A 72,089-nucleotide genomic window follows, 5' to 3' on the forward strand; every position below is an offset into this window, starting at 1 on the left:
AATTTGGGTATATAAGCAGAATTGAAATTAAATTTAGTATCAATTCACTCAAGTTGAATTACTTGGAGAGATGAAATTCTTTACAGCACTATTTGTTATTGCTTTGGTAGTCGGTTTCGCTGAAGGTGAGTATCTCAGCAACTTATCCAATTCGCAAAAACCATTTACAAATACAATCCCAAATATTTACAGGCCAACTAAACGGTCTAGGTAGACTAGGAAGACTACAGGGACTAGGATCACATGGAGGATCAGGGTTGGTTGGCAAACTAGGAGGTCCAGGTGGTCCACGTGGTCCTCATCATGGTGGGCCCCATGGTGGTCCAGGTGGTCATCATCATGGTGGTCCTCATGGTGGTCATGGCGGTCCTCCACCTCCACCCTCCAACTCATCTGCTTCACCACCAGGATCAAGCTCACCCCCACCAGAGTCATCCCCGGCTGCCGAATCCTCTTCATTGGCACCCTCTTCACCAGCGGACGAATAAAGTGTGGCTTATGACGGTTTAAAGTGGTATCTGTAGGTATCTGTTCTCAGAATCCTATGGATATATAATTCTAAAAAGTACATTGCATTGCCTGTGTGCTAAGTCAAATGTTTCTTTTAATAAAAAAACCTTATTAAAAACGTTATTGTTGTATTTCAAATGAGTTCCTTTATTTTATATTATTTCAGCTAAAGAAGTTACAATAAAGAAGTCAGAAAAGCGTCTAAAATTTTTCTTCCATCGGATAGTAGCTCCCTTTGCATGACTTCCTTCGAAATTTTACCAATTTCTGTAGCGTTAAAAATTTTCGATTACAATTCTCAACAGCGCTTTACAGATTGACTCAGCATCTCACTACCGGGGGATATACTTCAATGGAATTCGCAAATTCTGTAGGGAAGAAGATAAAACTGCCAAATATGTGCTGGCATTGTGCCTGGTGTATGCATAAGCGTAGTGGGACAAACACCTGAGTAAACATATTTTACTATGTAGAGGAAAAATTCAACTCAATAAAATAGGGAAGACGCATTCCCATGAGATGAAAGCAGATTACATCGACCTAAGCGCTTCAGACATCGGGCTTAGAAAAGGAAAACTGTTTAGAGAAAGAGGGGGTTTTGCAGTAGCGTTACAAGATAAAGTAATACCTACAAAAGGTTTTCGCAAGGTCAAAAGGTTTCTGTAAAGCAATATATAGAGGACGAGTTGTGGAAAAGTGGGGAAGTGCGGAGGATATGGATTAAGGGAAGAAACGATCAGGAATACAAATCTCGTCACAACAATTTGGCCAAAATTATGCATTTGAAACTCGCAAAGCGATATGATTTTATACATAAAAATCAACTTTATTTTAAGTATCAGCCAGATAATGCTGATCGAGGATTGGAAAAAACGCTGTCACAGGTGTATTATATCTGAAAGAGACTACTTTGAAAGAGATAAAATAGAAATGAAAATTCAACTTTTGTGAACACACGTCGTATATGTAGCCATGCTACTTAATCGAAATATGTAGTCGACCTGTTCTACCAAATCTACTAAATATTCCGTTCGTTCAATGGAGATGCAACAGATGTACAGAGCCGAACGCATCAGCATAACTATTTTCATAACCATAAGCAACCAGGCTGATACCAAAATCACTTATTAAAAACTCAAAATTTTTAATTTTTCGCATAAATTGGAATTAATATAGAGATCTGTTTTAATAGATACCTGCTCAGTTATGATGGTGGAAGAGCAAACGTAATAGCCCAATAGGATAATGATTACACTCCTCTAACTTTAAAACAGCAACACATCACTAGACAAATATAATAATAAGAACTGAAACAAAGAAAAAATCACGGAAACATGGAAACATAAACCAATACAAGAATACACACAGAACTTTCCTACAGAAATGGTTAACACAAGACCGACTGCTTCCGGAAACTGAAGGGTTTCTGTTAGGAATGCTAGACAGAATAATAGCAACAAATAAGTACAGAAAATACATAGAGATCTTAAACCAGAGGACGACAAAGCTTACTCGTGCTAGCAGTACGCTCAACACACAACTCAACAAACGTATTCTTATGCCAGAGGAGGTATTGTACCGACTCAATTTCTTCTTCATCTCCACAGCTCCTGCAGAAGTCAATGATGAGGTACACGCAGTTTACTGCCTAGGTTGCCAATAGTGCATTGACCCGTTATAATACCTGTAAGGACGCTGGTGGTTGATATGTTGAAACCAAGCAGACATTTTGCCCTTTAAAAATTCAGTTTTGGCTAGAGCGTTTTGGAGACCCTACAGTTAGTAGTCAGAGACCACCTTCTATTGGTTTCCGCGATTAAGCTCTGGTCACTCCCAGTGTATAACTCGAGGAATGCTTATGTCCTTAAGTCCTTTGGGTAGTTGACTGGCTATATACAGTGACCTACGGAGTTCTGGTCTGGTGGCCAATCCTTGATAAGAAAACGTCAATCAAGATGCTTGATAGCATTCAAAGGGTGGCTAGTCTTAGAAAAATAACAAACAAATTTAGTTTAGTAGACCTGTGTAATGAGTTGCTGTATGCGCTTGTCAATTTGTGGTAAACTGTGGCGTTTCTTTGCTTTCCCCTTACACACAGAAACAATCTATATATGTATACTAATTTCAAAAGAATACTCGCATGTGCCAATATGAGCCCAACATTTTTATTTCGTCTAACCAAATTTCCTATCAATAGATCTATTTGCCTAAAATGTATGATTTGTAATTCAGGTGTGAAATAAACGAATCTTGCAACAAAGCCAAAGTTGTTTTGCACATTTATGACGTTGGTGCTAATATTTCGAACCACCTGTGTCAACTGGTGAAAAGAGAAAACAAATTTCAGTACTATTCTTTGATTGAAATAATAAAAAAAAAATTAAAAGTAGTCTTGCGATAGATCCGTAAATTTACTTGGTTGTGACAAATTTTCCTTAAAAATGTGAATTGAATTACCGAGGTACCAATATTTCATGGTGAACAAATTTTAAAAGATGTGGCCAATATCAGACCGTTAACCGACTCTCAGCGAACTTGAAAGAATCAGCTGATTGATAAACGTCACCGGCGTAATGACAGCCGTTTGTTTACGAAAAAACTGGGATTGTGTTGGGGATAAGCGAAAAAAATCAACGCAGTTTTCGTTCATCTTCCTTCGTTGCTATCTGAACAACGACTGATAGGACGAGTGTGTGAGTACGTGTGAAATAACGGGCAGAATTCCGCCGAGTCCCTCATATGACGTGTCAGCCTGAGGTCCCCTCACAATTTTCCTTTTCACCACAGCTAAAGAGCAAACCTTGTCAATGTATTATCCGAGTCGTCTTCGCTGAAGGTGAGTATCCCAGCAACTTATTCAATTCGTAAATGCAATTTAAATATACAAACTCAAATAATTACAGGACAACTAAGCGGTCTAGGTTTTAGGATTAGCAGGATACGAACACTAGGACGACAAGGAGGACCAAGGGTGGTTGGTAGGCCAGGAGGTGCTCCTGGTTGTGGTCCAAGTGGCGTTCCTGGTGAGATCCTGGCGGTCTTCCACCTCCACCTTCATGCCCACCCTCCAACTCAACTGCCTTACCCTCGACTGACAAATCCTCTTCTTTGACATCCTCTGATAATTCATCTTCAACAACGACCTTATATAATTCTAACAATTACATTATTTTGCCTGTTTGTTAAATCAAATGTTGCCTTAATAAAAAACAATTATTATTTTATTACAAAGGAATTGTTCTTATATCTAATATTAATATTACTAGAGAATTTACAGTTACCGGAAACGAGCTGAGCTCTTTTCTTCTTTTATGTTTCAGAAGATCTTTTGAAATTTCTGATCACTCGGATAGTGGCGCCTATTCCATAATTTCCTTCGAAACATTACCAATTTGTAGAGCCTGAATAACTGTTCGATTACACTTATCATTTATTAGCTGTAGCAAGATCCAAGACCATCACTGTTCAGTTCCGATGTAAGATTCACACCTATTTTTTGTTGCCTTCTTCCTATCATAGAAAATTTTAAAACTTTACTTAATCAAGAGCGGTGGTCTTAGACAAGTGAGTTCAAATGTAACTATGAACATGACGAATCAATAAAAAGGAACATTTCTTTCTAATAGCACCCGACTTTCGGCAATCTGCGCTAACTATCACGGAATTAGCATTCTAAATATCGCATATAAGGTCCTACAAGGCTTAACGAGCGGAAAACTGAAAACCACCATCCGCTAACTGATTGAACCTTTTTATTGAGACTTCAGATCTAAAAATCAACTATCGAAATAAGAATAATTTCAGAATCATCAAAGGTATTTTATCAGGCCATTGTGGATTGAATCGAAAGAGATCAAACTGCCAAACATGTGCTGCCATCGCGTCCAGCACTGATTTATAAGCGGAACAAATACCCGAGTAAACATATCTTCCCAGAGGAGGAAATAAAACTCATTAAAATAGGGTAGACACTAAAATTTATTGGGTAAGTTGGGCTCATATAAATACTCTGAATCTATGAAAAGGGTAAAATAGATCTTTCAGGTCTCAATGCCAAATCGTGTCATAATATAATAATAAAGTAATCAGAGACTTTGCGTTGGAAAAATCAGACGAAGAATGACTTACTTTCACTTGGTGTGCCCTACTGGAGCCGGTTAACGTAAGAAAGAAAATAGTTGCACGCTTTGTTAATCGCGATCAAAATGGCTTTAACAGTTATCGCGCCATTCAAGCGGAAGAGGGTGCCAATGACCAACTCCAAGTACATTTCCGCCATGACAAAAACTTCTCATAAAAAACTATAGTATTTGGCTTTCAGAGACGACGTAAATTTGTATGTCCCTCCTTCTGTAGAATAAGACCAAGATGCTCACAACAAATTGGAGGAGGAGGTGGAGAAAAATATAACATTTTGGTCTTCTGTTTCTTTCTTGAACGCTTATTATTTTTGTAAAAAAGTGTAACTCATTGTCTAACATCAACCATATACGTACATATATGTGTGTGCATGTAAATCCAATATTCCAATTTTATTATTCTCTATAAAAAATAGCCCGAAAGTTTTTTGGTACGCAGTTTTACAGCTTATTAAATTCTGGTAGAATATAGTGCAAAATTAAAGTTGATTAATTAAGTTCCGTTGATTTTCTATAAATTTCTTCCTTGACGGCTTTTGCGCATTTTGCGCTATGTAACGAATGTAATTTTTTTATACGAAAAAATTGGGCAAAATGTTGATGTACTACCATTTGTCGCGAGCTATGTGCGAATACTTCAAATAATGTTCCGACATGTTCTCTGGCATGTTTGACCACACCGAAGCTCTAAGATCAATCTGCACTTTCTTCTCTTGATATCCTCTTGAATAAGAGTTCTTGTTCGAATAGAGGTAGGACTAAATTTAGGTTAAGGATATCTTCTCACATTTTTTTTCGCTTTATTTCGAAGATAAATTATCATTTGCAAATGGTTCCAATTCGTTTTCGTTCTAAATCCTGGCAATGGAATAAGAGCTCACATTTCGGTCCGACTCGATGATTTCCATGAATTCATCAACATTCCAGAACATTCCTCATCTGCGATATCATTTCATATCGTCATAACGAGAAGGCCTTCGTTGAAATCGTTGCTTTGGTGTTGCATTCGGCACTGTTTTGGACGCATAAGTAGGAAACAGTTTTTGGGCACCATCTCCGAGTTTCACATTGGTGGTGTGGATTTTTTATTATTTTACCTCAATTCTGGTAAAATATTGTAATAAAAATGTCGGAAATCAATGTTTACTTACCTAATATTTCACGTCAAACGGGAATGAGAATGAAGTGTGAGTTAACCCTTTGGGGACGCGTGTCGGCATATAGCCGCCGAAGCCGATTTAACGTTTCGAACGCTTGTCGGCATATAGCCGCCCAAATTAGTTCGTAGCTGCAAGGCTCGCGACGTCTGTCGTTCTGAGCGATAGGATACGCAGTCACGTTTCCATTCAAAGACATTAGGGGCCATTAGCGATGAAGTCTTATCTTCCTTATAATGTAAACTTACGACGTGAGACGACGGTAGTCAGAATGAATTTAAGTTATTCAATTCAGTCTCTCAGTGTCACTGCCAGAAGAACCAGCAAACTTTTTACATATTTTGTCCCACGCACGATGGCTAAGCGATCTAGAGATGATACGCTAGATAGTGACAGATCTAAGGAGTATTACTTTGAATCTGATAAAATGGAAGATGACGGTATTACTTCGTCAAGTGTAAGTGAAATTCGTGCAATAAGGAATCCACTCAGGCATTTCAACATGAGCAGTGATAGCAGTTTGTTTACAATTATTTTTTGATTTTATGAACATTTTTTGTTGTTTTAAGCCTTAGTTTTTATAATGTTCAACCTATTTATTTTCTTTACTGCGCACTCCAATACCTCTCGTCCTCATCGACGCTCGCCCCTCAAGCGGCTCCGTCCCCAAAGGGTTAAAGCACATTCACCACAAAAGACAAAGCTTATTTGAACACTTCTCACGTCGTTGCTTAGTAGCTAAATTCCGAACCGCGCGTGTCTGCTATTGAACAGGAAAAATGTGTTCAAAGCTGTGTTTGTCTGCAGTTTATTTGCATTGCAGAATTTAAGTTTGTTTTAAGAATTTGCCAAAATAAAGTTAAAAAAATTTTGAGGTGTTTGTTTACTCTTTCCCTAAGTAAAATTATAGTACAATATATAAGGCTTCCCAAAATAAAAGTGAGTATCAATTAGGAAAAGTTGAAATTCTTGGAAAGATGAAATTATTTGCGGGACTATTTGTTATTGCTTTAGTAGTCGTCCTCGATGAAGGTGAGTTTCCCACCAACTTCTTCTTTTCGTGAAAGTAATTTAAGTTTACAATCTCAAATATTTTCAGGACAACGAGGAGGTCCAGGTGGACCAGGAGGCCTAGGTGGACCAAGAGGACCAAGAGGATAAAGGAGACAAGGTGGCCCAGGAGGTCCAAGTGCGCCTGCTGGTCCAGGAGTTGCTCCTGGTGGTGGCCCAGCTCCTCCTCCACCTCCACCCCCACCATCAAACTCAACAGCTGCACCCTCAAACTCAACCACTGTGGCGTCTTCCAGTAATTCAACAACTGTGGCGCCTTCCACTAACTCAACAACAGTTGCATGAATGGTGGCTTTAATGCTTTTGATGGATATATGGAATGTTTATGGGAATCTGAAGATTATGTAAATCTAAATTTCGAAGAAGCACTTTAAATAAAAGAAATATCTAGCTAACTTAAATAACGAGCAATTAATTAAAACGTCCACACTTTCCCCTCAACCCTTACCAGCTCTTTCGTAGTCTTCCAGAATGGAGGAAAGTAGCGTCCGACGTATCTTTAGTTGTTATGAAGGCGGTAAGCGAAAATCCTAAACTTTCACCTTTCTGTGAGGGTGGCGGCTGTTACTGTGGTATTTACAAGCAATCTTAAAAGTTGACCAAGCCAATGCAAAGGGGAATATCCCTGCAGTTCTGGAGAGGCAGGGGGGTATAGGCTTATGGTAGAGGAGGCTTATACAGGGATCTTACATTACAGATTCAATGTGCTTAGTAACTGAATCTGTAATTTAGGATGGTACCAGTTTTTGTGAAATCCCTCGTTTAACGGGGTCCATCTTCAGAGGTCGGAGAGGGTCGAGGTCTCGCAGAGTAAGGATTAGCGTTCGTAAATTTTCTACTCAACCTTGAGCAAAGTGAAGCCTATGTTGCTCAGTTCCATGAGCTGTGGCTGAGTAGTAGCGGTATTTATGGATTTAGGACAAAAAACTATTTATTATTGGTGCTTTGTGGTAAAGGTAAACATAGATCCTGCATAAAAAATGAATAAAATAAATAGTTGACGCGGACACTTCTGTTATTTGTGACATGTTATTCCAAAAATGGAGGACTCTACAGTTTTAAGCCGACTCCGAACGGCAAATGGTTTTTTATGAGGAACTTTTTCATGATAGAAAAATACTCGGAGGTTTGCCTACCGAGAGGTGACTGCTTTTCGAAAAAAAATTTTCCATTATTTTGCTGTTTCATGCACTTCCGAATGTATTCATGCACCAACCCATTCGACTTTGGCGGCCAACAGATCCTGCATACTTATCAGAAAAGAACGAAAACCATTTAATAGACCAAATTTCAGCATCAATAACATAATTACTTTCAGTTTGGAGCCTTGGAAGGAAAACCAAAATCGTCATTAGTCCCACGCGATTTTCTACCGCATTACATTAATGCAAGAAATGAGTGCCTTTGTGAATTTATTCTAAGTGATGACTTGAGCATATGTAATAGGGATAAGTACCCCACTTTCATTTCAGGTGAAAGTACCGAACGTATCGAGGCTCATGTACCGAATAGCTGATTAGAGGAATCCTGTCGCTTATTATTTTTCGGGCCACAGGAGTATTCAGTTCGCTTTCAATGAAAATAGAACGATAGATCCTCCTACAGGAACCTTAGTAGTACGGACTGGGATTTATACTGCACAAATCAGCAAAAGAATTGCGCCAGATTGTAGAAACTGAGTAAGGTCGGATGCCCTTTGGCAAACACAAGACTTCGTGCTGCTACGTGATTTTTCTTTAAGAGAGCAACCTTACGAGGACTGCGAGCATATAATATATGTAATTTTGTTTTCGTAGCCTTCTTTTTACGACATGAACACCGTAGGGCAAATTTAGTTCAGCTCGCGTCGCCACTACCGACATACTGTGAGCATCAAAATAAAGTGTACAGCGTACATCAGTAGCATTGTATTTTAATTGGTTGCGATCGGCAGAGAGAAAAGTTTTTGTTTACAGTAAATTAAAATGTATTGTTTATTTTTTCAATAATGGGTAAACAAACTTCGACTGATGTTAGAGAACTGGTACTAAAGCTTCGCAATGAAGGTAAAACCTTTCGTGAAATTGGCTCTATTGCCAACAAAAGCCATAATACTGTGAAAAAAATTGTTGACAAATACAAAAAGCTCGGCAAAGTAGAAAATCGCCCAGGTACAGGCCATCCAAAAGTTTAAGACTGAAGTAAGGTCCATAGTGCGTGATGTGAAGAAAAATCCCTTTAAAAGTGCGGTCAAAATATCACAAGAAGTTTCAACTGCATCAGATACTAGTGTAAGTGCCACCACAATACGACGAGCGTTGTACACAAATGGGTTGCATGGTCATCTCCCACGAAAAAAACTGATAGTATCGACAGTAAATAAAAAAAACGTCTTGATTTTGAAAAAAAATACGAAAATTGGGATGTTTCTTTCTGAAATAATGTCCTGTTTAGCGATAAAAGTAAATTCGAGGTATTTGGGCAAAAAAAACCGGTTAAAGTCTGGAGAACCAAAAATAGTGAGTATGCTGACCAAAATTTGATAATCACAGTTAAACACGGTGGGTGTTTGGTGATGGTGTGGGGGTGTATGGCGGCAAACGGAGTTCGCAATTTGGTTTTTATTGAATGTACCATGAACAAAACAGATTATCTGAATATTTTACAAAATAATTTGCTAACCAGTATGCAGAAATTATACTTGCAGGGATCTTGGATCTTTCAACAAGATAATGATCCCAAGCCCACAGCAAAACTAGTAAAAGAATGGCTGCTTTGTCGTGCTCCTAAGGCATTGGATCATCCTCCACAGTCGCCGGACTTAAACCCTATTTAACATTTGTGGGAGCATTTAGACCGCCAAGTCCGTAAAAGGATAATCACCAATATGGATATGCTGGAACTCGTTATAAAGGAAGGGTGGGATAAAATTTCATCGGACGTGAAAAAAAACCTATTTGAGTCGATGCCCCGAAGACTGTCTTCCGTTATCAAAGCAAACGGGAAATCAACAAAATACTAAATCGATATCATTTTTGTAAAATATATCTCTGTACACTTTATTTTCACGCGTAAAATATGCACTAACTTTTGTTTTTGCTTTAAAACTTTTGTTGTTGTAATTAATAATTTTTTGTTGTTTTCTAGTATTAAGTAGAGAATCAAATGCTAATTTAAAAAACATGAATTTAAAATATATTGTTTTGTTATAAAAGACTGAAATAAAATCCATATTAGTAAACAAAAAGGTTTGTACACTTTATTTTGACGCTCACAGTACATAGTTGATCGATTTTTAACGAACTTAATTATTTTCCGTTCGTAACTTCGGATAGTTTTTGTTTTCCTCTCCTTTTCGCATACTTTGCTTTTGTACAAAATTACATTACGGATCATGGCGGAAGAACAGCCGACGTGCTTTTCAATTTTCTTGTAGGTTTTATCACTTTGATAAAACTTTTCTGCACATAAATGTTGTCCGTGGCCGCCGTAGTTGAATGCGTTTGTGCATGAGGGTTAAAGGAACTCATTTATGGGTTTTCACTTAAAATTTTCAAAAAACATATGATAGGCATACATTAGAAACCAGACCCGTATAAAAAAATCTGTATAATGAATTGTTACATGCATTTGTAAACTGTGGTTATTTGGAGGTACCTACAGTTTCAAGCCGACTCTGAGCGGCAAAAAATACACTCGGCGGTTTGCCATAGCCTGCCGAAGGGCGATTGCTGTTAAAAAAAAGTTTTCTATCATTTTTGCTGTTTCATGCACTCCCGAATGGTAGTCACGCGCCAACCCATTCGGTTACGACGGCTGCCGTATAAAAAGAATACTCGTATGAGCAAATACCTATAAGACTTAAATGTTTATTTCGTCTAACCAAATTCCTTATAAACAGATCTATTTGCCTTAGTGCCTAAGTGCTTTTGCATATTTATTTATGATGCAGACGCTAGTATTGCGAACCACCTGTGTCAGCTGGTGAAAAGAAAAAACAATTTCAGTACTTTTCTTGTCTGTTATTTATTTCTGCTGTCGTCTGCAAATTTGTACAAGGATTTCTTAGAAAAATAAATATTATGCTGTGAATTTTATACTTGGCTAAGTAAAATTATAGTCAGAGGTTTACCCAAGTGGAGTTATGTATCAATTAACGGAAGTGGAACTACTTGAAAAGATTAAATTATTTACAGCATTAATTGGTATTGGCGACAGTCGTAGCCGAATGTGTTAGTGTGTGACTACTATTCGGGAGTGCGTAGTTTCGAGTCTACGTGCATGAAATAGCAAAATGATAGAAAAAGTTTTTCTAATAGCGGTCGCGCCTCGGCAGGCAATGACAAACCTCTGAGAGTACCTATTTTTGCCAGGAAAAGCTCCTCATAAAAAATATCTTACGTTCGGAGTCGGCTTAAAACGGTAGGTCCCTCCATTTGTGGAATAACATTAAGATGCACACCACAAATAGGAGGAGATGCTCGGCCAAACACCTGCCAGAAGTGTACGCGCCAAATATTTATTTTTTATTTAATTGGTATTATTTTAGCAGTAGCCCTCACAGAAGGTGGCTTTCCTAGCAACTTTTCTAGTTCATTAGATATAAAATTTCTATTATTATGAATGCTTGACCTTGAATGCGTGTGCAAGGTGTGGTGTTGCTGGTGATCTTTCTGTGGTTGCCAATTCCTACCTTCATGTCCACTTCCGTCAAACACTCGGACTTTCCCAAACGCAACCATTTTTCCATCAGAATTAACTTTCTCACCCTCAAACCCAACTGCCTTCTCTAAAAGTCAACTGTTGGATTCGTAGCGAGATTTTGCTGGAAGAAGATACCCACGCTAAACTGAGCCTAAGCTTTGAACAAAAAAAAAATGTAAGTAATTATCAGTCTGACGATTGTAGTGAATTTACGGTAGTTTGTGTATGATAATAGACCCAAGCTATTCGTAGAAGATATTTTACCGCTGTAGAATTTTCCACGCTTTAGCTCCACGTGCACACAACACATTTCTAATAAATACAAAGTTGTTTTGAATATTTATTACACATTGGTGTTTATGTTATTGTTTGTGCTTAAATTTCAAACCATCAGTGAAAGGCGTTGTCGTCTTAAGTTTTGCTTTTTAAATAAAGTCTTAAACAAGTATTATGTTCCTTCCATAATATTAGTTTGGGGAAAAATAAATCTACTATTTGCGTTAAAATTTTGAAGAAATGGAAGTACTGCGACATAGTTTCGGTGAGCAATTTATTTCTCGTCTCGGAATAATGGATTGGCCACCAAGGTCGTGAGATATCACATCTTTGGCCTTTTATTTGTAGTGGTATATAAAGTCTAAATGCTTTGTGGATAAACCAGCTTCGATTGAGGCATTGGAATCCAACAATACTAAAGTTATTCACGAAATACCGACCGAAGTCCTCCAACGAGTCATTAAAAGTTCGTGTTTAGCTGAGTTTTTCAGCAACTTGTTCAATTCCAACGCGGCCGCCGTAGTCGAATGAGTAGGTGCGTGACTGCCATTTGGAATTCAGAGAGAACGTAGGTTCGAATCTCGGTGACACACCAGAATTAAGAAAAAGTTTTTCCTAATAACGGTCGCCCCTCGGTAGGCAATGGCAAACCTCCGAGTGTATTTCTGCCATGAAAAAGCTCCTCATAAAAAATATCTGCCTTTCGGAGTCGGCTTAAAACTGTAGGTCCCTCCATTTGTGGTACAACATCAAGACGCCCGCCACAAATAATAGGAGGAGCTCGGCCAAACATCCAGAAAGGGTGTACACGCCAATTATGTAATATATATACAGGGTTGGCCATATTTTTATTTATTTATTTATTTATTGTCTTTGAATGGATACATTCTTACAGACTATATTAAGCTAATGTACAATAGTTTATTAGTTACTAAGAAAAGAACGATTTAAGATGATTGACTAAGATGCCATACGGCCATGTAAAATCAGCATCAGAAGAATTGAAAAACATATTTAAATCTGAACATGCCCTAGGAATCGGAGCATTCATCCCATAGTTGGTTCTCGAGAAGCCAATTTTAAAGGTTTCGTACTGTCGGAGCCTCATATTGGGTATATTAAATTGAATTTTACTTAAGAGGGAAGGACAATCAATAGATCCAGAAATAATACGAATAATAAATGAGCACGATAGAATAGACCGTCTGCTATCAAGTGGTTTTAAGTCAATTAGTAAACATCGAGAGCGGTACGATGGTACAGGTTCAGAAAAGTTTAAAGATCGGAGCGCAAAACGAAGAAAGACTTTCTGCACTCTCTCAATCCGATTAGACAGACCTATTTGGTACGGTCTCCAAATAATAGCGGCATACTCTAATCTTGATCTAACAAAAGCACAATACAATGTTTTGAGAGTGTGTGGGTTGGTAAATGCAGAACAATTTCGGCGAACGAATGCTAGCATCGCATATGATCGTCTTATGACGTGGTTAACATGGCTGGTGAAATTCAGCTTAGAGTCGAAAATAACGCCTAAGTCTTTAATTTCCTCAACGGATTGCAAAGGTAAGCCAGCAATATTATACGAAGTATGCAAAGTGTTGTTTGATTTAGCATATTTTACGTGAAAGCATTTGCTAATATTTAGTGACAGATGGTTTAAATAGCACCAGTTCCGGACATTGTGCGAGTCGGTTTGCAACTTTTCAGAGTCCCTAACACTGTTAATCACCGCAAATATTTTAAGATCATCAGCATACAACAAGTGTTCTGCAAATGAAAAGCAAGAACCAATATCGTTAATAAAGAGTATAAAGAGGAGGGGTCCTAGAATACTTCCCTGTGGGACACCGGAGGATGCAATAAATGCACGGGATGTCGTATTATCGACGGCTACAACGCAGTGTCTGTTGGACAAATATGATTTGATCCAAGACAAAAAAGTGGAGTGTATACCCAATGATGCAAGCTTCGACAAGAGTATTCGGTGCGATACTTTGTCAAACGCTTTAGAGAAGTCTGTATAAATTGCATCAACTTGAGATCTGTTCTGGAAGGCTGAAATGCAGTAATCATTGAAAATAGACAAGTTAGTGACAGTGGAGCGACTTGCAACGAAACCATGTTGGTTGGTAGATATTAGGCCTTTGACAGCAAAATATAACTTATCATTTACTGTTATCTCAAAAAGTTTTGAGACAGACGAAAGCTTCGAAATCGGTCTGTAATTGCTAACATCGTTTTTATTTCCACTCTTAAATATAGGCGTAATGGAAGTAAATTTCCAGTCGTCAACAAAGATACCAGTGGACAACGATTTATTGAATATAATTGTAAGAGGCTCAGCGAGACACAAGCAATTCTTCAGCAAAATGCCCGAAAGGCCATCCGAGTCAGTTTTCGTTGTAGACTTAAGCTTCGTAATACCCTTGACGACATCAGTAACAGATAGGTACAAAGTCCCAAAATTTAGAGGTGAAAAACTATTAGAGGGCAAACTAGAATCGGAGTCTAGGTCGGGTTCAAAATTAGAGCAAAAAAAGTCAGCAAATAAATTGGCAGATTCAATGGCAGAATTTGCATAATTTGCATATTAAACTGACCCATGTGATTATTAAAAAAATATGGAAAAAGAAACATTTTTTTGTGTTTCATTGTGAAAAACATTAAATTTAGTTCAAGGAGATTCGTTTACATCACTTTTTGAATATGATATCGCGCAAGTGGTCGCCCTTAGCTCGTATAGCGTAATGTGCCCGTTTTTCGGCGTTTTCCATAGTTTTGGCCAGCGTCTCGGCCGATATGGCGGCTATTTCCCGTCGGATATTGGCCTTAAGTGCGCCTAGTGTCTTTGGCTTGTTGACGTAAACCTTAGATTTCAAATAGCCCCAAAGAAAAAAGTCCGGTGGCGTCAAATCCGGTGATCGTGGCGGCCAGTCAAAATCGCCGCTTTTTGATATCAAACGGCCAGGGAACAAAGTCTTCAATAAGTTGACGGTGGCTCGTGCTGTGTGTGGTGGTGCGCCATCTTGCTGAAACCAGAAGTGCTCCATACCATTTTCACGAACAATCGGCATCACAAAATCGGTTATCATGGCCCGATAACGCTCTTGATTGACGGTCAATGGTTGGTGTTGACCATTTTCAAAGAAGAACGGCCCAATGACCATATCAGCGCAAATGCCACACCAGACTGTAACTTTTTGGTCGTGGAGAGGTACCTCTTCAATAATTTGAGGGTTTTCAGTGGCGTAGAAACGGCAATTTTGCTTATTTACGGTTCCGTTCAAGGAGAAATGGGCCTCATCACTCATAATGATTTGATGCCAAAAATCCTCATCAGTTTGGGCCATTCGGACGACAAAATTGGCATATTCCAAGCGACGAGGCTTATCGGCCGGCAACAGTTGTTGATTTAGTTGTATTTTGTACGGGAATATCCCCAAATCCAAACGAATGATACGTCGTAGAGTGGTCCGAGGGATGTCCAACTGAGCAGAACGACGATTACCTGACGTTCGCGGCGATGACTCGATACTGGCTCGTACGGCCGCGATATTTTCGTTAGATCGTCTTGGCCGCTTTTTATTTGGACGTCGGGTATTAGCCACAGTGCCGGAAGACAAAAATCTTTTGTGCATTTGCTTGATTGCGTTCTTTGACGGCGCACTTTTCACTTTATTTTTTTTTCTCCACGCACGTTGCGCTTTTACAATCGAGAAGGAATTTTGAATGTACAGCTGAACAATTTCAGCGCGTTCTATTGGGGTGTACTGTTTCATGGTATAAATCTCCTTCGACTGACGCTTCCAACGCGGTATGTCATTAGCTGATCTGAAATTACAGTAAAAAGTTATAGGGTTACTCAATGGGTCAGTTTAATATGGCCAACCCTGTATATAATACAAATAAGCTTAGCCCTGCCATAAGTTCTATTACAAGTTAAGTTCGTTATAGGTATGAAGTTATAATACTTTTTTAATGATTTTAGTTTTATTTAATCATTTAAGGGGGTCCTCTAGTTTCTTGGGTCGAAAATATCGAATTTTTTTTTTTTTTCATAAATCACATTTACAACATGTGTTAAAAGTATGTGCTGAAGGATTTTTCGATATTCGAAGTGGCTCACAAGTTACGGCCTTGAACGGAGCAGGTATACTTAGCGCGCTCAACGCTGCTCCGCACATGCGCGAACTTTGAAACGCGTTTTTCTCGAAACACTATTTTTCAAAATAGTGACCACGATATTTCAAAAACTACTGAACCGATCTTGTTCAAATATATACCTCATCTTTAATATATTATAAGCCAGCGATTGAACTAGGATTATCATGATTGCTTCGATAGTTTTTTTCCTATGAGCGAAAAAATTAAGAAAAAATAAGTAAAAAATAGAATTTAATTTTCAAAAGTGTATACAAAAATTAATTTTTGTAATTAAGAATTCATTCTAGTTCAATCGCTAGTCTTAAATATGAAGATTAAAATGTCGTTTGGTTTTTCGATTTCAGATAAGCCAAACAGCCGCAATCTTGGTCACCGTCAAGCACCTCTTTTACTTTATGTCTTCTTGTCGGCCACTATAACTTTTATTCTATTATATATTTTGTCTTCAAAAAATTTGTAAAGCTCATTTAAATGTTACTAAAGATTATGTGAACACAATGAGATTTATTATTTTGATCGTTTGCCCGTTAAAAATTATTGAAAAACCCGAAAAAAAACAGACGAGAAACTAGAGGACCCCCTTAAATATTAAGAAAATAAATTTAAATTATCATTCCAAATGGACACCAATTGCTTTAACACAAACCTTCAAACGCTTAGGCTATTCAGCTATTGCAGCACGCACAGTTGCCATGGATATTGACGTCGCTGGTCGAACCAAAGATTTCTTGAGAATCTCCAAATTTCTGTGAGGTCTTCGACAGGCGATGTTCTCCAATTCTGGCCACAAACTGTAATTCAATGGATTCAGAACTGCACTTCCAGACAGCCAATCTTCTGCAGCTATACACCCAGGCATATTGTTTTTTAGCCACCGCTGGGTGGTTTTTGCCGTATGGGCTGGAGCGGAATCTTGCTGGGAGATCCAACGCTCTCCATTGAGGAGAGTACTGCTCAAATGCTTCACCACGTCTTCTAAGACATCCTCCTGGTACACATTTTCCTCGGTATTAACCGAGAATCGAAGAGATGTAATGTCTTTACCAGACATTCCCCACATTACGGAGGCTGGATGGTAGCTACGCTGAACACTTGGTACATAGATTTTGTCGTTTTGCTAATTAAAAACTTTTTCAACTGTGAAAATTTTCTCATCCCTGAGAATTTCCTCATCTGTGAAAATAATATTTTCATGGCCGTTAACCGCGAGCCACCGAAGAAGCTGCTTGCAATTGCCGAGTCTAATTTTCTTCAAGCGGGTTGTCAAAAAATGACCAGTTGAGCAACGGAAGGCTTTCGTGTGGATCATCTCTAATTAGTCTTGAGATGGATCTGGTCGATACATTCATTTCCCTAGATATGGTTTTCTGGTTTCTAAGAGGATTTCTGCGAATTAATTGTCGCACGGCTTTTATGGCTGCACTGGTTCGAACCACGCGAGAACGACCACTTCTGTTTTTGTCTGTCACTTCAGACGTTTGATCGTGCGGTAAACGAACATTCTCGAAATATAATATTAAGTTTTTTAAGCAATTCGTAAATCTCACTTGGGCCGTTACCACACTTTTGTAATGCAATCAGTGCAATGCGATTTTCCTTAGCTCTCCACTCCATTTTTAACAAAATTGAATATAATTTATGAATAGGCAATGCATACAAACGAAATCAAAAATAACGGAACTTTTTTCTGTGAAGTTGTTCTCGCCGCATGCATTGTAAAATTTGTCACAGAATTTATGGCAAAACAGTACAATCTCAAATATTTACAAGAGGAATATGCGGACCAGGAGGACCTGCAAGACGGTTAAATCTACGATGAAAAGGAGGGCCAGGAGTAGTTCGTGAACCAGTAGCGGCTTCTGGTGGTACTCTTAGTAGTTGTCGTGGAGGTCTTTCGCTCCTATTGGCCTTCAGCCTCCAACCCTATATCCATCTCAATCATCTAGTACTGTACCTGCAAACGCAAAGAAATCTCCATCGAAATGAACTGTTTAGTCCTCAGACTCAGTAGAATCAACCTCCGCTGACGAATCCTCATCTTCAACAGAGGCGTAATAAACGATGGCTAAAATAGTTTAGAAGGATATTTTTACTATATATGCCTGCTCTCAATATCGTATGATTACATAACTCTAAAAATCAAATGTTTCCTTAAATAAAAACCCGTTATTATTGTGAATATTTCTAATTAGTTCTTATATTTACAGTTACAGTTACCTGACACGAGCTGAGCTCTTCTCGTTTTCTAAGTTTCACAAGCTCTTCTGAAATTTCTCATCACTCCGAGTGGCGCCTACTCCATCATTTCTTTGGAAATATTGCCAATTTGTATAGCCCTAAAAAACTGTTCGATTACACTTATCACTTATTACCGGCAAAAAAGTCCGCCAGAAAGAGCTTCACTAGTCAATTCCCATGTAAGATTCACGCCTTTTTTGGTACATGAAATTTAGCGATGGCCTTAGCTGAGCTGATGTGAATACCATTCAGTGGCTCTCTTTGAGTTCGGATTCGAAGCATGACAAATCAATAAGTAAAAACATATAGTCCTATCACCATCACCAAACCACAGCAGTCAACTGATTGGACCTTATTGGTGTGCTTTCAGACGTGAAAACCAACTATCGACCATAGAACATGCGCTAAGTCTTAGAAAATATCCATGAAGAGATAATCAGCACGCGCCACCTATTTGACGATTTAAAACCAAGGAAAAGGAGATAGCCTGAATTAGGTATATCCGCAAGACTAATTTAGTTGTATACAATAACATTGTGCAATCGGTCAGAATTGTGAATGACCTCTCCCAGCCAAACGAGGAGAAAAGATTGCTCAAGCTGTCCAGAGCAATCGATTAGGGGTTTGTTCTGCTGCTTTAAGCTTACGCAGTAGACCGGGTGAGTTTGGTGGTAAACGAGGGCATGATGAATTGCCTTCTGGACACCAACGTCACTAAGGAATACCTTCATAGGTTCGAAAAATCAGGCGGAGACGAACTTGGTTTCACTGAGTGTGTTAACTAGAGGAAGAAACAACTGTCGCGTTTTGTTAAACTCCATCCAAAAGCATTAAAATCGTTTCAGCGGTGGTCGCCTTAATCAAGAAGAAAAGGAAGCCTCTGAGCAGGAAATGACCAACTCCGAGCATGTTTCTGTCATGACAAAAGCTTGTCGTTCGGAAGTGATATAAAACTATGAGCCCTTCCAGGACCACGTAGGTCCACGGCAAGACGCATACCAACAATTGCAGGAGTGGCTCGGTTAAGAGAGCTAAGGAGCGAATATATAAAAGTATAAGTAAATTCACATTCTAAACAGGATTTAATAATTTCAGTAAATCTCTGGTTGTCCTAAATTTTCGAACCTCGCATCGATGCAAGTAATATAATTTGTGTTAAGTTCCATCAGCTTTGGACCCATAAAGCCATACTTTATAATGGCTTCCAAAATATTTTTGAAGTGAAACTTCTTTAGGCGCGTCGGGGGCCCCAAGGCAGATTGAAAATAGGCGAGTGAAACGGTAAGTTCGGAGCGTTACCGAAATCCGTCAAATGGGCGGGGCCAAGGAGCAGCTGCTCCTTCCCACTCTCGCCTATTCGCTCTCTCTGTCGCTCTCTCGCATCGCAAGCGCTGAACGATGTGAGGGAGCCACCGAGACACGCCGTCTCTCCCCTTCTCTCTCGAATGCCTTTCTTTCTCTCCCGTTTGCTCTATAGCAAACTACCCACGCCGTGCATCAGCCGTTCAGTAAGTGTGAAGCGAGGTTAGGATATTGCGTTGACCTGTGATTCGCACTGAACGAAGCGATATTCTTAAATTCAGTGTGTGTTGGTGAACAATTAAGTTACGGGCAAAATGAGTCAGAGTGAGACCGATGTGACGCAAACTTGCGCATCAGATGCGACTCATCAACAGATAGTTGTCTCCAATATGCCTGATGAAATACATGGCAATCCAAGGTAAATATTTATTAAGTAAATATATCAAATAAATATATCAAAAAATATATCACATAAATGTACGATGAAATACATCACGAATGAGGGATTTTGAATACATAACCTCGTTAACGTGTGGGTTTGAATAGAAAATTCACTAAACTCGTAATTAATACACAGCCCCGGTAAATTGGTTTATCGCGTTCTTTCTGTTGGGCTCCCATGCATGGAACAACCAACTTAGAAGTTTCACTTCTACCGTGCGTGAGTCTGACAGACCCTAGATTTTTTTACCTATATCTATGTGGCTGCCTCCACATGCTGGATTCCTTTAGCCTAAGTGTCTTCGTCAAAACTATAAGTGGATTGAGGGGACAGATCATACACATCTGACATATCGAGGAAGCTCTTCTTATACCCACTCATAATTGGACCAAATCGGTGCACGTATTGTTCCCCATCTATTTTGTATCCGTAAACAATACTATTGAGAGCGGATAAAAACCACACCCACTTTTTATATATTAGAACGTCCGTCTGGCTGATGCTACAAGCTAAACTTCTCATGGTCTATGAGTTTGTTTGGTTAAAAGAATTAACAGTCAGCCCAAATTAAATTTTACTAAAATGTGAGATGGGACCGGACCGAATTTAGTACTTTCTCATTTTTGTAGTTGATTTTAGTTGAATATTACGATTTCAACTAACTAAGGAAATAAGAAAAGCGTGGCAGGAGCTCATCCATGAGCTCCATATGTAGGACTCCACGCAAGTTGGGAAATCACTGATTGTCATTCACTTGGGAGAGGCCAGGACGATTCTTCTGCATTCTTCTTCTTAGTCCAAGTATCCATTGGGTAGCTTCTGAACGCCACGTAAAAATCCCGCCCAATGAAAACGAAGCCTCGGATGAGAACTACCTATACTGATGAAGACCACTGCGAATGAACTCCATGTCACTGCTGACAGTTACGATTTCGAGGTTGTAGACGACTTGGATTATCTAGGAGCCAGCATTAACACCGATAACAATGTCAGCATTTATAATCCAACGGGGAATCTCTCTTGCCAACAAGTGCTACTATGGACTAAGTAGGCAATTGAGTAGTAAAGTCCTCTCTCGACGAGCAAAACTAGCACTCTACAAGACTCTCATCATGCCCGTGCTAACGTATGACGCAGAAGCGTGGACGATGGCAACATCCGATGAAGCGAAGCTTGAAGTGTTTGAGAAAAAGATTCTGCGCAAGATTTCTGGATCTTTGCACGTTGGCTGTATGAGCTCGATTCGGTACCAGCTGGTGGTTGCAGAAGAAGAGGAAGGTCTCTTGGTGTATCCAACTAGCGCCGGTTAGCACGAGAAAGAACCGACTGGCGCGCTTTGTGAAAATCCGCAAAAATCGCGTAATCGTCTATCGTGCCAATCAAGGAGAAAAAGCCACTTCCTCTAAACATCTCCAAGTTATCAATGAAAAATTTTTATAAAGACCATAAATTTTCAATAGGAATATTTGAAATGAAAGGCCCGAAAAGGGGTTCAACATCGCGATTTTATTCTTTTGCAGTATAACTAAAAAATTGATGCAGCGTTTTTCTCTCTCTATTTCCTTTCTGTTCTTCAGAAACTTCGCCGGATTAACGTATTGTGAGGCCTTTGAACTCCAAAAAATATCAATATTTGTCATTTCTGTCGGAGCCAAAAATACTACATAAATACTTCTCTCTATTCTTCATCAAATTTGTGTTTTACCAATAGAAAAGATTGGGCAAAGCTTAGAGTCTTGACTATTTGTTCTCCTATTTTTCTTAATGCTCATTCATCTTTTTAAAAAAGTAAAGATTAGTGCCTAAGAAAGACCATATAAATTCACATTTCAAACTTTATATAAAAGTAGAAAAAAGCGGCCAGATTTTCACTACAGTCTCTCGGTTTGTAACTACAATTTCTAGAATTGTATATATGTATATAATTATAATTTTTTAGCCTGTGCTGTTATGTACTTTCTTCCATACAAAAAAGTAGGCAACGCACTTAAAAGCCAAGCGATCGACGTGATAATCTTATAAATGCTTCCAAAAATAAACACAGCTTTTATAATATTTAATGAACGTGCTATTAGTTGATCTAACTTCGTTTTATAATTTCATCCAATTATTGCCGAATTTGGCATTAAGCCCACCAAAGACGTCAGCACGAAATAATATTTTCTGCTAATAGCGCGAAATCGCGTCAAGGCGCCACGTTTTTTTTAAGTTCAAAAAGCAAAGAAAAACAAACCAAGACGGGAACTCATTGCACAACCAGGTTGAAAATAAGTTTTAGGATAAATATACCCAAGTGTTTTGCGAACGAAATTTTTTGCAAATAAATAACTTATATAAACAAACACGATCCAAATCATTCGCATATAAATTAGCTAGAATCCATCTAAAGCTCAAGTAGCTTCCGTAACTACTACTTCCAACGCAATGAAATATTTAGTTGCCGTTTTATTTTTGGCCTGCATGGTAGCTGCCAGCAACGGTAAGTTGAATAAAATAGTAAAAATATTTATGCTAATACATGTACTTTTATGTTTTAAGGCCATCCTTCAATACAGTCCAGACAACTTAGTGAATATCAATGGAATGGAGAGCCCAATCAAGATAGAGATTCTTCTGCTGCTTCAAATGTAGACGAACAACAGAGTTCATTACTATCTAATCCGCCAGTAAAAGTAGAATTACTACCTCCCCAACAACAGGGTCCATTGGTTCCTAATTCGGGAGCAAAAGAAGAATTACTTCCCCCCCAACAACAGGGTCCACTGGTTCCTAATTTGGGACCAAAAGTTCCCCCCAAACATAAAGGTATTATTCCTGAGATCATTGACTCATGGAAAAGATGGTTCGATAGGCATAGACATCATAGCCGGAGGCCTGATAAGCCACCATGCGACCGCAACCATCGCCGTTGTCCTAATTGGCGCCATGAAACAACTACACCTGGACCTGCGATAAATACCACTGTTGTTATTCCAGCAACAAGCCCATCAACGGAAGTTCAACCATCAACCAAACAATCCGCAGAAACCACAGCTCCACCTAAGGTGGAAACTACCGCTCCCGATGTAAGCTCGACAGTAGTTCCATCAACAACTAGCAAATCCAACGAAACTTCGGCTGCACCTGGGCTAAAAAGTACTACACCTGATGTAAGCTCGACAGCAGTTTCATCAACAACTAGCAAATCCAACGAAACTTCAGCTGCACCTGAGCTAGAAAGTACTACACTTGTTGTCAGTTCGACAGCAGTTCCATCAACAACTAGCAAATCCAACGAAACTTCGGCTGCACCTGAGCTAGAAAGTACCATGTCTGATGTAAGCTCGACGGAGGCTCAATCAACAACTAGCAAATCCGACGAAGCTTCGACTGCACCTGAGCTAGAAAGTACTACAGCTGATGTAAGCTCGACGGAGGCTCAATCAACAACTAGCAAATCCGACGAAGCTTCGACTGCACCTGAGCTAGAAAGTACTACAGCTGATGTAAGCTCGACGGAGGCTCAATCAACAACTAGCAAATCCAACGAAACTTCGGCTGCACCTGAGCTAGAAAGTACTACAGCTGATGTAAGTTCGACGGAGGCTCAATCAACAACTAGCAAATCTAACGAAACTTCGGCTGCACCTGAGCTAGAAAGTACCACACCTGATGTAAGTTCGACGGAAGTTCCATCAACAACTAGCAAATCCAACGAAACTTCGGCCGCACCTGAGCTAGAAAGTACTACACCTGATGTAAGTTCGACGGAGGCTCAATCAACAACTAGCAAATCCGACGAAACTTCGGCTGCACCTGAGCTAGAAAGTACTACACCTGATGTGAGCTCGACGGAAGTTCCATCAACAACTAGCAAATCAAACGAAACTTCGGCTGCACCTGAGTTGGAAAGTACTACACCTGATGTAAGCTCGACGGAGGCTCAATCAACAACTAGCAAATCCAACGAAACTTCGGCTGCACCTGAGCTAGAAAGTACTGCAGCTGATGTAAGTTCGACGGAGGCTCAATCAACAACTAGCAAATCTAACGAAACTTCGACTGCACCTGAGCTAGAAAGTACCACACCTGATGTAAGTTCGACGGAAGTTCCATCAACAACTAGCAAATCCAACGAAACTTCGACTGCACCTGAGCTAGAAAGTACTACAGCTGATGTAAGCTCGACGGAGGCTCAATCAACAACTAGCAAATCCGACGAAGCTTCGACTGCACCTGAGCTAGAAAGTACTACACCTGATGTAAGCTCGACGGAGGCTCAATCAACAACTAGCAAATCCGACGAAACTTCGGCTGCACCTGAGCTAGAAAGTACCATATCTGATGTAAGCTCTACGGAGGCTCAATCAACAACTAGCAAATCTAACGAAACTTCGACTGCACCTGAGCTAGAAAGTACCACACCTGATGTAAGTTCGACGGAAGTTCCATCAACAACTAGCAAATTCAACGAAACTTCGGCTGCACCTGAGTTGGAAAGTACTACACCTGATGTAAGCTCGACGGAGGCTCAATCAACAACTAGCAAATCCAACGAAACTTCGGCTGCACCTGAGCTAGAAAGTACTACAGCTGATGTAAGTTCGACGGAGGCTCAATCAACAACTAGCAAATCCGACGAAGCTTCGACTGCACCTGAGCTAGAAAGTACTACAGCTGATGTAAGCTCGACGGAGGCTCAATCAACAACTAGCAAATCTAACGAAACTTCGGCTCCACCTGAGCTAGAAAGTACTACAGCTGATGTAAGTTCGACGGAGGCTCAATCAACAACTAGCAAATCCGACGAAACTTCGGCTGCACCAGAGCTAGAAAGTACTACACCTGATGTAAGCTCGACGGAGGCTCAATCAACAACTAGCAAATCCGACGAAACTTCGGCTGCACCTGAGCTAGAAAGTACTACACCTGATGTGAGCCCGACGGAGGCTCAATCAACAACTAGCAAATCCGACGAAGCTTCGGCTGCACCTGAGCTAGAAAGTACTACAGCTGATGTAAGCTCGACGGAGGCTCAATCAACAACTAGCAAATCTAACGAAACTTCGGCTCCACCTGAGCTAGAAAGTACTACAGCTGATGTAAGTTCGACGGAGGCTCAATCAACAACTAGCAAATCCGACGAAGCTTCGACTGCACCTGAGCTAGAAAGTACTACCCCTGATGTAAGCTCGACGGAGGCTCAATCAACAACTAGCAAATCCGACGAAACTTCGGCTGCACCTGAGCTAGAAAGTACTACACCTGATGTGAGCCCGACGGAGACTCAATCAACAACTAGCAAATCCAACGAAACTTCAGCTGCACCTGAGCTAGAAAGTACTACACCTGATGTGAGCTCGACGGAAGTTCCATCAACAACTAGCAAATCAAACGAAACTTCGGCTGCACCTGAGTTGGAAAGTACTACACCTGATGTAAGCTCGACGGAGGCTCAATCAACAACTAGCAAATCCAACGAAACTTCGGCTGCACCTGAGCTAGAAAGTACTACAGCTGATGTAAGTTCGACGGAGGCTCAATCAACAACTAGCAAATCCGACGAAGCTTCGACTGCACCTGAGCTAGAAAGTACTACAGCTGATGTAAGCTCGACGGAGGCTCAATCAACAACTAGCAAATCTAACGAAACTTCGGCTCCACCTGAGCTAGAAAGTACTACAGCTGATGTAAGTTCGACGGAGGCTCAATCAACAACTAGCAAATCCGACGAAACTTCGGCTGCACCAGAGCTAGAAAGTACTACACCTGATGTAAGTTCGACGGAGGCTCAATCAACAACTAGCAAATCCGACGAAGCTTCGACTGCACCTGAGCTAGAAAGTACTACAGCTGATGTAAGCTCGACGGAGGCTCAATCAACAACTAGCAAATCCAACGAAACTTCGGCTGCACCTGAGCTAGAAAGTACTACAGCTGATGTAAGTTCGACGGAGGCTCAATCAACAACTAGCAAATCCGACGAAACTTCGGCTGCACCTGAGCTAGAAAGTACCATATCTGATGTAAGCTCTACGGAGGCTCAATCAACAACTAGCAAATCTAACGAAACTTCGACTGCACCTGAGCTAGAAAGTACTACACCTGATGCAAGTTCGACGGAAGTTCCATCAACAACTAGCAAATCGAACGAAACTTCGGCTGCACCTGAGTTGGAAAGTACTACACCTGATGTAAGCCCGACGGAGGCTCAATCAACAACTAGCAAATCCAACGAAACTTCGGCTGCACCTGAGCTAGAAAGTACTACAGCTGATGTAAGTTCGACGGAGGCTCAATCAACAACTAGCAAATCCGACGAAACTTCGGCTGCACCTGAGCTAGAAAGTACTACACCTGATGTAAGTTCGACAGAGGCTCAATCAACAACTAGCAAATCCGACGAAGCTTCGGCTGCACCTGAGCTAGAAAGTACTACAGCTGATGTAAGCTCGACGGAGGCTCAATCAACAACTAGCAAATCCAACGAAACTTCGGCTGCACCTGAGCTAGAAAGTACTACAGCTGATGTAAGTTCGACGGAGGCTCAATCAACAACTAGCAAATCCAACGAAACTTCGGCTGCACCTGAGCTAGAAAGTACTACACCTGATGTCAGTTCGACGGAGGCTCAATCAACAACTAGCAAATCCGACGAAGCTTCGGCTGCACCTGAGCTAGAAAGTACCACACCTGATGAAAGTTCGACGGAAGTTCCATCAACAACTAGCAAATCCAACGAAACTTCGGCCGCACCTGAGCTAGAAAATACCACACCTGATGTAAGCTCGACGGAAGCTCCATCAACAACTAGCAAATCCAACGAAACTTCGGCTGCACCTGAGCTAGAAAGTACTACACCTGATGTAAGTTCGACGGAGGCTCAATCAACAACTAGCAGATCCAACGAAACTTCAGCTGCACCTGAGCTAGAAAGTACTACAGCTGATGTAAGTTCGACGGAGGCTCAATCAACAACTAGCAAATCCGACGAAACTTCGGCTGCACCTGAGCTAGAAAGTACCATATCTGATGTAAGCTCTACGGAGGCTCAATCAACAACTAGCAAATCTAACGAAACTTCGACTGCACCTGAGCTAGAAAGTACTACACCTGATGCAAGTTCGACGGAAGTTCCATCAACAACTAGCAAATCGAACGAAACTTCGGCTGCACCTGAGTTGGAAAGTACTACACCTGATGTAAGCCCGACGGATGCTCAATCAACAACTAGCAAATCCGACGAAGCTTCGGCTGCACCTGAGCTAGAAAGTACTACAGCTGATGTAAGCTCGACGGAGGCTCAATCAACAACTAGCAAATCCAACGAAACTTCGGCTGCACCTGAGCTAGAAAGTACCATATCTGATGTAAGCTCGACGGAGGCTCAATCAACAACTAGCAAATCTAACGAAACTTCGACTGCACCTGAGCTAGAAAGTACTACACCTGATGCAAGTTCGACGGAAGTTCCATCAACAACTAGCAAATCGAACGAAACTTCGGCTGCACCTGAGTTGGAAAGTACTACACCTGATGTAAGTTCGACACAGGCTCAATCAACAACTAGCAAATCCGACGAAGCTTCGGCTGCACCTGAGCTAGAAAGTACTACAGCTGATGTAAGCTCGACGGAGGCTCAATCAACAACTAGCAAATCCAACGAAACTTCGGCTGCACCTGAGCTAGAAAGTACTACAGCTGATGTAAGTTCGACGAAGGCTCAATCAACAACTAGCAAATCCAACGAAACTTCGGCTGCACCTGAGCTAGAAAGTACTACACCTGATGTAAGTTCGATGGAGGCTCAATCAACAACTAGCAAATCCGACGAAACTTCGGCTGCACCTGAGCTAGAAAGTACCACACCTGATGAAAGTTCGACGGAAGTTCCATCAACAACTAGCAAATCCAACGAAACTTCGGCCGCACCTGAGCTAGAAAATACCACACCTGATGTAAGCTCGACGGAAGCTCCATCAACAACTAGCAAATCCAACGAAACTTCGGCTGCACCTGAGCTAGAAAGTACTACACCTGATGTAAGTTCGACGGAGGCTCAATCAACAACTAGCAGATCCAACGAAACTTCAGCTGCACCTGAGCTAGAAAGCACTACACCTGATGTAAGTTCAACGGAGGCTCAATCAACAACTAGCAAATCCAACGAAACTTCGGCTGCACCTGAGCTAGAAAGTACTACACCTGATGTAAGTTCGACGGAGGCTCAATCAACAACTAGCAAATCCAACGAAACTTCAGCTGCACCTGAGCTAGAAAGTACCATATCTGATGTAAGCTCTACGGAGGCTCAATCAACAACTAGCAAATCCAACGAAACTTCGGCTGCACCTGAGCTAGAAAGTACTACAGCTGATGTAAGTTCGACGGAGGCTCAATCAACAACTAGCAAATCCAACGAAACTTCAGCTGCACCTGAGCTAGAAAGTACTACACCTGATGTGAGCTCGACGGAAGTTCCATCAACAACTAGCAAATCCAACGAAACTTCGACTGCACCTGAGTTGGAAAGTACCTCACCTGATGTAAGTTCGACGGAGGCTCAATCAACAACTAGCAAATCCAACGAAACTTCAGCTGCACCTGAGCTAGAAAGTAGTACAACTAGCAAATCCAACGAAACTTCGGCTGCACCTGAGCTAGAAAGTACTACACCTGATGTAAGTTCGACGGAGGCTCAATCAACAACTAGCAAATCCAACGAAACTTCAGCTGCACCTGAGCTAGAAAGTACTACACCTGATGTAAGCTCGACAGCTGTCCCATCAACAACTAGCAAATCCAACGAAACTTCGGTTGCATCTGAGCTAGAAAGTACTACACCTGTTGTAAGTTCGACGGAAGTTCCATCAACAACTAGCAAATCCAACGAAACTACCGTTGCACCAGCAAAATGTACCACTCCTAGGCCTCACCACGGCCCGCACGGCCCGCCAAGGAACACCTTGGCATTGCTGATATATTCATTCACTGGTGGTAGTAAAGGTGGATTTATGGGCAAAGATCCGTATAATTTATTTTTAAAACTTATATCTAAGCTCAAATTGAACTAAATTGGTCGTTGGCAAATTCAACTTATCCTAATTTTGTTTTTTAATAATACCCATCAGTGAACAGAAATTTAGTTTTTTATTTATATTTTTGTGCCTACGTATTGGTAATTGAACTTCGGATATTTACAAAGAGTTTTGTTGGCTGATTTCTGGCAGAGGGGAAGGCGTTTAAGCAACCCATAAAATCCATAAAGGTGGATATTATTTTAAAGATCTCTATTTAAAATAAGCTCTGAGACAAACACAAACATACTTAGCAAGATGTAAACATAAAATTGAAAAAATGCAATAGCCTACTAATAGCTGGTTCCTCGCGTCACCATCAGGCGTTTAGGTATTGCCCGATATAACAACAGTTTATAGACTTCTAATTTCACCGCGATAAAATTTCAGTGGTTTGCTGGAAAGATTTACGAATTCATGAACTCCCATTAGTGACGCTGCGGTCAAGATATTAAGAGAAATTCTATTTATGACAGCAATTTGTTCATACTCCAATGTGTCTAAACACTCTCCAGGAATCTGAGGAGACAGAGGATAAGCTTGTTGCCCTAAAATGTTTTGAATTCACATGCGAGGGCCTGTCTAGCCTGTAGCTTTGTGAAGGGTGATCAATTCCGAGGTATCGGATTTCAAATTGAAATATAACAATGAAAACTCTAATTGATTGGGCAATCTTCATTACTTTTGTGTAGAACCATTAATCACATTTATTTTTTAAAGATACTCCCTTTGAAATGTTGGCTGCAACTGCCCCATAATTCGGCCATTCGTAAATATCAATTTTGAATGACTAGCTGGAGCACTTCATCCGGTATCTCGGGAATAACTTTAGTATTATTGTCTTCCAATGCCCCAATCGAAGCTGGATTATCCACAAAGCATTTAAACTTTACATACCTCCACAACTAAAAGTCTAAAGGTGTGATATCATACGATGTTGATGGTCAATCCACAAATCCCATGATGAGAGATAAATTGCTCACCAAAACGACGGCTCAGTAAATCCATTGTCTGGCTGTATGGCAAGTTTCGCCGGCTTGTAGGAAGCAAGTTCATGTGTTGCTCAATTCAGACTTGAATTTCCGGCATCAAATAGTCGTTTATCATAGCGCGATAGCGTTGGCCATTCACTGTTACATTGGCGCCAGCTTCGACCTTGAAAAAATGTGGAATGATGACCGCGCCAAACGATTGTTTTAATGGATGTAATGGAGGATGGTTCCATGTGTAGAAGTCCACGCAAGTGGGGAAAGTTACTGATCGCCATTCACTTGGGAGTGGCCAGGACGATTCTTCTACATATGGTCCAAGCAGCTCACAACGTCCGGGATTAGCCCACGTATCCTCTGGTTAGCTTCCGAACACCCGTCCGGGAGTGAGCTAAAGTGAGAAGGCGAAGCATCCCAGCATAGCTGGTTGTGCGCTGGGTTTGGGACCCGCCACTTAAAAAGCCCCCCCAATGAAAACAGCAACAAAGCCTCGGATGAGAACTTCCAACACTGATGACGACCCCTGCAAACGAAATAAGGAATACGATTTGAGGGCATGCACCTGGAATGTCCGGCCCCTTAATGGGGAAGGTGCCTCTGCCCGGCTGGTTGATGTCCTCGTGAGAGTAAAGGCTGACATCACTGCCATCCAAGAGATGCGATGGACGGGGCAAGGTAAGAAAAACATAGGACCTTGCGACGTCTACTACAGCTGCCATGTAAAGGAGCGCAAATTCGGTGTCGGATTTGTTGTGGGAGAGAGACTTCGTCGCCAAGTACTGTCGTTCACTCCGGTGGACGAGCGTCTCGCAATAATCCGCATCAAAGCGCGATTTTTTAACATCTCGCTAATTTGCGCCCACGCCCCGACGGAAGAGAAGTACGATGCGACCAAGGATTCTTTCTATGAGCGCTTGGAACGTTCCTATGAGCGCTGCCCCCGCCACGACATTAAAATCGTGCTTGGCGACTTCAACGCCAGGGTGGGCAAGGAGGGAATTTTTGGTCCCACAGTCGGAAAATTCAGCCTGCACAACGAAACATCCGGTAACGGACAGAGGCTGATCGACTTCGCCGGGGCCCGAAACATGGTAGTCTGCAGCACCAGATTCCAGCATAAAAAGATACACCAAGCTACCTGGCTGTCTCCTGATCGAAAAACGCGAAACCAGATCGATCATGTTGTGATAGATGGAAGACACGCTTCTAGTGTATTAGATGTACGTACGATCCGAGGAGCCAAAATCGACTCGGATCATTACCTTGTTGCAGCCAAACTGCGCACACGCCTCTGTGCAGCAAAAAACGTACATCTACCTACGCAAAGAATGTTCGACATCGAAAAGCTGCAATCACAACAGACAGCCAGAAGATTCGCCACTCGACTCTCACTCCTGCTCTCGGAGAGCACTGCCCAACACACCGGAATGCGCGAACAATGGAGCAACATTTCTCGTTCCCTACGTACCGCCGCCGAAGAAGAAATCGGATTCCGGCGAGCCCGAAAAAACAATTGGTACGACGAGGAATGTCATGCTGCCGCCGAAAGAAAAGATGTCGCCTATAGAGCCACGCTGCGATCGGGCGCAACGCGAGCCATGTGGGATCGCTACAGAGAGCTGAAAAAGGAAGAGAGACGTATTATCCGACAGAAGAAACGAGAGGCCGAAATACGTGAGTGTGAGGAGCTTGAGATGCTGGCCAATAGGACCAACGCCCGAAAATTCTACCAGAAAGTTCGGCGGCTTACAGAAGGTTTTAAGACCGGGGCGTTGTCCTGTAAGAACAAAGACGGCGATCTGGTGACTGACGTACAGAGCAATCTTAAATTATGGAGGGAACACTTCTCGAACCTGTTAAACGGTGACAGCTGCGCATGTCATAGAGAATGTGAAGATCCCGATACCCCAATCGTTGACGACGGAATTGTCGTTCCGTTACCCGACCATGACGAGGTGAGAATAGCGATAACGCGGCTAAAGAACAACAAAGCCGCGGGCGCCGACGGACTGCTGAGCTATTCAAACATGGCGGCGAGGAGCTGGTAAGGTGCATGCATCAGCTCCTATGCAAAATATGGTCGGATGAAAGCATGCCTGCCGATTGGAATTTAAGTATGCTCTGCCCAATCCATAAGAAGGGCGCTCCTGCAATTTGTGCCAATTACCGCGGGATTAGTCTTCTAAATATCGCCTATAAGGTTCTAGCGAGCGTATTGTGTGAAAGGCTGAAGCCCACCGTAAACCAACTGATTGGACCTTATCAGTGTGGCTTCAGACCTGGAAAGTCTAATATACCATCGACCAAATATTCACAATACGCCAAATCTTGGAAAAGACCCATGAAAGGAGAATCGACACACACCATCTTTTCGTCGACTTCAAAGCTGCATTCGACAGTACGGAAAGGAGTTACCTGTATGCCGCTATGTCTGAATTTGGTATCCCCGCAAAACTAATACGGCTATGTAAGATGACGTTGCTCAACACCAGCAGCGCCGTCAGAATTGGGAAGGACCTCTCCGAGCCGTTTGATACCAAACGAGGTTTCAGACAGGGTGACTCGCTGTCGTGTGACTTCTTTAACCTGATGTTGGAGAGCATCGTACGAGCCGCAGAACTTAATCGCTCAGGCACAATATTTTATAAGAGCGTACAATTGTTGGCGTATGCCGATGATATTGATATCATCGGCCTTAACAACCGCGCTGTTAGTTCTGCCTTCTCCAAACTGGATAAAGAGGCAAAGCGAATGGGTTTGGTGGTGAACGAGGACAAAACGAAGTACCTCCTGTCTTCAAACAAACAGTCGGCGCACTCGCGTATCGGCACCCACGTCACTGTTGACAGTTATAATTTCGAGGTTGTAAAAGACTTCGTTTATTTAGGAACCAGCATTAACACCGATAACAATGTCAGCCTTGAAATCCAACATAGAATCTCTCTTGCCAACAAGTGCTACTTTGGACTAAGTAGGCAACTGAGCAGTAAAGTCCTCTCTCGACGAACAAAACTAACACTCTACAAGACTCTCATCATGCCCGTCCTAACTTATGGCGCAGAAGCTTGGACGATGACAACATCCGATGAAGCGACGCTTGGAGTGTTCGAGAGAAAGATTCTGCGTAAGGTTTTTGGACCTTTGCACGTTGGCAACGGCGAATATCGCAGGCGATGGAACGATGAGCTGTATGAGCTTTACGACGACATAGACATAGTGCAGCGAATAAAGATCCAGCGGCTACGTTGGCTGGGTCATGTCGTCCGAACGGATACAAACGCTCCGGCTTTGAAAGTATTCGATGCGGTACCAGCTGGTGGTAGCAGAGGAAGAGGGCGGCCTCCTCTGCGTTGGAAAGATCAGGTGGAGAAGGACTTGGCTTCACTTGGTGTGTCCAATTGGCGCCGGTTAGCACGAGAAAGAAACGACTGGCGCGCTTTGTTAAGCTCGGCCAAAATCGCGTAAGCGGTTATCGCGCCAATTAAGAAGAAGAAGAATGGCTGTTCTTGAAAGGATTCGGGTTACTCATCAGCCCAAATATGGCAATTTTGCTTATTGACGCAGCCATTAGCAAAAAATGTGCCTCATCGCTGAACGCCATAACTTGGTCTGATCGCGCAATGAATACTTTTCAGAGAGCATCGATTTTCATAATACAATTGTACGATTTGTAATCGTTGTTGAGGTGTCAATCAACGTTGTTGAAATGTCAATGATATCTCAAAAAAATTATGTATTTAATTTAACAGTAGTCATGCGTAATCTGTCAAAAGACCCTGTCGTAAAAAGTACCTCCAATCTGATTACCCTTTGCTTCAAAACGTAGTTTAGTTAATATTAATATTTATACTTTTTGGACAGTTTCTGATTAGAAACTTTGTGTTTAATTTGGAAGAAAAAATGTGTTTACAAAAGTACGTGCAAGGAAAAAGTGATAATATCTTAAAAGAAAATTTTTTGAGTTGAGGATGCAAACTGTTAACTAAATTTCTCCAGAACTCACTTATATTGCTTCCATTATAAAAATGTATCTCGCTTCGTAGGATTATTATTTATATTTGAATTTCAAAATCATGCAAAAGGCATTGCATATCACCAAACGCATTTGAAATCATAAAAAATATATTTTTCAATAATTTTATTCATACATCCAAGTATGTCTACTGTATCATAAGAAACTTACCAGCATATCCGCTACTTATGCTGCTTTGGGCCTCTTTTCTCGCCAAAACTTAGTGAGTGGCGAATAGATGAAGCAAACGCGGTAAGAGAGCTGCCTTAAATTACATGAGCTGGTAAGGCAGTGCGGCCTAATGAGCTGTAGTCATAGCTATTGTTGTCGCTATCGCATGCAAATTTTTCGTTACGTTGATCAAGCATAGAAATAGCGAGTGAGGAAATGACGAATAGAAGAGGCCTTTTGCTGGTGTCAGATTGATTTTAAGAGCATAAGAATACGTGTGTAGAGTGTACTGCTAGCACGAGTAAGCTTTGTCGTCCTCTGGTTTAAGCTCTCTTTGTATTTTCTGTAGTTATTTGTTGCTATTATTCTGTCTAGTATTGATAACAGAAACCCTTCAGTTTCCGGAAACAGTCGGTCTTGTGTTAACCATTTCTGTAGGAAAGTTCTGTGTGTATTCTTGTATTGGTTTATGTTTCCATGTTTCCATGATTTTTTCTTTGTTTCAGTTCTTATTATTATATTTGTCTAGTGATGTGTTGCTGTTTTAAAGTTAGTGGAGTGTAATCATTATCCGATTGGGCTATTACGTTTGCTCTTCCACCATCATAACTGAGCAGGTATCTATTAAAACAGATCTCTATATTAATTCCAATTTATGCGAAAAATTAAAAATTTTGAGTTTTTAATAAGTGATTTTGGTATCAGCCTGGTTGCTTATGGTTATGAAAAGAGTTATGCTGACGCGTTCGACTCTGTACATCTGTTGCATCTCCATTGAACGAACGGAATATTTAGTATATTAGATTTGGTAGAATAGGTCGACTACATATTTCGATTAAGTAGCATGGCTACATATACGACGTGTGTTCACAAAAGTTGAATTTTCATTTCTATTTTATCTCTTTCAAAGTAATCTCTTTCAGATATAATACACTTGTGCCAGCGTTTTTTCCAATACTCGATCAGCATTATCTGGCTGATACTTAAAATAAAGTTGATTTTTATGTACAAAATCATATCGCTTTGCGAGTTCCAAATGCATAATTTTGGCCAAATTGTTGTGACGAGATTTGTATTCCTGATCGTTTCTCCCCTTAATCCATATCCTCCGCACTTGTCCTCAACTCATCCGCTATATATTGCTTTGCCGAAACCTTTTGACCTTGCGGAAACCTTTTGTAGGTATTACTTTATCTTGTAACACTACTGCAAAACCTTCTCTTTCTCTAAACAGTTTTCCTTTTCTAAGCCAGACGTCTGAAGCGCTTAGGTCGATGTAATCTGCTTTCATCTCATGGGAATGCGTCTTCCCTATTTTATTGAGTTGAATTTTTCCTCTACATAGTAAAATATGTTTACTCAGGTGTTTGTCCCACTACGCTTATGCATACACCAGGCACAATGCCAGCACATATTTGGCAGTTTTATCTTCTTCCCTACAGAATTTGCGAATTCCATTGAAGTATATCCCCCGGTAGTGAGATGCTGAGTCAATCTGTAAAGCGCTGTTGAGAATTGTAATCGAAAATTTTTAACGCTACAGAAATTGGTAAAATTTCGAAGGAAGTCATGCAAAGGGAGCTACTATCCGATGGAAGAAAAATTTTAGACGCTTTTCTGACTTCTTTATTGTAACTTCTTTAGCTGAAATAATATAAAATAAAGGAACTCATTTGAAATACAACAATAACGTTTTTAATAAGGTTTTTTTATTTAAAGAAACATTTGACTTAGCACACAGGCAATGCAATGTACTTTTTAGAATTATATATATCATAGGATTCTGAGAACAGATACCTACAGATACACCTTTAAACCGTCATAAGACACACTTTATTCGTCCGCTGGTGAAGAGGGTGCCAATGAAGAGGATTCGGCAGCCGGGGATGACTCTGGTGGGGGTGAGCTTGATTCTGGTGGTGAAGCAGATGAGTTGGAGGGTGGAGGTGGAGGACCGCCATGACCACCATGAGGACCACCACGATGATGACCACTTGGACCACCATTTGGGCCACAGTGATGAGGACCACGTGACCACCTGGACCTCCTAGTTTGCCAACCAACCCTGATCCTCCATGTGATCCTAGTCCCTGTAGTCTTCCTAGTCTACCTAGACCGCTTAGTTGGCCTGTAAGTATTTGGGATTGTATTTTTAAATTTTATTTTTGAATTGGTTAAGTTGCTGAGATACTCACTTTCAGCGAAACCGACTATTAAAGCAATAACAAATAGTGCTGTAAAGAATTTCATCTTTCCAAGTAATTCAACTTGAGTGATTTGATACCAAATTCAATTTCGATTCTGCTTATATACCCAAATTTTAAAGGTGTATCTGTAGGTATCTGTTCTCAGAATCCTATGGATATATAATTCTAAAAAGTACGTTGCATTGCCTGTGTGCTAAGTCAAATGTTTCCTTAAATAAAAAACGTTATTGTTGTATTACAAATGAGATCCTTTATTTTATATTATTTCAGCTAATGAAGTTACCATAAAGAAGTCACAAAAGCGTCTAAAATTTTTCTTCCATCGTATAGTAGCTCCCATTGCTTGACTTCCTTCGAAAGATTACCTATTTCTACATCCCTAAAAAATTTCGATTACAATTATCACTTATTACCGGTAGAAATATCCAAGGGCGTCAAGAAATAGAAATTTTGCAAATTTATACTATTTTTTATTTTGAGAAGGTTTATCTACTATAATTTTACTTAGTGAAATATTAAACAAACACTTCAATATTTATTTAACTTTATTTTGGCAATGCAAATAAACTGCAGATAAACAGAGTTTTAAACACATTTTACCTGTTCACTAGCAGACATGCGCGGTTCGGAATTTAGCTACTAGGCAAAAACATAGTAAAAGTTCAAATCAGCTTTGCCTGTTTTGGTGAATGATGAGGTGTGATGTGAGTTAAACCACCTATTTCCACTGTAGAATAGAAGCGTGACAGCGATAACTCAGAAACAGTTTGACCAATTCGATCCCAACAAACTGCTTGTATGGGCTTATAATGTATTCAACAAATATATTCAACAAATGTGTACTCACCAAGCCAAATTTGTCTTGATAGCTGTTTGACCGTCCATATTTGTTTTTCTTTGAGTTGTGGCTTAACTATGGTCCACACAGTTTCAGCAGGATTGGCATCAGCCGACTGTGAAGGCAATTCAACACTTCAATCCTTTTTGGCTGCTTCGACTCAACACACTTTCCGCTTCGATGCCTGGTATTATTGTCTTCCTGTAAAATTCAAGGTTGGCTAGTTCTTCCACACATCTTCGCAGCTGATAGTAAATTTCATTCCTCAATACTCTATTCAATTTGGCGGTAAAAACAAATAAACGGACAAATTAGATTTCGGAGAAGCAACCCTAAACATGAACCTGAACTGGATGCTTAATAGTTCGTTGAAGTTGTTGAGTATCAGCATAACACCAGGACCGACGTATGCAACTATCCACCCAAAGGGAAGATTCATTCGTGAATATTTCGTTTGCCCAATTTCGTTTTGAATTTGGCTTAACCCATGAAAGCCTTTTTTCAATATGATTCGGAATTTGAGGTCTACTCCAAGTAAATGTCCTCGAATTGTGTCTTCGGATTCTTTAACACTACTTTTCCTTAAAACTGTTTCAGCTTTACACAACGATAAGTTCGGTTTTGTCACAAATAAAACCCAGACCTGCTGATTTTGCTTTGGAGAGGTACTTTGTTTTGTGCTTCGTGCGGCGAAGTCGTCATCGTTTTTAAGTTCGGTTCACCGCGGCACCCATTTGTTTATTAAGGTCTTCGACTTGTTGAAATATTCTGCTGCAAATGCGCGTGAATATTTGGACCTTTAGGGTGTGTACATAGGAAAAATGCTTCAAATTGTTTTTCATACACGGAACACGTTTTATAAAAACAAGGTACGCTTTCTAATTATTTGGACTTAGTTGGCCCCTTCTGTTCCCCAGGCGGTGGAGCCACTTAGCTGCTCTAATAAGAGATTAAAAATTGCGAATACCTAAGTCTGTCAGAGATCCCAAAAGGTATGAGAAGTAAGACAGCGGTACCGCAGAAAAAGCGTTCAAAATTATAGACTTTGATATATAGCTTCAATTTGTTGATATAGCTTCAATAGCTGTCCTTAAAAGGAAGCTCCATTCATCAGACTAGACGAGTTATCTCACAAGTAAGCTGAGTGATCCTTCTGTTCAACACGAACATCGAACTGCTAGAACATTCTTCACAAATTTTAGTATACTCGTACGAGACTCGTTACGTACATTTTCGCGTTAGAAATTTCTTTCAAAAATTCGCACAACATTCCACAATAACATAAATATTTACTTTAGCAGTGAGTTTTCCATATTTCGAAATGATTTTTAAGAGTAAAGCGGTCTATTTCGTGTCGCGGAAAGTTTTTCAAACTAACACAACATAATATTGAAAATCTCTATAATAGCTGATCGACTCTATAATATAGAACGGGTGTTCAAATTGGAGGTTTTTCTAGAGATTTCCAATAGGGGTTTTTTTGACAGATCACGCGGGACTACTGTCAAACTAAATACATAATTTTTTTGAGTATTTATTGCCATTTCATCACGGAAATCGTACAAATGAATTACGAAAATCGACGCTCTGTGAAAAGTGTTCATCGCGCGCTCAGGCCAACTTATGGTGTACATAACCGGCCTACCAAACGCACTATAAACCATCGTCAAAATTGAAGTTCATTTTACTTTATTAGATGATATTCGACCGATTAGACAAAGTACATCCTCAAGTGCAGAGAGTATTTTATTTATTTATTTATTTATTTATTTATACAAATAGTACATAGTAAGACTAAGGTCTTTTGATAGTACTTCAACAATATTATAAAAAAAAACTGGAATGTTTTTAACATACAAGTTTCTTAATCTAAATTTTACACCAGTTCATTTACAAATCAATCCAATATATTTAACTTAACTATAATAAGAAGAAGAAAAAAAAAAAAAAAATAGCAGTATGAAAAGAAAAGAAGGATTTAGAAAAGAACAAGAAAAAAACAAAAATAGTACAAGTAATTAGAGAATGTAAAGAGAAATGTAATGCGCTACTTTAATGCAATCAAACACTTTTAAAATAATTATAGACTTGTGCCCTGAAGTTAGATCTGTTAAGTCCAGCCTTCACAGTGTCGGGTAATGAGTTCCACACTTTAGTAGCGTTAATGAAAAATAATCTAGATGATGGTAGGTAATTAAATTTTGGAACGATGAATTTGTTGTGTCTGCGAGACCTTACTGGTATCAACTTCTCTGTCAGATAGGGAGGAGACCTGAATAATATAAGTTTGCACAAAAATATGCAATTCCTAGCAGATAAATAGCTATTAAGGCAACAGCCTAGTAGCCTTGATCTGAAGGCAGAGATATGGTCATATCTGCCAATCCCATATACATACCGCGTGGCGTTATTAAACGCCACATTAAGTTTATGGCAAGATGTGGAGTCGAGTTTGCTGTATACCACCTCAGAGTAGGTGATGAGAGGCATAATTAGCTGGAGAACTAATTTGCGCCTCGTTTTCTCTGGCGTGAATGTTGCGGAGACACTCAGCTTTCGCAATGTAGCGTAAATATTCCCCACAACCCTATTTATATGGTCAGCACAGGTAAGTTTTGTGTTAAGAATAAACCCCAAATTTTTTACCTTATCCATAAAGGTAAGGGAACTTGTACCTATCCACAATTTAGGGATATTGTCAACATGCACAACACTATTACATATAGGTAAGACATATGACTTTGACGCGTTCAGACATAATGAGTTATCGTTAGCCCATACAGAAATAGCAGACAAATCACTGTTTATTTTGAAACATAAATCTTCAACGAGACCAATACGACTGGACAAGTACAATTGTATATCATCAGCATACGCATGGACATTCACGTACTGACAAACGGTAAAAACATCATTGACAAAAAGACTGAATAAAAGTGGACCAAGAATAGACCCTTGCGGAACACCAGTTTGTACGTATCGTGACTGAGATGTTAATTTACTGGTCTTGACCTTCTGCGTTCTGTCACTAAGGTAGCTGGCCATGAGCTTCACCGCACTGTCTTTGGAGCCGAAATAGTGTTTAAGCTTCAAACATAATAATTTGTGATTCACTGAGTCAAATGCTTTAGAAAAGTCAAGTAAACAAAGTAGAGTCAAGTCTCCGTTGTCAAAACTAATTCTAATGTCGTCCATTATTTTAACCATTGCAGTCGAGCAACTGTGACTTTGTTTAAAGCCAGATTGTAGTGGAGAGAGTAGACGATTGTTCTGTACAAATGATGAAATTTGCGTGGCCATCAAGTTTTCGCAAACTTTGGAAAATGCGGGCAGTATGCTGATAGGTCTATAGTCACCAGCATAAATATATTAGCATTTGTCTTTTTTGCGACTGGGAAAACTATAGCCTTTTTCCATGCTGCTGGGAAACATGAACTAGTCAAGCAATGGTTTATTATGGGTAAGGGGCCCTATTATATATTGTATGACTATACGGACGAATTTTAGCGAGATGCCATCATCGCCTACAGCATTAGACTTTATTTTGGATAAAGCTTTCAGGACATCTACCTCACTAACGGTCAAAAATTGAAACTGTTCTTTTAGAGTAGCACAAAGTGAGGACTCTTTTAAAATAGGAGCACAATTTGTTTTCTTACCAACACTAATGAAGTAGTCATTGAGTTCATCAAGGTCAATCTCACATTCGGAACTTTCCTTGCCATGGATTTTAAATTTTTTTAGGTTGCGCCACAGTTCTCTTGTTGGAAGTGACGGATCAAGTTTTGAGTAACTGTACCAACGTTTCGCTTGTCGTATTATTGCAGTGGTTTCATTTCGGACTACCTTGTACCGACGCCAAGAAGTATCCGTCAAGTTTTTTGCTGCTGTAAATGAGAGTTCTGCCGAAGACCCGGAGGAATCGATTCGGCGCCGATTTTACACAAAGATCTTGGTTTGAAAGCACATAAAATACATTTAGTCGAAGATTTGAAGTCGACCGATCTTACAAAGCGTCATAATTTCAGTTGTTGGATGCTTGAAAAACTCGCCAAAGATCCGCATTTTGTTTGGAACCCAAACTTTATCCAGCGATGAGGCTCACTTTTGACTTAATGGCTGCGTTAATAAGCAAAATGGCCATATTTCGGCTAAAGAGCAACCAGAAGCCATACAAGAACAGTCATTACATTCATTGAAAATAACCCTTTGGTGCGGCTATGGGGACTATGGGCTGGAGGAATCATCGCCCCATATTTCTTCAAAGGTGAGGCTGGAGCCAATGTAACAGTGAATGGCGCCATGATAAATAACTTTTTGCTGCTGGAAATTGTAGCCCGTGATCACCATAATATTTGGTTCCAACAAGACGGCCATGTTGCCCGTGAAAAAAAAATGTATTTGCTGCATCATCGTTTCGGTGAGCAATTTATCTCTCGTCTCGGACCAGTGGATTCGCCACCAAGATCGTATGATATCACACCTTTGGACTTTTATTTGTGGAGGTATGTAAAGTCTAAATGCTTTGTGGATAAATCAGCTTACTTTGAGGTATTGGAAACCAACATTACTAAAGTTATTCTCGAGATACCGACGGAAGTTCTACAGCAAGTCATTCAAAATTGGTGTAATACGGATGGCCGAATTACGGCGCAGTTGTGGTCAGTATTGGAAAGGGTTTAACTTAAAAAAAAATTGCATGCAAGGAAATAGTAAAATAATAAAGATTGCCCAATCAATTTGAATCTTCGTTGTTTTATTTCAATTTAAAATCCGATACCTCTGAAGTGATCATCCTTTACCTAAAATATTTTGAGATTATGGGTGAAGTACTTACTATAGAGAGGGCTAACAGTGCATTCGTCACATGTTTTAACGAAATACGAAACGACTTGTTGCTTAAATTTGTATGTCATACATTTTATTCTAAAATTTATGGGTTTCTTGGAACATCAATTACCATATTTACACGACTCAGAGAATTGTTTTATAAGCTCCCTATTTAAAATACATATATACTATTATATACCCTTAGAAGTACATATTGTTGTGCAGAAGCACATATCTTTCGCAAAAACGATTATTTCATATGATCATCCACTTGATAGCTTTTTATGCACTATGTCAAATGATAGAGTTTCGTATCACCCACAATATCAACATCACTGCTCTCATCGTCATCCTCCTCATCGTCATCAACATCCGAGTAATCGTCCGTGGAGTAGTCATGTTGCAGAAAGCCCACGGCATTATCCAAATTGCCACCCGAAATGTTGCGCAACATTTGCAAATGTTGTTGATGGGGCGCTACAGCCAGATTTCCATGCATCAATGAAGGATGATGGTCTCCCAATGAGTCACCATTGCTTCCATTGTTACTGCCACGTAATTGTAAATGTGTTTGATGTGCGTGAGGGTGGGGGAGGGGAAGTGTATGTTGTTGATGAGTGGCGTGCTGCTGTTGCTGTTGTTGTTCGCGCGCATAAGCCTGCGCAGCGAAACTCTTTTCACCGCCATTTGTATTTTCCCCTCCATTATTACTTCTATTCGTATTGCTATTCTGATTGTTGTTGTTGTTGCCGCTGGTGGTGGTGGTATTATTGCCGTGAGATGATATCGAAGTATTATTGCTGCTTTTTGCACTGTGACTACTGCTGCTGCCACTCCCGCTGCCATCTGAACGTGAAAAGTCAACGGGTTCTGCAAATGGGATTTCATGAAGTTTAATCAAAGTTGTAAGGAAAGTTTATACTTTTGTGCAGTTTGCAAAAATGAAATTACGTAAAATATTTAGTGTTTCCAACAAATACAGTCCCAAAAGCGTGAAGTTAATGGAGAAGAAAACTTTGTCGAGTTTTCCTAACTATGTTGCCACCAGCAAATTTCATCATACTTTTGTTGTTAATATTGCAAATGTAGAGGAGATTCTTTATTAAAAGGAATTGTTTTAAAGTAGCGCTGTGCTTGGCTGAAACTATCTCGCTGCCGTTTAGATTTTTTTCCACCACTGGAAAGTAAACTCTCAAATTGACTTCAGGCATCTAACACGACATAATTTATTTTTACCATTTTTTCACATCTTGTCAACTTTGACAAAAAAAAAATATTCTAGTCCCGGCGCGACTAAGAGCCAATTTAGAGTCATCCTGGGTGGGTGGAAAGTAATGCGCGTCGAACTTGGGGGAAGTGTAGGTACTTATAGAGAAGTCAAGGGCCTGGGCATGCACGCACGGTTAGCGAAACCAAAGGGTCTTATTGACACTTCGGTTTCATCGTATTCACTTTTTCGTATTTTCATTCAAGTACACCAAAATTCAAGTGAATGACCAAAGATAATTTTCCGCTTAAACGTCAAACAACACGGCAAATATTTTTTATGAGCAGCTTTTTCATGGCAGAAATACACTCGGAGGTTTGCCATTGCCTACCGAGGGGCGACCGCTATTAAAAAAAACGTTTTTCTTTATTTTGATCTTTCACCGTGATTCGAACCTACGTTCTCTCTGAATTCCGAATAGTAGTCACTTACCAATCCATTCGGCGACGGCGGCCGCAATAATATCCACCGTCGAAATGCAAAGCTGACTACACAAGGCGCGATCTTTAACGAAACGGGGGATATGATAGATGTGCGAAACCACTTACTTAGTAAAATGAAGCCGCAAGAGAAGAAAATAATGGAACCAGCATGTAAAGAGAATGGCGCGATCGGTTGGCAGAGATTGTGATTAAAGTTCAATTTAAAATACCACGACCTCCAGATCGAAAACCACCAAAGCGTTGGCAGGAGTTTTGCACGACTGGATCCCGATGCGAATGATGCAATAATTAAAATTTTATTTAAAAAAACCATAATATATTGTTATTTTTTTCATTGGAAAAACAAGACCAGGGCTTGCAATAAAGATGAAGAAGAAGAAGTTGCGCCGGACAGTTCATTGAGGTCTTTTCCAAATTGATTTTGTGGCATTACAATGACCTTTTGAACGTCTACGATTAAGAGTAGTTTCTAATAATAACTACATACCTTAAACATTCATATAATCAAACAGTTCGGAAGCCTCTTGAGTCTGTTACAAACATCTGGAAAATTATGACAGACCGCCACAAATCCCTGCGAATAGGAAGTCTTGCTTACAGGTACGAAAGTTCTACTTTCATTTTCTACAAACTCATTAGAAATTAAATTTTTCTTAAAAAAGAGAGTACAGAATGAAAACGTCTTATTGCTTGGAGTACTACCAAAATAATAGGGCCAGAATGGTACACGAAACGATGCAGTGCAAGTAAAGGTGTGATAGTTGCAGGAGTTCTAAGCATTGAAAGATATCCTTTAGACGTTTCAATCTCTCAATATTAATGATAAAGTAAGTGCTGAAACACCTCCAACCGCATGCAGAGTACGTCTATGACATGTGGCCTTATAAATTGTAATTTTATCTACCACACGGAAGGTAAAGCTCTAAGTCGGATTGCATGTGATGATTAAAATGTACATCAGTATATGCTATCCGCTAGAGCTGTCGAACGTATCGGTAGTGCGCATTATATGATTTACTACGCCGTAGCCGAATATGTTGGTGCGTGACTATCAATCGGTAGTGCCCGGCTTCGAAATCCAGGTACACTGTGAGCACGAAATACCAATTGATAGAAAAGGTTTTTTCTAATAGTGGTTGCCCCTTGATAAGCAATAATTTAGATTTATTGGAGGTCTGCACTTCGACCTTATGGCCTTTTGTGCCTCCATCCAGACCCAGTTCTCTTATTATACTTAAAATAGAGCTGGGTTAGACTGAGCGTTTGTGCCTTTCTTCTGGCTGCAAATGGTCGAGAAGTCTAAACCTTCTCCGTACTTAAGCGCTACATTCAAGGAAAGGGTGCATTGGAGTCTCGTAGGATTGGTGACAGAAACGATAGGAGTCAATGGACCATATCCCGATCATGTGCAGATGACCACGCAGTCTGCAATGGCCTGCGAGAATGCCCATAACCATTCTCAGTTTATCCTTGGGGAGAGTTATGAGATTTTTAAACCTTTTGGTAGCATCGCCCCAGTATGGATTTCGCTTGGCGTAGCCCTATAGTTTGGTGCCAACTAACCTCTCTTAGCATTAGCTCTTCACTTCTAAGCTTCTCCTTGACAGTGTGTTATCCCATAGCAAGCGAGGGCTCGGGTCCTATTAATGGCGAGGTCGCAGTCTCTTGCCAATGCATCCGGATTCGATTGTGTGTACTTAACAGATTCTATTTCTCGATACTCTCACGGACTACTGACGACTTAAGCTTACAGGAAGCCTTTAGTGCCGCTCAGAACGGAAATTCGCTCATTCCGGAAGTTCCTATCTAAGTTAAACTCTGCACACAGACAGATGGTATACACCTCCGCTTGGAAGATGCTTGGCAAACTACCCATCGGCACAGAATGCACGGTTTTGCAAGCAATAGCGAGCCTATGAGTGCATTTTTGCTATGAAAAAGCTCTTCATAAAAATCATCTGTAGGTTTGTTTCTTCACTTGTAGAAAAACATCACGATACACACCACGATTTGGATAAAATACCTTATTTCTTATATGTTTACATTTTTATTCAAAGTGACGGAAAGCCAATAACAGCCGCTGCAGATTTAGGCAAGGACATTTCTGCCCGTGTGTACCCCGCCTACAATTACGTCTGAACGAATTTTCTGCTAGGCAGGTTTCATTATAAACAGCCAGCGATCAACCTTGAAGCGTAAAACGGTTCATGCGCTAATATTTCTTAAAAAATATTAAATGAAATTTGTGTGACCCTAAATATATAACTTTAGTATATAGTGCAATGAAAATAATGAGTTTATTAATTTATTTTGCGTTCAATTTTAATTGTATATCTGAATTTCTATACATGAACTTTGAATACCTCATGAACTAGTTTGATAGCTTTAATATCCGCTGAAAGAACGGATATTTCATTTTATCCAACGGCACACTTGGTTACAGGGGCACTACTAAAGTATTTTACTGCCGGTCTGTATATGAGATGTGGTTTTTTATAGGCATAGGTAAACTGGTATTGGAAATTCTGCATAAAAACGAACAGCCAGTGGCCGTCAGCTGTTTACTCTGAAGCTTTCTTTTTCGAATGCAAACCAAAAGGTTTCATTCCAGCTTCAGGATTTTTTTTCAGCTTCGCTGGGTCCTTGACCAAGAGATGCGACATCTAAGGTTATAAGTGTAACACCAAGACTAAGCGTCGGCTCATTCCGAATTTTTCATTAGCTAAGTACAGCATCCAAGTGTGAGATCTACTGCCTTATTCACCGGGCAGTCGTGCAACTTTTAAGGCATGAATGGTCATGGATGAGCATTAATTTTTAGTCCCGGCGATGTTTATTCACGCGCGTTCGCGTTGAAATGAAGTAGCCAGAGTTTTGTAGAGATGCCATTATCTTGCGGTAAGGCATGAATATGCAATTTAACATCGCTGGTTTTCCGAAATCTGCTTAAGAAGAATTCGCTCGTTTGGCCGATGAAAGTAACAGCTAATAAAATCAGTAATTTCGTCAATAATGAAAAAACGGCTTCAGAGTTTACAGTTTACTACCTCAATTGAGGAGGCTCAATGCGGTTTTTCCTTGGAACCATGAGAAATATATATATGTATATATTAGGCTCATTGCTCCGTAAAAATCATATTCTAGGGATCAAAATAAGAAACTTTGCCGAAGGAACCATACCTCTAAAACGAATTCTGATGTCCCCCAATTTGGGTCGAACTTTTAGTGTCTTTTGTGGGGAGGCAAAAAAATCGCCCATTGCTCTGTGAAAATCATATTCTGGGGATCAAAATAGGAAACTTTGCCGAAGGAACCATACCTCTAAAACGAATTCTGATGTCCCCCAATTCGGGTCGAACTTTTTAGTTTCTTTTCTATAACCCACTTAAATTAATTTTTTCATTTACATTTGTAAATAGGTAGTATTATAAATAAATAATAAATATTATTATAAATAAATAAAAATAAAGAAAAAACATAGCCATTTAGCCAAAAATGGTGATATTTTTAAATTGGGGGACATCAGAATTCGTTTTAGAGGTATGGTTCCTTCGGCAAAGTTTCTTATTTTGATCCCTAGAATACGATTTTCACAGAGCAATGAGCGATTTTTAAATCGACCCGCCCTAATATATATGTATATATGTATATATACCTCCCTAAGCAAAAGTAAGGAAACATTCTCATCTATAAGTTAGATATCGAAGGGTTGGAACTCATTCTGGCCAATTTTTTTGGGTTATGATAATCTTAATATACATCAAACGATCGACTTCTTGAAATGAAAAATAAAATTCGGGTCTATTGATGCCAAAGAGTTAATGAAAATTTAATCAAAGCATCAACGTTACAACGTTACGCGGGTGGATCCGCAGGGTTAGGTGAAAAGAGTAACTTTAGTGGCATCATAGTGGGTCTGTAGTAGGCCAGAGTGCGCCACCTTACCTAACCTAACCTATCAACGTTACGTTATGGACTATTTCAGCCTATAAAAATCTTTTACTTATTGCAATTAAAAAAACATCGACACTTTTGAAATAAAAATTGCTCTTTTGAAATTGCCCAGATATGAAAAACTAAACCTAGCCACGTCAAACCTCCATAAAAATACTCCATAAAAGTTATGTAGATTGAAAATTGTATAAAGTTGTCATTATTTAAGTTGATTTTTAGTCATTTGTAAATATTTATGAAAAAAAAAATCAAAAAAGAAAAAAAAAAATTGAAACTGGTTAATTTACCACACTTATATTATAATAAAATAAAAAGGACAGCTCACCATTTGTGTGGTCCCGTCGTCTCATCTGTTTCTTATGCTTCATACGCCGATTCTGAAACCACGTCTTCACCTGTGTCTCACTTAAACCCAATGCAGTAGCCAACTCGACACGTTCTGGTGTGGATAGATACCTCTGTGCCTCGAAACGTTTCTCCAGCCCCGACAGTTGTGGATCGCTAAAGACAGTACGCGCTTTACGCCGTCGGCAATGCCGCAATGCATTCACACCCATACCCAAGCCCAAAGCCAATTCGGGCACACAGCCGGCGCCACCGAAAAGGTGCCCCCCACCAAACAGGCTTGCTGAAAAAATACAAATATTTTTATGAAATAATGTCTAATTAAAGTTTAGGGGTTAGTTGTCTAATTGAATCGGAAAAGTTTGGTGTTTTTAATTTGTATTTAAGTTTATTTTTATCGAATTCACATACACACACACACTCACACATTATGCATGTGGTGTTAATTACATTATTCCTATGGTTGAAAACTTACCCTGCGACAGAAAATAAGGGTCCACTGATTTGTAGGCACCCGAGGAGGGCGACAAGTAGCCCAGCGTCATTTGTAAGAAGCCATGGTCACTGTATGCTGCACTTGGATACAACACCGACGCTGGATGCGGATGTTGTGGTGCAGGTGGTGGTAGTGGTGGCGGTGGTACTGTCACTTGCTGTGCGGATTGCGTCAAATAGCTGCTGGCTGTTGTGGGTGAAGTAATTTGATGTGTCGAAATCAGTGTTGCTCCGTTATTGTTATTGCTTGCATGTGCGTGTGTGGCTGCTGCATGCAGGAGCGTTGGCGATGGCAGTGAAGCGGACGAAGATGATGAGATCGAAGAGGGTGCGGTTAAAGCGGAAGAGAAATTAGGACGTTCGGTTGGCTTGAAGCTGTTGAAGAAGAGTGAAAATGGAAATTACTTTACAGAAAACTAAATTTTATATTTTTACTAATTAAATAGTTTACTAGCGGTCGTTGGTGGTCCAGCCTGCCAAAATGTTAAAAACTACGTAGAAAAAGAGGCACCGAAAATAATAGTAGGTGTTTTTAAAGCGCTATTTTCTTATTATTTCATTCACCTAGCACAGGGATCGGCAACCTGCGGTTCGCAAGTCATATGCGGCTATTCGCCACTGTGCGGCTCTTGAGTTCTACAGGTACAGATGGAACATACCAATAGCAGATGAGAAAGTTTTGTAAGCTTTTGAGAAAAAAATTCTCCCTAAGTATTGTGATGGGTGGGACAGCGAGCTGTATGAGCTATATAAAGAGCGGCGCTCCAGCAAGGCTAGTTTACGACATGACAGCCCAAAGAGGAAGGCGAGAAAGGGGAAGGCCAAATCTTCGTTGGAAGGACAACATGCTGCAGGACCTGTCAGCGCGCGTGATTTCTAACCGGCACCAGCGAGCGCAGGACAGAAATAGCTGGCGCGCTATTTTGGATTCAGCCAAAACTCGCACACGGTTGTAGCGCCACATAAGTAAGTAGGTAAGATTTTTAAGCAGTGCGTTATTTTCTTATTGTTTCATTCGTCCAACACACAATTCTCAATCCGCTTATGAAATAGTTGTTTATATCCACAGCCAACGACAGCCATATCCTCCCTCTAAGTGTATTAATACTCTTCCTGCCCAAGAATGATGGAAAGAAGATTGCGCCCATCAGAGAGTGCGTGACGACACGTTATTTGATATTTTGAAAGTGCAAATTTAATTTTTGGCTCCATTTAAGGTTATGCAAAAATATTAAATGAGATTGAAAAGATTCTTAAGATGGAAAACATTTTTACACATTTTAAAAGGCGTTGGAATTTACTGAATGCGGATTGAAAGCATAGAGGTGTAATCTTTTTTTTTTTAAATAAGCCACAAAATACCAGAAAATACTAAAGAAACTATACTGACATTTTTACAAAAAGACTACCTTATCTAGTTACATAACCTCAAATGGTCTTGCTTAACAAAAAAAACTTATAAATTAAATTGTACATAAGCATAACACATTTATTTAAAAAAAAGCACATTCTAAAGACAATTTGTCACGCATACAAAGTTCTTTAAGTAATTCAATAAAAATTTGGTATTTTATTTTCTTTAAGTGGGCATTTTAGTGCTTTTTTATATCTAAAACTAGGCAACACTGCAGTAGTGAGAGAAAAATTTTACTGCTGAAGGCAGAAGAACACCAACAACAACTGCAATCGCGGCAATGCTACCAGATGTTAAAAAAAAGTAAAGCTAAATAAAGCTGAGTGAATTATTGAACTAATTTTTAAAAAATGTATATCTTACAAAATTATAAACATTACATTTTAATTAGAACAGGCTAGAAAAATGTCATGAATAAAGAACTAAAACTCCGAGACTAAATAACAAAAAAAAAATGCTAAATCAAGTTACGAAAATGGCCATACTGCGCTAAAACCACGTAACTCATTGTCAAATTCGCTGAACGCAAAGTAACGGAACCACGATAGGCGCCATCTCATTATTTTTCCCCTCATGCTTCCTGCCAATTGTAATACGTTTTCCATAGAGTATCCGGGCAACAAGATTCAACAGATTGCTGAGCAAATGGCACTTCGGAGAGTCTACTTCCAAGTCAAGGAGGTATTCAATGTATGACAGCTACTACTGGTAACAAGAACTTAACTTCAATCTTTTGTGTGAAGCGAAATATAGTCACAATCTGGCCACTCTAACTCAAGATTTTTAATACTGACTAGCTTATCGTCAGTGACCTACACGTTTTCATTGGAGCATAAAAACATTTTACACCCTGACTGCATCTTTTTTGGGTGTTCGGTCGAGCTCTTCCTCCTATTTGTAGAGTGCGCCTTGATGTTTTCTACAAATGGATGGATCTTCAGTTTTACGCCACGTCCATTAGAAAAAAATTTCTAACAATAGGTACAATTTCGTACATCTGCACTTTAGAATGGTATTTACACACAAACACGCTCGGTTACGGCGGCCGCCCATTTTCAGAATTCAGCAAACAAATTCGACAGATTCAATGTCGAAATAATTCCTCCTGTTTGCGGCGATACGCGAACCAACACAATTTCTGGCATTTCAGTGTGCTGTACGCCTCAACCAAGTTGACGCCATCGAACGTAACAAATAGAAGACATAATGAGCAATATTTGGACTAAGTATTGAGCTAGGAAAGGCATCCCATTTTAAAGTTGTCCGGTCTGAGTTGTTTTAACCACCTGGCCAACATATTACCGAGCGTTGTTGAATTAATACGGCCAGATATAATATTTCTCTGGAGACAGCTTGGATTTTACTTGCAAATAATCGAGGCAACTGGCTCATGGAACAATTATGAAAATATTCTTTATACGGATAAAAAATATTTATAATAAGAGTTGGCATTAAAGCAAAAGGCGATCATTTTGAATAAATTGTAATTTTACATAAATATTTTAATATTATCAATGATGAAAGGGAACTAAACTGGGTCCAAACTAAACTTTATATGCCCGCTCATATTTTAGTAAAATTTAAGCTGGTTGTTAATTTTTGGAATCAAACAAATTCATAGGCAACTATAGTAATAGCTTTTAACATCAGATAGGCGGGCGGAAATTTAGTCTCCATCCGTTAGCACGGGCGATGAGCGAGTGCGCCGACTGTTTGTTTGATGACAGAAGGTACTTCGTTTCGCCTCGTTTACCACCATTCGCTTTGCTTCTTTATCCAGTTGGGAAAAGGCAGAACTATCAGCGCAGTTGTTAAGATCGATGCATTCAATATCATCGGCATACGCCAACAATTGTACGCTCTTACGAAAAACTATAGCTGAGCGATTAAGTTCTGCGGCCCGCACGATCTTTTCCAGTATCAAGTTAAAGAAGAAGTGAAAAAAATTAACAAACACTACCATTTTTGGGGGTGGTAAAAAAATAGCATTGTTGCTAAGCCTTTAGTGGTAGTTAATTTTTTTCAATATCACTAAATTTTCAGTGAAACATTATCTTTAACCTTCGGTAGAAACACTTTTTTTTTGACGTAAACGACACACTGCGGTTAATTTCACTCCAATTCATGAACTTGGGGAGTTAAAATTAATTCATGAACAAAGAGAGTTAAAGTTTTTATTTACAATTTTGTTTCGTATGTATTTAGATAAAATAAAGTTAAAATGGGTTGCCTAATTTAATTTATTCGAAGATATCAGATAATTTAATAACACGCCTGGATTTTATTCACATAAAGAAAATTCTAATCAGAAATAAGCTTTTCGTACGAAGAAAAAAATATATGTATCGGAAAATTATCTTGGACTATGGAAACTTTTGTGATTAACTTCCTTTTCCTTCCTTCGGCAAAGTTTCTTATTTTGATCCCTAGAATATGATTTTCACAGAGCAATGGGCGATTTTTTTGCCTCCCCACAAATCGACTCGGCCTAATATACATATATATATAGCAACCGAAATAATCTCATACTTGAATGACGATGATACGAGCATCTTATAAAAAAATGCTTTCCTTTTATAAAGAAAAATGTTTTTAAAATACTACACACCTCTTCTTTCCTCCACGCTAGTGGAAATACTTTTTTCTTTTGCCAGAATTGTCCATCGATCCACAAGCCAAAATATCACTGACGGTAATTGTGGAAAGTTAATTAAATAAAGCAAAATAAATATTTCGATAATTATGTTTTTCTACTTGCGGTGCGGTAAAAACTTCTAACTAATCGAACTTATGGTTTATTTTGAAACATTTCCTTATACGGCTTCAGCTCAAATATTCTTATTTTTATTCTTCCAAAAGCAGAGTTCCGTTACTGAAAAATGTTAATTATCACTAAAGATTTACACTATCAGTAAATGTTTAGTGACAATGTAATTTTTTGAATTGCTCCTTTAGTGATTTTCAACGGTCGAATGCCATCACAGCGGCCCTGGGACAGAATCTTGTGGCTAACCTCCAGATACTTTATATAATACTATGTGACGCCTTTCTTCGTATCGCATACCAGTACTCCATCCTCCAAGTAGCTTCTTATAATTTTTCTCAAGTATGCTGGAAGTTCCAAACCACGGAGAGCACGGGAATTTTTTTCCCATTTTGCGAAATTGAACACGTTTTTAACGCCTTAGGTAATAATCAAACTGTACACTTTTGTGCCGCTTTCCATCTAACTTCGCTGATCGCCTCTTTTGCCATCTGCTTCACCACCATGGCCGCAATCACAGTAGATCGCCTCCTGCTAAAACCAAACTGTGTCTCTGAGAGATTACGGATTTGTATACATATAATATCTTGTGTTTGCAAGCTTTCATTTGCTTTCGCTTACACTTCCTCTTATGTTTGTTTGTTTATTTACTGTACTGACGTCACGACCCTTGCGAAAGCGCAATCTTGTATTCTACCACTATTGGAATTAAAGTAAGTGTTGATGGAGTAATAGAGCATATCTTTAGTCACTTAAGTTTCTTTTCACTGTATTAGCAAAAGCAGAAATTATGCTTTGTTTGTGTAAAAGCTTGCTTGCATTTTCACGACGGACTTAACTTTCTCGAGTAAAGCAACGAAAGAGAAGAACCCAGACAGGTGCAAGAACAGGAAAAAGGGGATTTGGATAAGAGGATGACGACCAACAGTGGCAATTTACGTTTGTATTAACCGGTTCAAGCTGTTGTAGAACTTCACCAGGTGTATGGTATCATAAGAGCCCAGTTGTCGAAATCTTTGCCCGATGAGAGCACGGCAGCTGAGAAGAAGGTGTTGAGATGATTCCACCTCATCCTCCGGACAGCTTCTGCAGAAAGGATTTGAAGCAATCCCGCATGGACCCCTAACAGACAATGTCCGTTAAGAATACGCACCCAATTCCAGAGCTGCTGCTTTGTTAGCCTCAGAAATTCCCTCGAGCGTTTTTGATCTACACGGGATTGGAAGGATCTCGCGACCCTGCATGTTTCCGCATTATCCCAGCGCTCGCTGAGTTGGCGCGAGGCCCATGCTTACAGAAGTAGACCTCAAATTCTCCAGAAAGCCCTGATTCTCTCATTTTACGATAAAACCTGTCTCCAGGGTCCCCTGTTTCGCCAACTCACCAGCTCAGCAGTTTCCCTCTATGTTACCGTGACCGGGAGCCCGGATGAGCCTAATACTGAAGTATTCGAATGCAGTCGAAAGGGAAGTCAGTCATTCCCCAACTAATTTCGAACGCACAAGCAACGAGAAACAGAAGCAAGCAACCAATCCACCACTTCCTTAATTGCCCTGTAGAACTTGATTGCCTTGAATCTTAATTTACGCTCCAAGGTGTGAAGAGTAGCATGATAAGCATGAATGAATGTCTGATCATCACTTGAAGGCCTCGAACCGCCATACATGCAATTTCTGTTTTGTTTTGAGAGAGATGCCCCAGTATGCGTCTGAAACCCAAGGCTACTCTTGGGTACTACAAATTGTTGAAGTTGTTACGACGGATAGTGCGTCCCAGATGATCTTGCTGGGGGTACTACTCATACTCAGCAGATTCTTTATGAAAAAGAACGCTTTGGTATGTAACACTTGCAAGCTGTTTATTAAAAAAAAAATATTTATCTAAGTGTATACATATACGAGTACACTGGGAACCAAAAATAAACGGGGGTGCCCATATTCAAAAAATATATATAAATAAAGAACCTATTCACGAATTTTTAAGAAATCATTTGCGCGTTGAATATATTTAATTTTTAACTGTTCAATATGCACAATTGTTGTTTTAATAGTAACGGCAACTCCGTTTACGTTATTACTTAAATAACCGCAATAGCATAATTTTTCAAAGTCAAACAAAAAATGGGACACCCTAGCATATTTAAGTTACCTAACTGTATTCCGTTATTTTTCTTTTATAACTGAACTGCAGAAGTTAGTTTTATTTCTGCATTTCGGAAGGAAAAGTGTGCGTCCGATCCCGGAAATTTTAAAAACCCCAAGTCGACAGTATTTAATATATTGAAAGAATACAAGAAAAGTGGTACTGCAAGAGTTCTCAAATGTGACCAGGAGAAGAATTATACATTTCATAAACGAGAACCTGAACATTTCGGCAGTTAATATTGCCAAATCTTTTGTGGACGTACACCCACAAACTTTCAGAAATTTTCTGCACATTAACGAATGCAGATCGTACACTCGAAAAAATCGCCTTCTTTCAAGGATTCATGTGAATAAAAAGGTTGAACTATATCTACTAAATAATACATTAGCAATCCGAATGAATTTTGGAGCAACGTTATTTTCATCGACGAGCTGAAATTAAACTTATTTCCGCTGTTTTGTCTGGAAAAGGGAAGGTACAGCGATCAATCCGTCTAATGTGGTCGGTACTGTGAAACATGGTGACGGCCATGTAAGATTAGGGAAGTGAGTGCGCACGTTTTGTTTTATTGAAGATACTATGACTGAAACGAGTAATCAGAAATGTTGAAGGTTCATATTCCAATATTACAGTTACCAGTAACGTTCACCTTCATGCACGACAACGACCCAAAGCATTCTTCGCCGATTGTAAGAGCTGATTGCTTTACAGTGTAAAAAAAGTATTGCCTCATCCTCCTCAGAGCCCAGATCTCAGTCTCATTCAGCACTTGTGGGCTCACATTGAGAGATAATTGCGCAAACGACAGATTAGTGGTAGAAAAATATTCCAATAGATGTCATCAAAACTCCATGCAACATCTACAAGCATTTCGATATTTTCATTACTGTCCCACTTTAAGTTTGAGTTGTAAAATTAAACTTTCATGATATACTAATATACTTTCTCCTTTTATAATAAAATACTGATTGAATACTTAATTGAATACTTTATATTGGCTTTTGTCTTTTCAAAATTGATTGAACCTTTCTCAAGTTACAGAGGATTGAAGTCAGAACAAACAAGTGTCCCAGTTTGTTTTTGGTTCATAATAATCTAGAGAAAGTATGACTTGTCAGACTTTCATGCGAAGTCATATATATATACAGGGTCCGGCACTCGAAGTGTAATCAACTTCAGACCGCTTGCGCAGCTGATGCACGGGTATCGGCTGTCTGTTAGTTGGTTAATGAGTCCAGAGAGTAAACGCGAATAAAGAAAATCAGTAATGGATTTCAAACGTAATAGTGCGATTGCATTATATTGGGATGGAAAATCACAACCAGCAATTGTTCGTAAGCTCGAGCACTTTAAAGTTAATAAAAATTTTGTTTAGCACACCGTTATTCGTTACAATGATACTTTTAGCATCACGAAACGTCATGGAGGTGGTCATCGAAAGACTGCAACGTTACGTTAAATGGTTCAAAAAATGAAGAAGCGACTTAAACGAAATCCCCGACGAAGTGCTAATCAAATGGCATAAGAACTGAAAATATCTGACCGTAGCTTCCGTCGTATACTGAAAAATGATCTCAAAGTCAAGCCTTACAAGACTCAAAAGGCGCATGATCTTACACCAAAGCACCAACAAGTCAGACTTGTGAGAGCGAAGGAGTTGTTTCGCGTGGGCGAAAGCGGTCAATTTCCGAACATTGTGTTTTCTGACGAGAAAATTTTTCGAATTGAACTGGGAGTTTACGAATTGCTAGGGTTTATTGGGATAGGGTTTATTTGACCGACTGTTCATAAGAGAATTCGAGTAATCGATTGGTCACCAGGCGGCAGCACTCGTCACAGGTAATGGTTTGAGACGCTCTAACCGCAGAAAGGCGCTCTCCAATCGTTTTCATCGAGCTTGGCATGAAGGTAAATGTGAAATATTATCGGGAAAGTATACTGGAGGTTGATTTGAACCCTTGGGCAGACAAACATTCGGTGGCAGACCATCGACGTTTCAACAGGACTCGGCACCATCTCACAAAGCTCAAGTGAATCAAGAATGGCTAAAAAACAACGTTCCGAACTTCATAATGTCCATAGAAAGGCTCTCAAATTTACCAGGCGCGAATCCGATGGATTATTCTCTTTGAGCCGTTTTGGAGAGCAAGGTCCGAACTAAAAAATTCACCAGCTTGCGATTCGTTTCTGTACATTATTTACTTTGAATTTAATAAAAGTAATGTATGGCCTTTTTAATTGGTTACACACTTCGAGTGCCGTACCCTGCATATATATAATTGGCGCTTATACCCTTTTTGAGTCTTTGGTAGAGCTTCTCCTCCTATTTGTGGTGTGCATCTTGATGTTGTTCCACAAATGGAGAGACCTACAGTTTCAAGCCGATTCCGAACGGCAGATATTTTTATGAGGAGCTTTTTCATGGCAGAAATACACTCGGAGTTTTGCCATTGCCTGCCGAGGGGTGACCGATATTAGAAAAATGTTTTTCTTCATTTTGATGTTTCACCGAGATTCGAACCTACGTTCTCTCTGAATTCCGAATGGTAATCACGCACCAACCCATTCGTCTACGGCAGCCCCCCATGCTCTGCCATGCATTTCGATAAAATTTCAGGAAACAATTGTGAAAAACGATTTCATAAACAGCACATAGAAGTAGAGCTGATTAACAAGTTTAAAAAATATTGAACAGAAGCTTTCAATTTTCAGTCCTAAAGAATTTGTTTGGAAATCCCTTAGAAGTTCTTTATAATGGGAAAGCTTTTTTGCCATTTTTTTTTTTTTAATTGTTTCATAGAGTTTGTTTCTCTTGCCGAAATTGTCGAGAAAAATTATAGACTCTGAACTTGCAATAATTTAGGTTGAGGCATTAGCGGCAAAAATAAAATACTTTCTTCTGTGGATGTAAGAAAATTTTGAAAATTGCGAATTATTATTTTGTAGGCAGATGGTTGTAGTGTCCGATCTTTCGTTAAGTATCGCTTAAACAATCTAAAGTTTAGGCTCGTTGTCAAGGTGACCTTTCACACTAAAAAAATATTCTGGAATGCCAATATAATCACAGAAATAATCCAAGTTGCACGAATATCAGTAGTCGTAGCATCGCCCAGGAGCGAAAGATCGACCATAAAAAAAGTTTAAGCTGCAATATTTTCCTCAAACTAATATTAAGATTATACATTTTTTTTTCTTTAAAAAAATTTCGTCATGATATTAAGTGTGATTTCGAAAATTACCGCTGTTGTGCCACAAGCCGCATATACTCCTCATGCTCATCTAATGGGCTTAAGGGCGAATGCTTTGGATGCTGCTGTTGTTGTTGCTGCGACGGCTGCTGCTGTTGCGATGCACATTTCAACTTTTCATTATCACAATTATTTTTGCCAAATTTTCCGATGGCGGCTTTCACTTTGACGCTAACATTATTACTATTGTTATTATTGTTATTATTATTATTATTATTATTGCTGTTGGTGATATTGCCACTAGTATTATTGTTGTTGTTGTTTAAATTTTGACACAAAATATGTTCAATGGAGAATGGCGTCTTTGCCGTGACAATTGTAGCGATTTGCTGCTTGCTGGCGTCCACACCATTGCTCTGGGCCACGGCAAGACTGTTACCACTTGCGGTGGCCATTAGTGATTGCGGCGATTTTACGATGCGTTCACTAACTTGTATGGACATTTTTAATTGTGGTGTTTACCGACGATTCTTTTTATTTTTTTATAGGCCTTATATATGTATGCATGTGTATATGTACATATGTATTTTAATTGTCCAACAAATTATTGTGAAATAAATAGTTTTGCGAAATTATTATTTTTAATTCAATTGACACTGAGCGCTTAACGCTGAAGAGCCGCGGTGTGACAAATTCTTTGGCAGGACTACGAAATGCGCGCGTTCTGCTTCCGTCGACAGTTGAGCGCGATTTGTTGGCTCAATCACCGCACAACAACCGTAAATCACTCTAAGTTGCTAAGAAGACTGCATTGACTGCCATTGCAGGCACAGGAGCAAGAGCAGGAGCAGCAGCAGCCAACAATCATCCTGGCAATAACAACAGCAACAACGGAAGCAAGTAACTACCCATCCCTTTACCAGCTAGATTTGCAGTCTTTCTTGTTGTTGTAGTTACTTTGCTGCGCTTATGTGCTTTTACGAGTAAATTGCAATGCAAATTGTAGCATCAAAGCGTTTACTCCCCGCTCCCAAAAGCGTTATGAGCCACAACGCCACCCCAGTTGCCAGTAGCATCGGAACGAACATCACCCCATTGGCATCATCCACCATCACCATCAGCTATGGCATAAGAACCAAAACAACAACTACATTTAGCTACCCCACTCGCTGTGTGCTACGATTTGAACACACCCACTCGGCGCTGCGCTCAGCACAGCATCTACAGCTTTCTGCTGCAAGCCTCTATTTGTCCTTTATTGGCGTCCTTGTCGCACATTGCCATGCCGTTGCACCACTCGATTTCCTCATTTAGTCGCATTGCTACACCGCATTTTCCCCATTGAGTTTACAAGTAATTTTCTCAAATTAACAAGAAAATTTAGCCTTAACTGCGCTATTATTATTTTTTGCAATAAACAGTTACATGTAGGCATATACACACATACATATGTATGCGTGTGCACATGTGTGCATGGGTGAGTGTTTATTTGCTTATAAGCATTATGAATCTGAAAACAAACAGTTTGTCAGAAAAGTGTCTCTACAAAGGCAGCAAAATTCTATTTACGTGTTATTTTGTAAAAAATTAATGGCGTATATGATTACATAATTTTTTAAATGGTAGGACTACCCTGATTTTTTTGTTTGCTTAAATTTAAAGTACATATTCTTAGGAAAATTTTAAGTTGCTTTGCAGAAAATTATCTGTACAATTAGAGCTGCTTTGATTATTTGAAAATAATGAAATAATGCTGCAAAAGAGCGCATAGGGCTTTTTATATATATTCTTTTTCATTTTTCTTGAAACCACATTTTTCACGGTCTGGAACACTTCTTCCTAAATACATTTACACAAAGTGACGTAGAATTTTTTCAATTGTTTAAGGGGAGAGCCTGGTTTATGAGGTCTAAAAATTGCATCTCTTTGCGATTTTTTTTTTTAAGGAAAAAATTAATTTAGCACTGCAAAGTTTTTTCTATCTCTTAATGAACATTTAAAAAGTAAGTATAAAAAATGTTTGTACTGGTTAAAATAAGTTGAAAAAAATGTTTAACATAGAAATTAGTAGAGCGCTACAACGCTGGAGTTTCCAACTGGCATACAAGATACAGCTCGTAATTATTATCTAAAGCAAACAATTCAAATGGATTTCTAATTATCATGATTTTTTATTCTAGATGAACTAAGAAAACTGAGAAAAATTCCAAAATTTCAACTTTTTGGAGGTTTTAAAGAAAAAAATGCCTTTCTATAAAAAAAAATTCACTTCAACTTGGTATAAAAATCTTGAAAAAATTTTTTTTATCTATTTTGTTAGTTCAAATAGAAGAGAATTTAATACTGAAGGGAACAAGCTATGATTCATTTCAAACGGTTCATTAGTTTTTTTTCATTCATGTACGCCAATTCAAAGAAATCATAAAAATGAAAAGTCGAGAAAAGAAGATAAAGTTTGTACTATAGCTGTCCGGTCACGGAAATATTGAGAATTAGGCTCTGTAACTTTGTGTGAATATTCTGAAATATATTAGGAATCGCTTAAAACGAAAAAAAAAATTGATTTTTTTGACCAGGCTCCCCCCTTAATATAAACATTTTTTTTTATATACTTTTCTCACTAACTGGTTGTTTTTAGCAATGAAGAAGAATTTGAGTCGGTAAACAACTCTTCTGTTAATGCCATTCAAAGAAGCCATGCCAAATATCTTGGCGATTGTATCTTTTAAGACCTGGGAAATTTGCAAAATTGAGGGACTGGATCCGAGTGGTTTAAATATCTTAGTTAGGTGATGGAAATCAAATGCAAGTATAACAATGGGCCTTTCACAATAGGTTAGCTCTGGTCGCAGTGCGTAACGGCCTTCTAATAATCACAATGGGCCTTTGGACCACCGATTGTCTTGTCTTAGACAAGCAACCTGGCTAACCAAACCTTTAGCAAAAAGAGGTACCTACCTGGAGCCACGTACCTCCGCCACTTAAACATTTTTCTTTTTTGATGTCGCAAAATTAATGACCCAAATGATAATTGTTTTGAAATTCACGTAGTAAATGTAAACAAGTTTCAGGGGTAAAAGTTTATGCCCTAAATTAAAAAAAAAATTATATACAAGGTGAAGTTCAAAATAATCAAGACTGGAGTCATAAAAAGGTTTTTGATGGCGCCATCTTTTTAATGAGTTTGTACGTTGGAAGTTATCTCCCTAGCTGACTCCCTGTGAAAGCTTGGTGACATTCGGTTCAGTGGAAGCGAAGTTATTGCGTCTAACGTGTCAGTATGTTTGTGTCATCGGTACAAAAATGAGTTTCGAACAAAGAGCTAATATCAAATTTTGTTTTAAAATCGGTAAAATGTTTACCGAAACATACATGGATATACACAGCACTTATCAGACCAATCATCACTTACGCTTCTGTGGTCTGGTGCATCACGGGTGCCATGAGTACAACCTCTGGTGATGCCCTAAATGCTATGCTTGATTTGCTCTCCCTGGATCTTAAGATACAACAGGAAGCAATGAAAGCAATGTGTAGACTCCATAAATATGGTTTCTGGCACGAAGATGGAACTTCGGGACACAGAGAAATCTTTAAGTTGCTGTCGGAGCAGTATCCACTGTTCTTGGCACCTGAAGTATCATTTGGAAGGAAATTTGATGTCAGAGCGCGTGAGCAATGGAGCAATCCAGAATGCATGCAGGGAGGTTTGACGGATATTTTCTTTACCGATGTGTCCAAGAATGAAATAGGATCTGGAGCCGGATGGTACTTAAACGATAGTAATAAGTATCACTATGCTATGGGGGGAATGGCAACTGTTTTCCAAACAGAAGTTTTTGCCATCCTGAAAGTAGCCGAATGGATAATCGAGAGGAGATGGAGCGGGAAACAGATTGGAGTCTTCAGTGACTGTCAGGCTAAATTTAAGGCCCTGGAGAACACGAAGCAAACCTCAAAGATTGTTCAAGAATTTAAGAAGAAGCTTAATTCAGTCGCAAGACAAAACAGGCTTGTACTTATAAGGGTTCCGGGGCACTCCGGTGTTCAAGGAAACGAAATCGCCGACGAATTGGCCAACCGTGGATCAGCGGTGCCCCCACAGGGGCCAGAGCCAATAATCGGAATCAGTTCCGCAGGAATCATGAATTGGTTCAGCGATTATATATAGTATGCAATTTACATAAAGAGCGAACGCTGCAGAACTGCAAAGTGTTTTGTGACAAATCCGAATAGAAAACTGTCAAACTTTCTACTAAAACTTAGAAGGAAAGACGTTCGGTTGATGGTCGGTATCATTACAGGACACCACCCATGGGGTCAGCATATGACCACCATTGGAATCATTGAGGACCCAATGTGCCTGTCATGCTTGGAGGAGGCGGATAGCACTGAGCACTTTTTCTGTGAGTGTCCTGCATTTGCTAGAGCACGGCTACGAGTTTTGGGTTCCGATGTCATGACAATGAGTAATATTCGTTCTCTAAAACTGGAGGATATTTATAGATTTGCCAAAGAATCTGGAAAATTCTCACAGGACTAACTATCTCTATCTCTGTCTCTATTCTTTCCTATCTCTTTCTGTGATTCTTTTCTCCTTCCCTCCTTGACTATCTACCCCCTTTCCAGAGCTTTAAATACAATGGGCTTTTTAGCCTGAGTGTTTTAGGAGCCACCAAATTTCAACGTGTCCCCCAAGGGAACCTCTTAGGGCCCGTTTTTTTGTCATTTTTATCACATAAGGAAATGTTTTTCCTTTTCGAATTTTTTGCTCTTCGCGGATGAATTAAAAATTGTCCCATCTTTTAAGGATTCAGTAAACACAAGACACTCAACAACGTTTGAGGCATTGGAAGCCAACATTACTAAAGTTATTCACGAGATACCGACCGAAGTATTATACCCCCAACTGACAACTTATGTTATAGTCGTACGTTCTCTTATTTATTATTATGCTTCTGTAATTATTCGAATTTAATATGAAATAAAGAACATGAAACAACAACTTTATTAACCAAGAAAATTTGTAATGGTAAAAGCAATGAAAATTAATTTTTTTGTTTTGGAGCAGGCCTATAAATGAAATGTGCATAGTAAAATGTTATTTTTATCATTAACTAATTTTTACTGAAAATGAACTTACAGCGCTTTCAAAGAAAATAGCCCATATATTGGTGAACATTACTCATTCGCACTATGTGGCGTACCAACCCAATATTATTTGTTTACTCAAATAAAAATCGTAAGGCACTGCTAGAAATATATGCAGATTTCACACATAATTAGCTAAGAGTTCTTTTTTCAAGTGACTGTTAAATTTTAACTGCCTTCGAAAAAGTTTTTTTCTGAGCAAAAAAAGAAATGTAATGTTCTAGTAAATGAATAAATAAGCATCCATGCTGATTATACCGTCAATTACCATCTACTTTCACACCCATACAATCAATACTTACACACACCAACATACATACATATTGATGCCACCATCTGCATCCACCCAATTGTCAAGGTGAAAGTAAACTAATTTTGTTTATCCCACATACATACACACATACATACACACAAATGCAAGTGCTGTATCTCCTATCGTCATCATTAATTCACAATTATAAATTAATTACAATAATTGTGGTATTTAATGAATTTAATGTACGCATTGACAACGCAACAGAAACGTTAATTATGGTAAACTTGATGCAAAATGGCTGCCAGCTGTTGACTAGCTGTTATTTCTTTCATTGAGCTCTGTGCTGGCAGTACTCTCAGTTCTACTGCGCTGCTCGCCCCGACGACGAAATCGATTCGCACTACCACTGCGTATCAGTATTGACGCAATGCTTGTGTGTGTGTTTTGCATATTGCCTGATAAGCAGTTATTCGTATGCAGCAAAGAAAAAATGTGGTGAAAAATGTCAGCTATTTTTGAATTTTTTTACAATTTTTTTTTTATTCATTATCTGTATGTAGTATATAATTTAGCATTTAATTGCACTTCATTATGCATATACTCGTACATACGTACAGTGACGGACACTGCGTTCAATTATAGTCATAGTACAAAATTACAAGTAAAAAAGTTCTTCTTCTTTAATTTTTTTGACAAGCACCTAGGTGTGATGGTGTGAGTGCTTGATCATTTCGCTTGAGCGTATTGGCGGGATTGCTATGCCTAATTAGAATTTTTATAGTTAAATTAAAAGCAATGGAATATCGACAAAAACAAAAATACAATATAATATCTTTGACTTGGAAAATTTACAATAATAAAAATTTTTAATATGTGTCTTAGCTATAATAATGTTTTTTTATTGAAAAATATCTGTGTATATTTGTTCGACAACTTTTAAATTTTTTGATACGATTTTCTATGAAATTTATTACATAAAACAGCGTTGAACTTCGACGAAATCGAGTAGGCTTAAAATTGTATTTGTGCCACTTAGTTCACATACTTTTTTGTCCTTATTTGAGTGTGCGATTGCTAAGTCGTGAAACAGGTGGAAAAATGCCGAATCTTAAAAAACTGAGCGAATGGGATAAAACTAAGATTTCTACTTCAAGTCACAAAAATCAGGTTGTGATTTTTCCTCAAAAGCAGCTGCCCGTTCCTCTTAAATGGTGATAGTACTTCGATAGTATCATTGCTGCTAAAGATTGTGCGAAACTAGATGTTCTTGCCAGAATAAATAAAGCGACACACAGCACAGATCCGATTTATTTGGTCGTCGAGCATTCTCAGCGTACATACACATAAAATTACGGATTTTTAAATATACTATCAGTACTCTTGTGTGGATCGCAGACCTGGCTCACAAATAACTGGATTGAAAACGAAATTCAAAGCTGTGTAAACAGATTTTTACGTAGGGTATTGAAGATCTGGTGGCCCTACATCAAAGTAACAACGATCTATACGAGAGGTGCAAAATTCTGCCAGTAACTAACATGATAAAACTGCGAAAGTGGAGGTGGATTGGGCATACGCTTCGCAAAAACGCAAATGAAATCTGTCGTCAAGCACTGGATGGAGTCCACAAGGTGTTCGCAAGGTTGCCCGTATCTTGTAGGAGAACGATTCAGAAGGAAATTGAAACTTCAGGAAAAACTTGGGACGAAATCAAGCTTCTTGCTAAAAACAGAACCAGATGGAAGTGTCCAGTGGGAGACACAGGAACTGATGACATCTAAAATACAAGTAATTACAAATGTGACAATCAAAGTGACCAGTGCTTTTTTCAAATGAGTCGCTAATGCGTTTAATTTTGATTACAGCCAAGGGCGATATTAAAGGTGGTATCGGTAAAAGCTGATTTGTTTTCTTTTTTCTTTCGCCGTGTCCATGTGGCTGTCAGCACAGAATGAAACAAGGCGAATTCATTCTTTGTTTTTTTACTTTGCCAACACTTTGCCATCACAGTCAAATGTACCAAATATTGCCTTACAACAACAAATTGTATTATGGCGAAAGCCATGACTCATTTGATGCGTAAAGTCTAAAAAGTTGCATTTTTAAAGGTATACTTCAAATATTTAAGGGTATACTATACTAATAAATTTTATAGTCAAAGTGTGAAAAATCTTTAGAGCAAACCTGTCAAGCGAATATAAATAAATAAATAAGTAAACTTTGCTACGGAAAAGAGTGAGAATTCAAGCTTTAAGTGCGGAAGGTAAGTCTGAAGTTGAGATTGCTGATTCGGTGCGATGTTCGCGGTGCGCAGTTGAATGGACTTACTATTAGACAAAATCCCGAAATAAAAAATCAAAAAGTGGAGGGAAACGCTTCACTGGTGTAAAGGAAGACCGAAAACTTATACGCGAGTCTCTTAAGGATCGCAAAAATACTCTTTTGTCCTGTTGGAAGAAATTGGAAATGCCGTTAGTGCTCAAACAGCTAGTAGAAGGCTTCTGGAAGTAAGTTTAAAAGAATACAAAGGCCGAAAGAAGCTGTGGCTTTAAGAAAAAAATCGGAAAAAGCGTTTGCTCTACGTAGGACAATTGGAACATTTTACGGAGGAAGTAATTGGTCGAATGTTCTGTGGTCTGATGAAGACTGTGGACTTCGAGGGGGGCTTAGTTTACATCAATTTAATATATCAACCACCATATCTTCTTACCCTAGCCCAGTTTCGAGGAAATAACACAAATCTTAAAAAACGATTTTTTTCCTTTCCTTATTTGCAACATCTGATGTGACGTTCGTGAGGTGACGGGTTGCTGAGGAATACCATTCAGATTAGCAACTGTTAAGTATGCTATATGCTGTTAAGCTGCATCCCCCAGCATTATGATCTGGTGCTGCATGGCTGCTCATGGTGTCGACGAAATGCTCATTTACGAGAGTCGCATGGACAGTCAAAAGAGCATAAATGTATTAGAAACTGTACTTTTGCCTTTCTTAACGCGCATTTTCAGCGACACTTATTTAGATAGAGTGCAATTCCAACAAAACAAAACTTCTTGTTAAAAATCAGGGACTACGATGCGTTGGGTTAGAGACAATAGCATTGATTGTTACATTGGCCAGAGCAGTTTTCAGATCTAAGCTCCATACACCACATGTGGGCTATTTTGAAAAGTAAGATAAAGGAACACCGCATAACATCGCAAACAGCGCTGAAAAATGCTTTAATTCACGAGTGGACCACCGTGAGTACACCCAAATGTGTAAAGCTTGTACGCGGCATACCACAGAGGGTTGCTCCTATTATCAAAGCAAAGTGTGGACCTACTTTTTTTATCATCAATTCCTTTTATTTGTATTGATTTATTAATAAAAAATTTATATTTAACTTTTTAACCTGTTAAGCGATTAGTTTTTCTTAGACAGCTCGATTTACTGTGCTGAATTAATTTCAAGCGAAGACTGTCGATGCAAAACCCGTTTTCAGCCAAATATTGGATTCACCGTGCGCGTTGGCTGAACGATTATGATAACGATTATCAGGAAATTCAGTGTTCATGCTTATTTTATAATGTCAAAATAACAGGGAAATTTTCGTTTTTTGCTTAACTTTAAATTTCATAGCAAATGTAATTTCCTTTTTCGGCATGACGCACATATACGACGTTAACTAAAAAATGAACTTTTGAAATTGACGCATATATACGACATAATCACTTAACAGGTTAACCCGAAAAATATTAATGGGGCGCCCAATACTTTTGGCCAAGACTACAAATCCATACGGCATACCGATCCTCAAACGTAATTTCGTCGTAGATTTCAGGTGAGCAAACATACAATAAAAATTGTGTAGATATTTGAGCGTCCAGCTTTCAGTGTCCGCTACTGTATGTGTGTGTATGTATGAGTTATGGTTGCTGCTGATGTTGTGCCACATACAAATTACCGTTGATTGTGCATTATTTGCGTACAGTTTTTGATGATACAAATCGTATTGAATTCAATGCATATTTCATAGCAACAAAATGTTTCAGTATTTGGTGGTCAAACATTTTATTGTCCTTTAAATAATTATGTAAGAACAAAATCTGTAGGCATTAAAAAACAGTTAATGCGGTAAATTGAAACATTTAATTAAAATAAAATAAAATTAGTCTCTTTCTCTTTTTTGTTGCGAATGCATTTCGCACCAGGTGTCCACAAATCATGTCCAAGCATTCAACTTCGCTGTAGTTAACGGTATACACAAGCCAAAGAAATTGTTAAAATCACTATTTTTACTAATATCGCTGCATTCACTTTGACACCTACAGAATATTGCATTCACCTTGTTTTATACTTCATGCGTGAAAAATGGGAGACTGACTGAAGTCTTCATAGCCGAGTGTATATACGACTCTTTTCTGGGGTGTTTGGCACTATGGCGACTAGATTCGGAGCCACATACAAACTCCACACATCCACTTCAATAGATGACAACTTCTCCGAAGTCAAAAGCTTTCTATGCATTGTCTAGTTGGAAAGATTGATTAGATTAGATCAGGGGATTCGAGGGATAAGTAATTGTAAACTTCATTTACTCAAGACCAGCTCACTTATTCTAACTACGCCTTTTTCGCCATTGAAGGGAATTATCTTTTAACTGACTCTAACAGACAAACTCAAACATACTGAGTTAAAGAAATCCATTATTTTAGCGTAAAATGCAAAAATTTATTTAAGGTATTTCGGATTGTCTGATTTGCGTCAAATATGCACCATTCTGTTGCACATGCAGTAAGATCAAAGGCTGCACATGAATGCCGGGCAGCCCTAAAAGATATTAGTGTCGTATTCAAGGTCAGCCTTATTTGGGTTTCGGGGCACAGAGTTATTGAGGGAAACTGTGTCGATGAGCTAGCCAGGAAATAAATAGTATTCTTCAACTCCTCAGTGATAGAAGTACGATTGGGATGCCTATGGCCACGAGGCAAATAGGTTAATAGGCTAAGAGGACAATAGGTCATGGAGAGATGAAGGCACATGCGTTACAGCTACACTAATATGGCCGCAAATAAACAAGAAAAAGGTAAAGGAACTGCTTAGCTTCTCAAGAAAGGATATCTCGCAGGTCATGGCTTGTATAAACGGTCATTGGACTAGGAGTTTTCTCTCATGCATATTGTAGAAGTTGTAGAGATGAGGAAGAGGAAGATGCAGTTGAGAATTTATTTTGTAATTGTCCGAACAGATTTTCTAAGACGATACTTTTTCAATTCTCTTACGGAACTGTCCGGCATCGGGGTTGGACCAACCCTGTGCCTTATAAGAGCCACAAAATGGTTTCACGAAGATACAGTCGACTCTCGTTAATTCGAAACCGATGGACTCTTAAAATATTACGAATTATCGAATGTTTGAAATATTATTGTAACTGGTTCAAAATTGTTGAGAGAAAATAAATAAAACTTCGAATTATCAAGTGTTTTTATTTAACTGCCAATATTCATAATGTGAATTAATTAATATTTGAAAAGAACTCATTTATAAGGGTTTTAAGGAGGAAAAGTGCCTGACATGCCGTTTCATCAGTTTCGTTTTGTAGACAAAAGCTTTTTAAGTTATCGAATGAGGCTCTTGCTACCTTAACTGACACCTCTGCCAAAGGTTCTGATGTATCGTCTTCATCTTCATCGTTGATCTTTTGATTCGTATCTGTCACAGATAAAATTTGGCCATCGGTTAGTGATCCTGAGACAGCAACATCTTCATCCACTTGAACATATTTAGAAAAACTCACACCGCTGATGTCAACTACTGGTAGCATTGATGGTCCTCTATACTATCTAAGCCAAATGACCAGGTTTTCTTCCAGACGAGGAAATTCAACTTTAGTTGTTCTTTTCTGTGCTCCAGCAGTTTGAGCAGCAGTAACTTTCTCCTTGTTTTTTTATTATGGCTGAAAGGAATCTTAAATTTTTTTGCAATATCGCTTTTCTTCTTACCTCTTCTATTTTTTCAATTAATTTCTTCTTTTCAGCAATCGTCAAACATTTATACTTTTTAGGACTCACATTTAATACAAATTTTTAACCTGTATACCAACGAACCGATTCGTGCAGAAGTATGTGTCAAAAAGTGCCTATGTTTTATGCATAATACGCAACCACGCACAGTAAAGGTATTTTCAGGGGAGTCCCAAAATTCAAAGCTTTTACTAACACACCAAGAAACTTTGCAAATTTGTATTGTCGAGTGTTTAATCATATGAGTTCGAATTACCACGTCGTAGCAATGATTTTTTCATTCGAATTACCGGGTGCATAAAAATGTATGGACATTAGGCCGGGTCGATTTGTGGGAAGGTAAAAAAATCGCCCATTGCTCTGTGAAAATCATATTCTAGGGATCAAAATAAGAAACTTTGCCGAAGGAATCATACTTCTAAAACGAATTCTGATGTCCCCCAATTTGGGTCCAACTTCTTTCTATTTTCTTTTCTATAACTCACTTAAATTACTTTTTTCATTTACATAGGTATGTTCTGACTAAATAAATTTCTTAAGAGAAAAAATAGATGTTATTATAAATAAATAATGAATATTATTATAAATAAATAATAAATATTATTATAAATAAATAAAAAGAAAGAAAAAACATAGCCATTTAGCTGATTTTTTCAAAGGCCAAAAATGGTGATATTTTGAAATGATTGTATGGGGAACCCCCCAGGGGAGTTCCAGGGGGTGTGCCACTAGCATGGGTGGATCGGCCGTCCAAAGTTAGTGGGGGTCGGTCATACATTTGGACTCGATTGGAGCACTCTAAATGGGTCAAAGTGGGATTTTTCAAAATTTGCCCCTACCCAAAAGTTCGACTCAAATTGGGGGACATCAGAATTCGTTTTAGAGGTATGGTTCCTTCGGCAAAGTTTCTTATTTTGATCCCTAGAATACGATTTTCACAGAGCAATGAGCGATTTTTAAATCGACCCGCCCTAATGGACATAATTCGAAATATAAAGAGATTTTGTAGAGGACTCGTGATAACTTTGAATTAATGAGTGGTTCGAAATATCGCAAGTTTGAATTAACGAGAGTCCACTGTAAAGAGATGAGGCTCCCGCGTCGCACAGTGGTATCACAGCCCTTAAGGTCTAAGAGAGTTGGACATGCAGACGGACTACCACCCTAACCTAACCTAACTTTAGGTGAATATAGTAAAACTATGCAAATTAATTGATTTAGCGATGTTTGGTATGCATTTCAAACGCTTAATTTTCGAATTTCTATCTATTATTTTTGGCATTTATTGTGAGTGGTTTTGCTGAATGTTGAACACTTCCGCTTTTCAAAGCCGGTAATCTATTCTGTAAAATCAGATGATCTCAGCTGGTTAAAGTTTCCACAATCAATTGGCAGATATCATACATACAAATGTATATATTTATCTAAATATGTATATGAAATAGTTTGTGTTGATATGGGAAGCAAGTGGAATGCGAAATTACCTTATCGCACACGTAAGATGTGAGTCTATTGATGACGTCAACTAAAATTAATTGAAAAAAATTACGCCAGTAAATGCGCCTCGGTTTTGAGTAGAGTTATTGTCAATATTAGCATTTATGTTTGAATAGCAGCACGTTTTGCTATGTTTGTTCTTTACTAATTATTTACTTGCTTTACTGTTTTGTTCTCGATACAAATGTAAGCTCAAGCTGAATACACCCAGTCACGCGAAAGCGTTAGAAAAATATGTTATGCTTATCTGCTTATTAAGTATTTATATTCATGAACAAAAGTTGTTGTATGCATGTACATATGTGTTTTTGCATATGTATATTCTCTCCAGCCTTCTTAGGCACTTAAGGGGGGAGCCTGGTTTATAAGGTCACAAAATCATTTTTTTTTTTCGTTTTAAGCGATTCCTAATATATTTCAGAATATTCACACAAAGTTACAGAGCCTAATTCTCAATATTTCCGTAGATACAAAGCCAAAGGTAGGCGAGCGTTAGGTAGTTACGCTGTGATCGGACAGCTATAGTACAAACTTTATCTTCTTTTCTCGACTTTTCATTTTTATGATTTCTTTGAATTGGCGTACATGAATGGAAAACAACTAATGAACCTTTTGAAATGAATCATAGCTTGTTCCCTTCAGTATTAAATTCTCTTATATTTGAACTAACAAAATAGGTAAACAATTTTTTTTCAAGATTTTTATACCAAGTTGAAGTGAATTTTTTTTATAGAAAGGCATTTTTTTCTTTAAAACCTCCAAAAAGTTGAAATTTTGGAATTTCTCTCAGTTTTCTTAGTTCATCTAGAATAAAAAATCATGATAATTAGAAATCCATTTGAATTTTTTGCTTTAGATAATAATTACGAGCTGCATCTTGTACGCCAGTTGGAAACTCCAGCGTTGCAGCGCTCTACTAATTTCTATGTTTAACATTTTTTAACACACTTTTATTAGCTTGGGTTGTATGTATGTATGTATGTATGTATGTATGTATGTATGTAACGGAATCTTTGAGCTTAATTTTCACTGGCTTCTAAAAATCGGATTGACTTGGAATTTTGCACACCTATCAAG

The 72,089-nt window shown here is 39.1% G+C and overlaps 3 protein-coding genes across 3 annotated transcripts; 2 read left to right on the forward strand and 1 right to left on the reverse strand.

The window, feature by feature from the left end:
* The first annotated feature begins 70 nt into the window (after positions 1-70).
* Positions 71-488, forward strand: LOC128864663 (serine/threonine-protein phosphatase 1 regulatory subunit 10-like). Its single transcript, XM_054104418.1, has 2 exons — positions 71-125; positions 193-488. Exons 1-2 carry the CDS (start codon positions 71-73, stop codon positions 486-488), a joined length of 351 nt encoding a protein of 116 aa, XP_053960393.1.
* Positions 489-19,857: 19,369 nt separating this feature from the next.
* LOC128864664 (mucin-2-like) lies at positions 19,858-36,176 on the forward strand. Its single transcript, XM_054104419.1, has 5 exons — positions 19,858-19,961; positions 20,749-20,815; positions 22,362-22,464; positions 22,524-28,970; positions 36,040-36,176. The coding sequence occupies exons 1-5, from the start codon at positions 19,858-19,860 to the stop codon at positions 36,174-36,176; spliced, it is 6,858 nt and encodes a 2,285-aa protein (XP_053960394.1).
* Positions 36,177-42,207: 6,031 nt separating this feature from the next.
* LOC128864665 (brain-specific homeobox protein) lies at positions 42,208-58,606 on the reverse strand. The gene is made up of 4 exons (XM_054104421.1): positions 58,155-58,606; positions 48,573-48,967; positions 48,078-48,380; positions 42,208-42,958 (listed from the first exon to the last, which is right to left on the reverse strand). The coding sequence occupies exons 1-4, from the start codon at positions 58,604-58,606 to the stop codon at positions 42,378-42,380; spliced, it is 1,731 nt and encodes a 576-aa protein (XP_053960396.1). The 3' UTR covers positions 42,208-42,377.
* Between the last annotated feature and the right edge of the window lie 13,483 nt (positions 58,607-72,089).

This window comes from Anastrepha ludens, chromosome 5, assembly GCF_028408465.1.
Source record: "Anastrepha ludens isolate Willacy chromosome 5, idAnaLude1.1, whole genome shotgun sequence".
NCBI lineage: Eukaryota > Metazoa > Arthropoda > Insecta > Diptera > Tephritidae > Anastrepha > Anastrepha ludens.

Bases quoted from the DNA above. Each gene is read 5' to 3' on its own strand.
- LOC128864663 (XM_054104418.1), top strand. From the start codon at position 71: ATGAAATTCTTTACAGCACTATTTGTTATTGCTTTGGTAGTCGGTTTC. The intron at 126-192 runs GTGAGTATCTCA...AAATATTTACAG, and splicing joins GGTAGTCGGTTTCGCTGAAG to GCCAACTAAACGGTCTAGGT.
- LOC128864664 (XM_054104419.1), top strand. From the start codon at position 19,858: ATGAGTCAGAGTGAGACCGATGTGACGCAAACTTGCGCATCAGATGCG. The intron at 19,962-20,748 runs GTAAATATTTAT...CACTTGGGAGAG, and splicing joins GAAATACATGGCAATCCAAG to GCCAGGACGATTCTTCTGCA. The intron at 22,465-22,523 runs GTAAGTTGAATA...TTATGTTTTAAG, and splicing joins CATGGTAGCTGCCAGCAACG to GCCATCCTTCAATACAGTCC.
- LOC128864665 (XM_054104421.1), bottom strand. From the start codon at position 58,606: ATGTCCATACAAGTTAGTGAACGCATCGTAAAATCGCCGCAATCACTA. The intron at 48,381-48,572 runs GTAAGTTTTCAA...GTATTTTTTCAG, and splicing joins CCCTTATTTTCTGTCGCAGG to CAAGCCTGTTTGGTGGGGGG. The intron at 42,959-48,077 runs GTGAGCTGTCCT...TCCCATTTGCAG, and splicing joins ACGACGGGACCACACAAATG to AACCCGTTGACTTTTCACGT.